Source organism: Carassius gibelio, chromosome B17 (genome assembly GCF_023724105.1).
Source record: "Carassius gibelio isolate Cgi1373 ecotype wild population from Czech Republic chromosome B17, carGib1.2-hapl.c, whole genome shotgun sequence".
NCBI classification, from domain to species: Eukaryota; Metazoa; Chordata; class Actinopteri; order Cypriniformes; family Cyprinidae; genus Carassius; species Carassius gibelio.
In genome coordinates, this window is record NC_068412.1 from 27,852,876 (window position 1) to 27,924,964 (window position 72,089).

The 72,089-nt window shown below is 34.9% G+C and overlaps 7 protein-coding genes across 8 annotated transcripts in view; 6 read left to right on the top strand and 1 right to left on the bottom strand.

The window, feature by feature from the left end:
• Positions 1–811: 811 nt before the first annotated feature.
• On the top strand, positions 812–7,060 carry LOC127976350 (protein TUNAR-like). Its single transcript, XM_052580713.1, has 2 exons — positions 812–1,239; positions 5,702–7,060. The coding sequence occupies exons 1-2, from the start codon at positions 1,168–1,170 to the stop codon at positions 5,885–5,887; spliced, it is 258 nt and encodes an 85-aa protein (XP_052436673.1). The 5' UTR covers positions 812–1,167; the 3' UTR covers positions 5,888–7,060.
• Positions 7,061–24,035: 16,975 nt separating this feature from the next.
• Positions 24,036–27,668, top strand: LOC127976352 (B2 bradykinin receptor-like). The gene is made up of 2 exons (XM_052580714.1): positions 24,036–24,192; positions 26,370–27,668. The coding sequence occupies exon 2, from the start codon at positions 26,384–26,386 to the stop codon at positions 27,455–27,457; it is 1,074 nt and encodes a 357-aa protein (XP_052436674.1). The 5' UTR covers positions 24,036–24,192; positions 26,370–26,383; the 3' UTR covers positions 27,458–27,668.
• An 8,148-nt stretch (positions 27,669–35,816) lies between these two features.
• bdkrb1 (bradykinin receptor B1) lies at positions 35,817–39,143 on the top strand. The gene is made up of 2 exons (XM_052580715.1): positions 35,817–36,216; positions 37,916–39,143. Exon 2 carries the CDS (start codon positions 37,917–37,919, stop codon positions 38,994–38,996), a length of 1,080 nt encoding a protein of 359 aa, XP_052436675.1. The 5' UTR covers positions 35,817–36,216; position 37,916; the 3' UTR covers positions 38,997–39,143.
• A 4,174-nt stretch (positions 39,144–43,317) lies between these two features.
• Positions 43,318–45,097, top strand: LOC127976355 (ovarian cancer G-protein coupled receptor 1-like). The gene has a single exon (XM_052580718.1). It carries the CDS (start codon positions 43,599–43,601, stop codon positions 44,556–44,558), a length of 960 nt encoding a protein of 319 aa, XP_052436678.1. The 5' UTR covers positions 43,318–43,598; the 3' UTR covers positions 44,559–45,097.
• A 215-nt stretch (positions 45,098–45,312) lies between these two features.
• On the top strand, positions 45,313–50,392 carry LOC127976354 (psychosine receptor). The gene is made up of 2 exons (XM_052580716.1): positions 45,313–45,564; positions 46,689–50,392. Exon 2 carries the CDS (start codon positions 46,699–46,701, stop codon positions 47,740–47,742), a length of 1,044 nt encoding a protein of 347 aa, XP_052436676.1. The 5' UTR covers positions 45,313–45,564; positions 46,689–46,698; the 3' UTR covers positions 47,743–50,392.
• Positions 50,393–57,692: 7,300 nt separating this feature from the next.
• kcnk10b (potassium channel, subfamily K, member 10b) lies at positions 57,693–69,551 on the bottom strand. Of its 2 annotated transcripts, none has more exons than XM_052580720.1 (7): positions 69,465–69,551; positions 67,708–68,102; positions 63,278–63,395; positions 61,384–61,544; positions 61,103–61,295; positions 59,607–59,749; positions 57,693–58,452 (listed from the first exon to the last, which is right to left on the bottom strand). In XM_052580720.1, the coding sequence occupies exons 1-7, from the start codon at positions 69,469–69,471 to the stop codon at positions 57,814–57,816; spliced, it is 1,656 nt and encodes a 551-aa protein (XP_052436680.1). In that variant the 5' UTR covers positions 69,472–69,551; the 3' UTR covers positions 57,693–57,813. The 2 variants fall into 2 exon arrangements, with proteins under 2 accessions (XP_052436680.1, XP_052436679.1); XM_052580719.1 differs by lacking the exon at positions 69,465–69,551 and adding an exon at positions 68,970–69,454.
• Positions 69,552–71,172: 1,621 nt separating this feature from the next.
• The window catches only part of spata7 (spermatogenesis associated 7), a 6,324-nt gene continuing 5,407 nt past the window's right edge, over positions 71,173–72,089 (top strand). Inside the window, exons 1-3 of the mRNA XM_052580721.1 lie at positions 71,173–71,429; positions 71,639–71,731; positions 71,861–71,908. Coding sequence (XP_052436681.1) covers positions 71,414–71,429; positions 71,639–71,731; positions 71,861–71,908 — 157 coding nt within the window. The 5' untranslated portion in view covers positions 71,173–71,413. The remainder of the gene's footprint in view (positions 71,430–71,638; positions 71,732–71,860; positions 71,909–72,089) is intronic.

Sequence of the window (72,089 nt, forward strand, 5' to 3'; positions counted from 1 at the left end):
AACAAGTGAACCACTGAGTCATCGAATCATTCACTAAACTGATTCGTTCAAAAGGAATCATTCACTAAACTGATTCGTTCAAAAGGAATCATTCACTAAACTGATTCGTTCAAAAGGAATCATTCAGTAAACTGCTCTGAGAAATTCTACTTTGACTTTGTTTAATACAGAACTGTTTTCATTGGCAAAGAAAAATAGACAAACTTGCAGTGTCTCAAATGTAAGTTACTCAATATTTACTTCTTGCTTCTTGAAATGTTGTATGAAAGCAATATCATTCATGTTGCTTACTACCTAAAAGTGGTATCATTTTGAGTTGCTTGCAATGAGACTGTATATTAATAATCAAATTATATATGTAAATTGGTATTCACGTTTGCTGTTTTTGCCTCTTTTGTGTACAGAGCGATATGTCTTAAAAGAAAGTTCCATTGTATTTGTTAATGGTAGTGGCGTATCCCTGCTTTGAGAAAAGTGTTTCCACTGAGAGCCGAGGATGCTGGGTAATCGACAGCGGTGCTGAGGGTAGGTTTCAGGCTCCTCGCACACCTCTGGGAACACTGACAGCAGAAAGTGAGAGCATTAGAAGCAGAGAAGCCCTCCCCCTCATAAAGGCCGCTGTCATAAACGTTTCTTGTCATCGGGTGTTGTGTAGCGGTCCTGAGACGGTTGCCAGGCAACCTGCACTGCATTGGAGGAAATCAGGGGAAGCCTTCTGCCTCTGGAGCATCAGTGCTGGGCGGCGCGACTCCCACCAAACACAAGCGCTCTCGTCTGTCCGAGAACACACGCTCAAGGCTTCGCTGCTCATAACATCACTTCACGTCCCAGTTTTGATCATCCTTCTCACCTCGGAGAAGCAGAGCGAGGTCAGGAACTCTTTGAAATTTAGGACTGAGAATCTAATAAAAGAAAAGAGCTCATGGAGTTTGTTTACGGGGCTTTAGCTAATTAAAAAGAGGTAACCGAACCACCCTCTCTCTTCTGTTCGTCCACACAAGAACAAAGAGAGAGAGTGTGTTGCATGAGGAGCTCATGACAGCTCAACTCGGGACCAAGTGAGATGAAACTGGGCAGGAAAACACTGGAGCGCCGCGAGAAAACACAGCCTCTCTCCGTCAATCTGGAACTCCCTCCCAGCTAAAGGATGATGGGATACAGCCAGGGATGCTCGTGTGTTTCAGAAACACGGTCCCGCTCAGCATGTCCAATGCTATGTTCCTCCTGATGCTGTGTAAGGTAAGACCATTCCCATCTGCTGGGATCCTGAGGCGTTTGATGGCGGAGTACAACAAGAGAAACGAGTTTCGTGTTCATTGAGAGAATTTTCTGCAAAACTTTGCAAGTGAAATTTCATGCATGCAGTAAAAGTGAAGAAAATATTACTATTAATATAGCAAAAGTAGTAAAGTTACTGAATCCTCTGATTAATTTGGTGCATTTCCTGACATTTACAACTGATATTTCAATAAAAATATCTAGGAAAAAATCTGTTTCTGAAATGCATTGTTGCACGTCTTTCCAATTTCTACCTAATGTTTAAAGTTATTCAACATACTCCAATTACATTTTTGTCTCGGTTTAATATAAATTAACTGAAAAAATAAATGAACTGAAATGACTTGTACAGCCAATTTGATTAGACTTAAGAAAATAAAGTTAAAGTAGCTGTTTTTACAGTGTGATAGTGCTGATTATAATACACTGGAGATTTTTTGTCTGTATATAAAATGTACATTCTTACACCGAAAAAAGAAAAGAAACTAAAATGATCTAAAAATGGCAACATCTGAATTATATGGTTTGATTCAAGTCAGAAATAGTATTTAACATCACTGAACCAATCTATAAGACTTCATTTATACCATTATAACAACAACAAAAAATGTATAAGTTGAATCGGACTCAAAAACGCAGTGTAAAGTATAAGTATTTGTGACTAAATATGCGTTATGAGAAAGTGCATTATGTGCTTTAGAGCATTGCTTTCATTTGACATGTATGTGCTCAGGAGTGTGTGTGTGTGTGTGTGTGTGTGTGTGTGTGTGTGTGTGTGTGTAAATCAATGCTCGCAGCAACACTGTCAGAGCAGATTAATGTCTTCAAACATTTCATATGCCTGAAATAATTCGAGTGGGAAAAGGTTTGACCGTTCACTTCTCCAGAGAGATTGGGGTTTTCAGCTCATCTGAACATCATCTGTGTTTACAAGCAGTTGAGTTAATATGCAACATGGCCAAAAGTATTTGTCGGGTTCAAACTCTTGTGCAGTAAGTTCATGCATGAAAAAGAGAAAGACACTGCATGTTGCTCGTGGATGCATTCAGTATCACCTAATCTGATAACATCTAATCACATTCAGTTTCAGTCGATCTCAAAGGTGTTCGGTGGAGTTCAGGTTAATTGGGAATAAAGAGCCCAGACGTGCCTCTTCACTAGAATTATGTCATTCAATGCAAATGCAGTCTGGCAGCAAAATCTCTCAATTTGATTTCTGTCAGGCTGCTCTTGCATCTTGGTTGCATCAAGTCTGGTAATGTGGCTTCTCTGCAGAAAATATAATATTTACCAATGCCAAGAAATGGGATTTAGAAAAAGAAATGAGCACAAAATCTAATCTTCAAAGTGACATCTTCACATTTGTAAAATCAAATGTGCATATGTATGCAGTTAACAAAAATGAATTGGACTAAAACAGCCATAACAAGCATGAAGCATGCTTTAATAATTCTCTACTTGTAAATGGTTTTATGTATCTATCTTCTCTGATTTTTTTTCCAGTCTATGAAAGACTAATATACTGTTGCAACTTCAATAATTTTTACTTACAGCTTAGAGAAATAGTTTTTTACACTGTGCATGAGGAAAGAAAAGTGATTTTTAAGATAGCTGAAATCTCTCAGATGGTGCAATGAAACACTTTGTGGATGTTTTTTGTTGCATGCATATTTAAAGAGGCCTTTTATGATTGGTTCTTTGCTATGAAACCAGGTTTGAGCACTGTGATGTTTTAATGGCAGCGTCATTCGAGTTTTGCAACAAATGAAGTGTAGCGTCAAACACTCTTTTGATTTCTAAAAGCATCATTTTCCACCTTTTTTTAGTCTTTTTGCAACATCTGTCACCAGCACTTGAATGTGCAACCCTAAAACAAAGAGCATGTGCATTCACACTCAAACTCTGCAGATGGCTGGGCTTTATTCTTAAGTCTATATCAACTGATATGTCCGGAGCACCTCATGACCAATGCTCCTGGACTAATGTCACACAGCTTGGCCGGCTCGATGTGGTTTTCGTCCCAGCTGGACAGTTGGTAAAGTGGTTTTGGACGCTGTCCACTTTGTTTCTGAGCGTCGTGCAGCTGCTCTCTCTGTGGATCTGTTTGCAGCCTCCTCTCCTGGCACGTCTGACACTCTCTAGCATGTCTTCTGTCAGCGCGGAGCAGTTGTCTTCATGCATGAGAGCTCATCTAGTGTACGATAGGAGGGAAAGCCCTGTTTATGACATTCTCAGAGGATCTGTGGCCCGCTATACATCACACACACACACACACACACTAACCTCAGCATGCACTAAAGTATTAATGTAGTGTCATTTTGCTTACAAAACGATCAGATTTTTTGTTTTCTGTTTAATGAAACTTGATTATTGAGGCTTAGACAATGTGCATGTTCATTGTTGAGCATCATTTTTGATCATATCTGACATAGTGAGTATATTTTATTCAGAGACTCAAAAAAACTCAAATACTGATATTTAGACTATATGATGAAATTCTGCTGCTTGTAATATAAATCAGTGAGATCGATATATAAAATTATACAAGTATCAGTGGTAACTCTGTATCTCTAATAATACGTCTTAGTAAGATGATATTGAAATGATTCACACATGTGATAACTCAGTGATCGAGAGCTGAAGAAATCAAGGCTCCTCAGAAGATGTGAGATGTTCTGGAGGCTTGTGAAGATCATTCCTCCGCTGAGGAACAGTGAAAGTAAAGCTCCTCAAAAGATCCCGAGGATCAGGTTTGAGACTCTAAAACATGATTGAAGGAGAATCAGGTAAAGATGAGCTGCTTCAGTCCAGTAAGAGTTCATCTGGAGATATTACTGACCTTATCCTGACCTTTACTTGATCACAATCAGGAAAGATTTGACACATAAAGCTCAAGCTGAAGCTGGACATCTGGAGACTCTGTAGCACACTGTCCACTAAGAGAGATTATTCTGAATAAACTGCAATTCCTGCAGGATATTTTGACTAGGGCATCTATTGTGTCTTTCTCCTTCCAGTATTCATGACAAAAGCCTGGCACTCTGTTGTCCAGCCCTTATGGACCGACTGAATGCCAAAGCACATGAACGACTGCATTCATCATGAATCTGGAGCAGGAGAGAGTCTCCGGGGATCCTGAAATCACATCGTCCAGCAGTATAGCGTGTCAATCTGCCATCAGACGCCTCTTCTATTGTGTGTGCAGGACAGAAACACTTATTCTCCCCAGGACTGATTTTACACATTTACATCATTCTACTCTTGTCCCAGTCCAGACTTTAAATCTTTAAATATGAAAAACGCTCTTAAAAATATTGATTGCATTTTAAAAACAGTGAACAGTACACTAAAATAAAATTTTAGTTGATTGTTTATTTTTTTAACTGCAGACTGCACACAGCTTTGTATATATTGTACTAATAATATCTGTTACATTTATCAATTAATTATTAGAAAGCATAAATGATAAATAGGGTCAGCAACACTAAATACATGTGCATACATCATTTTTCGAAGTTCAAGGATTTTTTTTTTTTTTTTCAGTGGTTGATTATGTTTTATTCAGGGGATGATAGAAATAAATATATTTTTGATGGAAAATCTCTCCCATGTCCCTTAATAAATAATTTCTCTAAAAGCTTGAGGAAAACCAGTGCAGCTGAGCAGAGAAATACTGCAGTGACCATTACGCTAATATAAGATTATATTATTTTAATTCTTATATTATATTAATTTGATTATTGATAGTATTTTATTTTTGAAAAAATATTAAAAAAAATATTTAAAAGTATTTTAAGGATAAATATTTACTAATTCATTAAAAGTATACTATTTTTTTTTAAATAAAGATATATAAATATAATACATTTAAAATAATCATATAATTTTAAATAAAATAAAAATTGTACCACAGTAGCACCATGGTTTGTTGGACGTGCACCATTATTTACAGTCTGTTAAAGCATCATATAAACACCATTATATATAATAATAATTTAGCACCATATCATATGTAAAATATAATGGAATTAGCAACTGATACCATCACTGTACTATAGTGCAAACACAGAATGAACTTGATTTACTTTAAAACAATGTTTACTCAGAAACTGCTAGTAAATTTCTCAATTTATTATATTAAAAAAAATGCAACATAATACATTGAAATAAATGTTATATTTTGAAGTAGAAAGCCTGAAATAGCATTTTCTTGTATTAAAAAAGTAATGTAATTAATTTTGAATATTATTATTTATTTATTTAGAGTATAGGTTGCTTTTTTACCAATATGCATGTTATTTCTACATTCCTATTTTATTAGTTTAATCTTCATTTAATTACATTTAGTTTGTTAAATGCATTTATTGTAGTCATGAGGAAGATGTTCACTGTATAAAGATCCACTGAATGTGTGTTTTTCCAGATTGGTGTGAGAGGAAAACTGCAGACTTCTCCGAGGAAAATGCTAAACACTGCTCTGAGTGATGAGGAGAAGGGCATCCAAGACAAGGAAAGCAAGGAAGAGTCCATCCTGGCCATGCTGGGGATCATCGGGACGATCCTGAACCTCGTCGTCATCATATTCGTCTACATCTACACCACCCTGTGACATCCACCAGAATTATGATGGAAAAACCAGGCCGTTCCACCAAGGGATCGTGGGAATACACACACTGCTGCGCCGGAGTCACACATCCGGAGGGAAAAACACGGAGAACAGACTCCCTTCAAACAAAGACCATACCAGGAAGCATATAAGCTGTAAATAAACACGTTAATCCATATTCCCCTCCGCAAAACAAGCATGGATCAGTCCACAGGACCTTCTCATTCACATCCAACAGCGTCTTTTAATAATAAACACATGATGATGATGATGATGATGATGTTTCTTACAAACTTTTGCAGGCGACACTTTCAGGTTTATACTGTATTTATTTCTACAATGAACCGCTTATTAGTAGACACGAGCTTTGAAATAGAAATTTTGTCATGAGCATTTTAATGTCCACAAAACGTGTCGCTAGGCTAGTTTTGCAGTGCATTTAACTGAATTATTGAACTATTTATTTATTTCGTGCAATGCTTATAGGCAGATATTGTTCAGTACTGTTGTGTGCGGGTTTTAGGACATGTTTTCCGTGAAGGTGTTTCTCATGTAAGTGGATTTAAATATATTACCGTTTCCCATAGTTTTGAGAGAACGTCTTCAGAACAGTGTTGCCTTAAGAATGATCCACACATTCATATCTGCATCATTTCAGTCGTTTATCGATGCACAGAAACATAAAAGGCCACATAAGCACAAATCTTTACAAATCATTTCATGCAAATCGTTTTTTATTTCTATATTTTGCCGTATTACCAACATCAGACTGTACTAACGTTAATGAAAGCACAAGAATATTTGCAGAATGAATGAATGTACATTATGTCAGTGTGACAGATTTCAGTGCATAAAGTGCCTGTATTTCTGCAAAGCATTCTCTGTCCGGTTAAATAATCTTAGTGCGTATTATGAATATGAAGAGTTTTACAGTAAATTGCCGTTTTCCTGTCTTTGAGCTTTTGTTTGAAAAATCAACATGGAGTTTATAATGACAGCATTTTAATATCTTTCTTTGTCATCAGATGTTAAAAGAGTCTCTGAATTGTGTTTGCATTGGATTTGAGTAGACTTTAATTTCATATCTACAGGGACAGAACGGTTCGGCATTACAGTAATACTCCTTTGTACATGGGCGAGCTTGTCTAAAACTCTTTTATGTATTCGAACATGTAATGTTGCTACTGCTGATTTAATAAAGATTGATACAATTATTGAAAAATGTTCTCGTTCATTTCTTCATCCAGATGAAGTCAAGCACTCTTGTTTTCTGTAAAATCCATTGTGAGGATCAGCTGTAGCTATCTGCATTTTGTGTGATTATGGGATGGACATTATGCACGTAGTTGTAGAGCAATTTCCAAAAAAGTTGAGCTCGAGGACTTGATTTCTGAACATCATGATGGAGTGAGTTTCAATGTTTTAATGCAAGCATGAAGTCGTTAAAGTCGTGTGACTGTCAAATCTAAAATCTACTGTAAAGAACAGACCACAACAAACCACTTCATGTCATAATAATTAGGGATTTTTAAAGGTGTGTTGGAATAAAGCTTTTCAGAGACAGAGGCGAATAATCTGAAATCAGTCGAGCGAGTAAACAATGTTCTGAAGATTCACAGCTGCAGAAATACAAATGAGCTTTTGAGCTTTGTTTTACCTGGATAAAGAGCGTCCAGATGCCAAACCCTTCAAAGTCGTCCTTCTGCAGAGGCTTTCTCAATAAACAACTGATGAGACCATTGTTATCGTGAACAAACGACTGAATCAAAACAGTTTCTGCAAGACTTTTACACATACAACACAGAACTTTCAGCTTAGAAATACAATATAGATATATGAATATTAGGCTATAACTGCTAATGCATCATAGTCTTCGAACAGTGCCTGTAGTAATGATCTGTTTTTAGGCTTACGGTGCTTTTTAAAAACACAGCCCTGATTGAATCAGTTCAGTAAGTGATTTGACAAGGCTGAATCAAAATGGTAAGTGACTCATTGGGGAATCAGACTGACTTTTTTTTTTTTTTTACTGACCCAGTGCTTTAAGTGGGCCGGTATGCACCATTACTCAGTACCGCCACTTCCAAATATAGCTCTTGAGCTTACCGCCACTTCTCCGTGCGCCCAGAAAGTGCTTTTAGCATACAGGTATGCTCATTTGGACATCTGTTTTAATAGAGGATTTAATCCTTTGCCTTCGCTGCCGCTTTTCAGAGCGCCCTTCACAATGCACGCTTCCTAATTCTTCCTAGTTCGGAGTAGGGGGCGTGAATCATTTGAGTCTGTTTGGGGATCGCGAATCATTTGAGTCAGTTCGGGAGTTCGGAGCTGCTTCGCGGATCATTTGAGTCAGTTCGGGAATTCGGAGCGGGTTCGCGAATCATTGATTCAGTTTGGGGATCGCAAATCATTTGAATCAATTCGGGGATCGCAAATCATTTGAATCAATTCGAGAGTTCGTATAGGATTCGCGAATCATTTGAATCAGTTCGGGAGTTCAAAGCGGGTTCGCGAATCATTTGAGTCAGTTTGGGGAATGCAAATCATTTGAATCAGTTCAGGAGTTGGGAGTGGGTTCGCGAATCATTTGAGTCAGTTTGGGGAACGCGAATCAATTGAATCAGATCGGGTGTTCGTAGCGGGTTCGCGAATCATTTGAGTCAGTTTGGGGATCGCAAATTATTTGAATCAGTTTCGGGAGTTCGGAGCGTGATTCATTTGAGTCAGTTTGGAGGTTTGAATGCAGTAATGCAGTAGCTCTTTCTAAGGGTATTTTTTCTAAATCCTTTTGCACATTTTATTTATGTTCAGTAGTTCTTTCTAGCTCAAGCAAATCCACAAACTAATAAAGTTTGCCTGTTGACTGCTGTATATAAAAGCCCTCAGGGGGATGTAAAACAGTAAAATACATTTTTTGTGTTCTATAGAGTACCGGCACCTCTTTTGGGCCACTTAAAGCACTGGACTGACCCATTAAAAAGTCAGGAATCAGACATTACGTATTGTGCTTTATTCACTGGAAATGCTGGTTATGAACTATGAACAAGTCATTCACTGAAACCACTGAATCACAAACAGGTTTGTGGCCGTTTTGTGAATTGTTTTTACTGGCCTGTTTAAAAGAATTGGTTCATAAGAGTCATTTTCCAGGAATCAGTCATTATGGAGAGTGTTTTGTTCATTTTCGCACACATGAAACTCAATGCCTTTGAACAATTCACTGTCTGTAAGCACTAATTTACAAGAGTCTGGGGCTGTTTCATGAATCAATTTGACTAATTCATTAAAAAGAACCAGTTCATAAGAGTCATTTTTTGGGAATCTGACAAAGTTAAGTTATGTGCAGAAAATGCTGTCACTTTAAGACGAAAAGATTATGATGATGCCTATATACTTTGAAAAAAAAAAAAACTGAAAAAGATAATTGTGAGTTTTTATAGAAAAATAAAAACGTAAAAAAAAACTTTTTTTAACAGTTCTCATGTTTTTTTTTTTTTTTTTTTTTATAATAATAATTGCAACTTTTTATCTCACAATTTTGACTTTCCACCTGCATTTGCCAAAAAAAAGAGAGAAAAATTCTATTTTTTATTTCATTTTTTATCTCATGATGGAAATAAGCTTCCAAATAAAATAAATACATCTTTTTTACAGTTGTGTGACTGGCTTCAGGTCATCCAGGTCTTTGAACAAAGCCTTTGTTCATTGTTACTTTGTTCCGTGCTGAACAGGATCAGCATCACCACAAACATCAACACAAATAATGCACTTAAGAAAGTGAAGCATCACTTCTGCGTCTGTGCTCGTGTCTTATCTTGTGTAAGGAGGAGATACTCTGGGCTTAATGCTGTTCATCTCTGGGAGTTGTATTGGAAATATTATAAACTCATCTCTTCACGTCTGGCTCAGGGCTGGTGAGAGGATGGAGCTTCTGGTTTCCATCTGAAGGACATTACTGTCTGTCCATTGAATCTCTCTGGCCGAGTTAAGGCAGTGAAATGGTTTGGTGGTGAGCCGCCTGTCTTACATAAATTTCATGGTTTCTGCGCACATTTCATCTCTCAAAACTTATTCAAGCGTTGAAAAAAAAAAAAGAAATCCTGATCTAAACCAGAGAGATGCTGATACCCATGACTGATCTCAAATCCAACATAAACCTTAGGAAGAAAAGACAAAGAGGATCTAGGAGATATGAATAATAAAGTAGGTTGTAGTTTTAGCTTTTTGGAAGAAAACTGAAAGTTAGATTAAAAAGTGCATTGAACAAAAGCTGTAGCCGATTCCTTTGTTGTAATTATGGGATGCAGAATTGATCAAACTGACAGTAAAGAAAAGTATAGTGTTACAACAGTAATAAATTCTGTAATTTTGAGCTTTCTATTAATCAAATATCATATGTAACAAAGTTTCTGCAAAAATATTGGGCAGCACAACTTTTTTCAACACTGATAATAATCAGAAATGTTTCTCGAGCAGTATATTATTCTGATTTCTGAAGATCATGTGACACTGAAGACTGGAGGAATGATGCTGAAAATACAGCGGAGCATCACAGAAATAAAATACACTTTAACACAGATTCACATAGAGAACAGCTATTTTAAATTGCAATAATATTTCATAACTTTTTTATTGTATTTTTGACTAAATTAATGCAGCCTTGATGTTTGAAAACATTTTAAAATCTTACAAACCCTAAATAGTAGTGCATATATATATATAATGGGGAATAAAAAGTAATAATACTGCAGTCAGAAGTACATTCTGCAAAATCATCTTAATGCTGGATTAGTTTCATCTTTTGTCTTCTCCAGATGTTCACTGATGGACTGGAGTGCTGTGGATTATTGTGATGTTTTTATCAGACTCTCATTCTGACGGCACCCATTCACTGCAGAGCATCCATCCGTTGCAATGCTGCATTTCTACAAACCTGATGAAGAAACAAACTCATCCTGATCTCAGATGGCCTGAGAGGAAGAACATTTTCAGTATTTTTGTTTGGGGTGAACTATTCCTTTAAGTCCAATTTTCTGAAAAACATGCACCAAAAAAAAAGAAGTGAGTTTATACTTAAAAACAAGAACAAATATCTGCCAACGGGGTATGAAAAATCAACTCGTTTTCTCTTTTTGAAGTAAGTTTGTTTTTCTGATTCCGTTGGCAGGCGTTTTTTATTGTTTTATTCATAAACTTGCTTGATTTTAATACATTGTTCAGAAAACAAGACAAAAGTATTTTTTTTTTTTAAGTATACAAATCAATGACAGATGCAGCAGTAAACACTGGTAGTTTTCTAGTCGAGTCATTTCAGATTGTTGTCAGTAAAGTGATGCACAAAGTCTGACACGTGTGCTGATTAACTTTAAATAAGATGCACAGATGCTGAACACAAAAAGCAGACCAAAGACGCTTGCAGAGCAGATGTTAGGTCGCGTCTGATCCATTCAACTCGAGCTAAGCGCCCTTGACTTAACGAGAGTCTGGCTTTGAGTGCTTTTGTGCTTGACGTTTGGACAGTGATTAATTACGTTAATATTTACTCTCACAGGAAGTTGAGCTTGATTTCCCACCGGCTCTTTCACTTTCGTCCTATTCAAATGTATCTGTGTTTTCAAATTTAGAATCTTTAAATGATAAAATTAATGACAGTCACATTTCGAAAAATAGACTTGGATGATAATACAGTTCACATTTTGCGATATCATAAACAATGAAGTTGTGATATATTTTATATTTTGTGTGATAAAATAATGATAATAATGCATTTTAAAAATTAATACAAAATTATGACAAAGATAAAAAACGCTCTTATTTTGTTACAGGAGCTTTTGTCTCATACTACATGAATTATTGCATTATTTGCAATACATTAAATAGCATATACTCATTATTCAGTATTGTGGTGTATGTATCCTACAACCCTAACAACATTTTTGATTTCATGTTGCATTTAAATGGTAAAACCCAATTCGTGTTATGCAAGATAAACCACAACAGATTATGCCAAAAAAAAAAAATCACCTGGAGATTCATTTTGAAGGTCATTATATAATTCACACGCTGATCAGCACCAGTTCAACAACTACACTGTTAAAGTACATTCCAGGACCATACTGATTTCTCTTCTCAGTATATTTCAAAAACACAGCGTGCATTTGGAATAAAACCACACGATTCCTAAAGCTTTGGTGGATACGTGTGCAGAAACCAAATGCATCCTGGAAAATCAGCTTTATTTTGTGATATGAAGCTGTAAATAAAAGTGACACTGGCTCTGGCTGTAAGCCACGTTGTAACGGGGTCAGCGGGGACCAAAGGAGACGAGATGCACAGAACGACAGACGCATTTTCGACGCTCTTCAACACATTCTGGTTGAACAATGAGCCAGATTTAAGAGAGAGAACATCTTACTTTGAAGTGTCACAGTGATTCACAGGCTCAGCTTTCACACACACACACACACACACACACACACACAGTTCATTCTGACTGTAAATACGTCTCCTCACTTTAAAGTGTGTGTGTGTGTGTGTGTGTGTGTGTGTAATTCACTCCACCTGTTTGTTTGTCCTCATCAATATTTCAGTTGTTCAGACAATAGTGAGACTGATGCAAACATGTTCAGAAACACAAACCATAACTCAAACTAAATAAACTCATCTTCAAATATGTTGTGCATTTGAGCAAGACATGCTAGTTGTTTTCTTCTACTTATATCTAAAACTTATAGTTATATATAGTTAGGGGATTTTTTTTTTTTTTTTTTTTTTTTGCATTTTGTAGAAAAATAAATAAATACAAAAATATAAATGTAAATAATAATAATAAATTAAAATAATAAATAGTGTGTTTCTGACCATCTGGAATCACAGAAATCCTCTTCTGATTCATTGCAACAGATAAATAAAGTACTCTTGACATCTAGTGGACAAACCTGTTTTTTTACAATTCCTTGTTTGATAATTCCTGTGAATTATTATGCAAATTAGATTTTACAGAGTTATTAATTTAGTCACTGATCTCTGAGTATTTTATTAGACTGAGAAATTAATTAATTGTAATTTATAGGGATGCACCGAAATGAAAATTCTTGGCCGAAACCGAAAACCGAAAAAGAGAAAACCAAGGCCGAAAACCGAAACCGAAACACCGAAAGAAATTATGCCAATTATTAGTACCATTGCATTTATTGCTATGACCGTGTACTAACTTTACTAAAATTAAGACATTGCAATTGCATAAATTAATATTAAAGTTTCAAAGATAATTACAATTACATAACTTATTTAAAAAAAAACATAAAAATACATAATTACAAATGATGCAAATATTTATTAAGCACATTGCAACAATGCACAGTATAAAATAAAATTCAAACTAAAAATGTATCCCACTCATGTGTATATTTAATAATAATGTACTGGCCTACTGGCCTGCAGAAAGGTTTTAAAATGAACTGTTCTCTCATAAAAACAAAGTGCATTTAGGTGAAGTGCATTTGAAATTTTTCTATGTAGGACTAGAAAGTGCATTACTTCTCCAGTTGGCAAGACTGTTATCACTTCTGGGGATGGGGACTTCAGACAGATAACCATCTAGCTGTTGAGCAGTTGAGCTTGTCATCTGCCTGACATTTGAGAAATATTTGAGAGAGTGTATTTAAATAGGGCCAGGGCATAAATAAACATTTTTATCAAATTAAAGCAGAAATCTAGCAGAAAATCTAGCATAAATATGGCTACAATCTGATATTATGTATGTATATATGTTTGTGTGTGTGTGTATAAGAACAAAATAGCCAACGTATTATTATTATTTGAGGCACTTTCTTGCAGAATTCCACTGAACATATCAGACAGCGAGGGTGCATGCCACTCATCTGGTGCAGAGACCAGTCTTTTTTCTGCGCTCTGATCTGTGTCCGGCGCTTGGCGCTTCTCCGTCTCCACGCGGGTTCTCCGCATCCAGCGCGGCCTGGATCATTTCTCGTGCGCGCTGCCTTATTTCCGCATCTAAGTAATGGTCTTTATAACGCGGATCAAGCACATTCGCGATGAAGTGCAGAGGATCCGAAAAGATCTCAGTGAGACGTGTGCTCACAGACTTTAGAAGACTGTACTTTTCTTTGTTTTTACTTCGTGGTCCGTCTTAATCTCTTTGTTAGGAGACGCTTTAGTGCTGCGAATAAAGGAATAAGAAGAGAGAGAATGTTCTCACTGGTGTGAAGTGAATGTCGCGGGGAGCTTGTGGTCTTCGCTATGCAGGTGCACGTGCAGGTCGCGGTTTCTGTTTGCGTCATCACAACATTTCGGCCGTGTTGTTTTGGTGATAAAAGTCTATCGGCCGAAAACCGAAAAGGCCATTTTCGGCCGAAAATTTTCGGTGGCCGAAATTTCGGTGCATCCCTAGTAATTTATTAATTGATGATTTTTATTACATTTTGTACATTGAAATTAAAAATGGTGTGGGATTAAAACTATTTTTAATTTTAATTAAAAAGAAACAGAATTTAACTAAATGTGGAAAAAAAACTTTTTAAGTAAAAACACTGAAATTGTATTTCTCTCTAATAATACATGCATCCTATTTTGTTCACTCAACTAAAGTTCATTTATTTGTTGTAATTGTATTTACTATTAAGAATATAAAGTATTATTTTACATATTTAAGTATTTTTATTATTGATACAAATGTTGACTCAAACAAATAATTACAAATACTCTCTTAGTTCAACCACATAAATAATTATTTTATTTAAAGGTTTCAAAAACTCAAAATATGAATTGAACAAATATGAAACTTATGAAAAAACACCTTCTATATAAAATGTACTTTGAAGGAAAATTTGGTCAAGAAACCATTTTCACTCAGAAATTGCTAGTAAACCTGACAAATAATAACAAAGAGACACCAAATAACCCATTAAACATAAAATTATAAAGTAGAAAGACTGAAATAGTATTTTCTTGAAACGCATACTCTAATAATCTTTTTCTGAAATATCATATTTTACGGTGTTGTTGAGACCGTTAAAACTTCTGTGAAAAAATGGCAACTTAAAAAATGACTTTTAAACTACTTTTACATTTGCACTGCATTTATACGTAATGTAAGTGTCCAATTTTCTTTCCTAAAATGTAAAAAAACTAAAAAAAATTAACTTTGATTTACAAAATTGCACATAAGAACTTGCAAATAAAACAAAGATAATTGGAGTATGTTTTAGAGGAAAATACTATTTCAGTATTTCTCCTTCAAATTTTCAATTCATTGTGTTACTTTCCATTTCTTTGTAATTATTTAGCCATTTCAGTGTGAAAATAGTTTCAAATTCCTTTTTTTTTCAGTGCAGTGGAAAAATAATTGTAATAAATAAACATTATATAATAATAAATTAAATCACTAGACAGGCTATTTAAATAATTTAAATAAAACTAATTAACCTACATTTAAAAAAAATAATCAAATATAACTATCATCATTATATTAAAATACTAAATTATTAAAAATAATTAAACATTTCTGTAACTGTGTCAGATCTTCTGTATGAACTGTGCTTTACAACACTGAAGTGATCCAGCAGGGGGCGCTGATGCTTAAACAATAAACTTTAACAACCTGAAGTCTGTAGCATAATACATTTACATTTAGTCATTTACTGATTGGTAATGACAATAATAATAATGACTATGATTGACAATGAAAATGGTAAATGATGATGATAACTACTGCAAACAAATGCTAAAATTAAGATTCTTCTAATAACAGTGATGGAGATTTGCTGAACGAACAGAAAACACCTCAAAGAATAGTTCATCCAATAATAAAACAACCATTAGATACATACAATATATCTATAATATCATTATTTGTAATTAAACATAACATTATAATATTTTTTTTTTTTTTTGATTGGGTTGATCTATGTTTATACATATTTTTATGTTGTACCTATATATTATCATGTCCAAAAAAATACAATGAAATGTTAAACAAATCCCAGACACCAAATCAACACAAAGATCTAAGCCTCAAGCATCGACGACAGATCGCTGTTTTTCAATGGAAAGCTTATAAAGACTGTATTTATTTAACTTACTACATTTGTGTAAGCAGTACACATACAAACATGAGTAATGGAAACGCTGTACATACCAGATCCGTCGTAATAACGAGTCATAAACACATCCACGGCTGTAAATCCCGGTTTAGTTAGAAAGGTAAGGGTCCACTGAATGACATCTCATGGAGCACGTTTAGTCCAACGAAGCAATAATGTTGTAATATGGATCATAATTCCTTTGTTTACATTTCATTTCTTCAGCGACAGAGCTGTTTGTGTCCATTATGGAATAACTCACGGTCGGAAACTGCGTCTTTGTAGTTAAAACACAGCATGGTTTTGCAGCGTACAGTGTCACAAACAGAATGAAGCGATCCACCGGATAAAAGAATGAATGAAAAATAGGCGCAAGATAGTTTATTTGAATTTGGCGCTTTCTCTTGTGGGCTCGTGACGCGCTCTGACGCACCTGTCAGCTGATGGAGGCGGAGCTTACAGCGATCGCATTTCCTTTGTTTTTTTTTTTTTTTATTTCTTTTTAATTTTCGACAGTTTTTATATATGTGAGAGTGTGTTTTATGTCGAATGTGAATGTATCTGCATGATTACCATCTGTTTGAGTGCAAATCAGCCCAAATCAGCTCGCTATTACTGAATGATCACGGCTATCAGTGAATGTGTCTATAGAGGTCGGGATCGTTGCGTCACGTCGCAATGCATTGTGGGAATCGCGGTACAGAAGTAGATGTACTGTATAGTAGGCATTAGGTAACGTTGGTCATTTGGTCATTAATTTTGATTATTTTTTGGAAAATGATTCAGTATTGCTGTATTGTGAACTGCTGTAATCGGTTTCATGATCGACAGGGCAAACGCCTCGTCAATCATATTAGTTTTCAACATTTTCCTACTTGGAAAAAAAACACAAGGTGTCTGAAATCACCAAGAGGCGTCAGATGGCTTGGGTCGCCACTGTACGGAGGGAAACCATCACCTTCGATAATATTATAATACATAGTTATGGTGAGACATGTTGTGTATGGTCTCTCTCTCTCTCTCACATACACACACACAAACTCAGACACAAACGCATTACGTTTTCTCTAGTTTTTGGCCAGTAAGGGAGTCAGTTTAGTGTCTGTATTTTTTGTTTAATCATTTTCTTTTGACCCAATCCTGAACTTAATTTGCTTTTTGATATTTTTGTGCTGACTGTATTTAACAAATTTGAACAACTTGTTAAAAAAAAAAAAAAAAAAACTGGAACGAACTTCAAAATAGGAAGTTAAGCGTCTTGTTTTGGTGAATGGTGGGTTGTGTCTGAGGTGAATGTTCGTCAATATTATAACGGATTACAGAACTACCGGAGGAAAACAGTGGATTTTTGCAAGTATGATAGGTGAGTAATTAACTGTTACTCCTGAAGTGTAACAAACCCGCATAGACAAGCTTTATAGCTCACAGAATCTGATAAGTGTGTGTGTGTGTGTGTGTGTGTGTGTGTGTGTGTGTGTGTGTGTGTGTGTGTGTGTGTGTCACCACTGATGCTTGGTTAATGTTAACATTTCCTTAGTGAAAAAGATTGTTTTCTCCACGTTTAATTTGCAGATCCATTTATGATCTGCAGGTGAGCCTCCAGTGACTTTTTAAAAAGTGAAAGTGACATTTTTAAATTGATCGGAGGTGTAAGCGCTCACTCCACAGACCCGGTAGGATAAATTATCAGGGAAACTGAGGCTTGGTAAACTTTCATGTGTTCATAGGGATCGATTCCGCCTACAACCTCTTTTTTTTTTAAGTAGCGTTGTTTGGCTTCATTATTAAGTTTGTCCGTATAGGTATAGGCAACTTTTTATGTCACGTTCTATAACTTTTTCTGGAGACTGGCTATTATCTTATTACAAACCTGCTTTGCGATGCCTCTAAAATGGCCGCCGTTACCCACAATGCACCATTCCATGACGTCTACGCCCGAGCTCTATATGTATAGAGAGAGCGGATTATTTACTTTATAGCACATTTGTGTTATTACCATCTGTATAAGTGGCCATCAGCACATCAGCACTTATTTAAAGCTGCAGTCGGTAACTTTTGACGCTCTAGCGGTTAATAAACAGAACTGCTTGCATCCTGCGTAAGAACATCGTAGCCGGAACTACTTCTCTCTGTTTATGTCTATGAAGAATCACAAAGGTACTGGGTTACTCCGCCGCGGGACCCCCGAAGCAATCTAAAATAGTCCGAATATAAACACTTATTATAGGTGTACCCTAGTGATTCAGGACAAGCTAAAAACACGGTTTGGACAATGAATTCATGGTGTACTCGCTTATTATATACATTTTGTAAATTTTGAGCACAAAAAAAGTTTCTTCATGGAAGCTGATATTCCAAATATGGTGAGGGTGTAACATTTCCGTCACACGTTTGAGGTATGCGGCCAATCAGAGCACACCTCGCTTTTCAGAACAATGAGCTTTATAATAAACGATCTGTTTCAGAAAGGCGGGGCATAGACAAGCAACAATAATGTACAGTATGTGGAGAATAATGTGTTTTTTTTTTTACCTTAAATCACATGAGCACATTGTATTGCAACATATACACAAAATATTGTTCTTTGTAGCATCATCATATGATCCCTTAGCGTGCATATAAACTCTTTCATTCAAAACTACGCCATCAATGCTTAAATAAAGTTTAAATACACTATTAGTTTAAAATCATAGTATAATGTAACGTGTATGCCTATGCATTACAGTTTAATTTACATTGAATACTAGCTTCAGTGACAGCCCTACTTTGCACATGCACATTAAAACCCAACACTGCATGTTGTTAAACATCCAGTACATATGGGATCTGATCCAGCTACGTGACTACGTCATGCAGGCCGCAGCGAGGACAGACTCCTTTACTGGCAGAAAGCAGTCATGTTTATGAGTGTTTCCTTCACAAAGGTAATTTGAGTGTGTTGTGGAAACCTTCTCTGTGTTCTCTGGTTTGGTTCAGTGTGGTGCGTCTGAAGAGCTGGCAGAGCTTTACTGGGTTCGGCAGACGGCATTATAAATCATTACACTGCAGAAACTAGCTTAAGATGACTCCACGCCGTCCAGATACGAGCACACCCACACTAATGAATCCCAAACATGTTCCAGGACTCCACTGTGGTTTTGGGTGCTGGGTGAAGAGGGGAACGACTCTGAAAACTAGGAAAACTGGAGCTAGTAAAGTTATGGTTTCTTTTCTCTGGATGATATTCAAAATCTGGATGCACTTCAGCATCCACAAGGGATCATGGAAAGCAGATTGTAATTTTGATGAACTGGTATTTTGCTCTAGCACTTTAGTGTTGTTTTAGTATCACTGATACACTATTATAGTTTTGGCAAGATTCTGAATTGGACTTTAGTCAAAAAAAAAAATATATATATATATATTTCTACTATATATATATATATATATATATATATATATATATATATATATATATATATATATATATATATATATATTATTTCATTATTATTATTTAGATTTTTTTCGCAATGATTATTTTGATATTCTCTTTTGTCATTTTAATTGTTCTTAAAGTCTTTTTCTTTAGTTTCTTTTTTCATGGTTTTTTATGAATCTATATAGTTTTATTAGGGTTTAATTTGTTAGTTTATTGACTTGTAATTATTTTAGTACTTTAACAAAACTGAAACATGCTGACTGTTCAACTTAAAAAAAAAAACTGGGTAAACTAGGTAAATTATATATTTATTTAATTTTTTTTAAAAGACAATAAAAATGTTTTCATTAGTTTTAGTTAATGATGATGACCCTGGTATAGTTGCTGTCGTGTTTGTGTAAGTGTGGACGTCTAATGTGTCGATGTGCCCTAAAACTTTCCACAGCTCAAGACCATTTCAAAACCACATGTTAAAAATATATTCATAAAGAAACCCAGACAAAGTCAAAACAACACATTAAAACACTCCATTCTGTCCGGAAATAGACAAACAGCTCTGCATCATAAATCTGCACAATGATGAAGATTATTGTGTGCTGTTGTTTGCTCAGAATAAATAATGTTTTATCTGTCTTAATTTATTTTTATTGACAGAATGGAACACATAATCATGATTTCTTTAAATTTTAAATCATATCAGGCATGTTTGGAAAAATGTGTGTGTGTGTGTGTGTGTGTGTCCAGAAATTGTAGTATAAATATAAGAAATATTAATTTAAAGTGATAGTTCACCTAAAAATAAAAGCTCTGTCATCATTTGCTCACCGTCATGTCCGTTCCAAACTTGTATGACTTACTTTCAAAGGCAAAAAAGCACCAACAAACAGCAAATTACAGATTTTATGTGTTTGGGTGAAATATTCCTTTGAAAAGTTTTGGTTGTGTCTGAACTCTCCCTTGTTTCCTCACCGAAGTGACTTTCTGAACTGAACATACAGAAGATATTCATGCTAGAACAAATGGAGAAACTACTGTTTTTCATACAAATACATATGAATATTTTTTACCGTGGAACTGAGGTGCTAAATCACCTAAAAGTATGCTACCACGGAAGACCAGAGGTTCATTTAAAAAAAAAAAAACTCAAAACAATCAGAATAACTACATTTCACCATATAAATATAGCCCTTTTTAAAGATAACATTTCAAAACCTGAACAATAAAGTGTGCAATGTTTTTGATGTAATCAATCAGCAGGAGAAGTATGGCAATGCATATACAATTTTGACTCTTTAAATGTTTTAACACATGTGTAAAGTTTTTCGAGTCTGAGTAGTGAAAGTGACCCATCAGTCTGATGCAATGGGATGTTTGTGTATCTACAAAACATCTCAAAATTTCCATCGGACATAATTTAATAGTCATTTGAAATCAAACATTTACACAACATGTTGACTGTGGTCATTCTCTGTGTTTCTTAGCAATCCAAGCACTTCAGCAGCTTGAAAATATGACTCGAAACTGTAAATTGTTTCCATCTGCTCAAGTTGCCGAACATGTCCAGTATTTCCTGGACTCTCTTCACTTATTGCTTTTGATGAAAGTACGTCACGGATATCTCAGAAGGTCATGGATATTGGTTCAATATATTGCAATGATATCAAACAAAACATAGAATGAAATCTGGTTGCATTTGTTTTCTTTACACAAAGAAAAAAAAGGTCTTTGCAATCTTTCAATCAAAATGCAACAACTCGCTTTTCTTTTTTTTCACAGACATCATGATGACTGTATGATGGAAAAACCATGTTTCAACTCAAGATGAAATAATGGCTGGACCTTTTTGCTTTTGAATACGTGTTTCTGATCTCATTCATGCTCCATCTTTAAAAATTATCTTCCATCTGACTCCATTCTAGTAAGTAACAGACTTTTTCATGAATCAGCCAATTTCCAATAAATAATCAAGGCTGGACCTGCATTTTTTTCTCACTGAACATCCTGTTTCGACTCCTAAATACATCAGACTATGTGAGGAAAAATAGTTTTTTGAACTGCATTTCAATTTGACTAAGTGTCTTTCTCAAGGGAGCAATGATGAATCTACAGCTCAGAACTGAATCCAATGAAACACATCATTTCAACCACAATTTTCTTATTTTCAGGAAAAATCTGACACAAGCACCCTTCAGAAATCTACAGTATATACAGTAATATGCATCCAAAACATGCTATTTTTGCATGATATAAACTACTGGTCAGAAATGTGGAACAATTTGGATTTTATTATTTTTTTATGACGTTTCTTCTGCTCACCAAAAAAAAACTGTAAAATTTAGAAATATTATTACTATTCATAAAATAACTTTTCTATATGAATATAAGTTAAAATATAATTTATTTCTGTGATGTTCCGCTGTATTTCCAGCATCATTCCTCCAGTCTTCAGTGTCACATGATCTTCAGAAATCAGAATAATATGATGATTCGCTGCTCAAGAAACATTTCTGATTATTATCAATGCTGAAATTGATAATCCATTTTTGTGGAAATTAATATACATTTATTTATCAAGGATAAATTGAAGTAACTGAAAGAGAAGTGACAGTAAAGTCACTTTTAATGTTACAAAAGATTTAGATTTCTGTTACATTTTGTACTATATTGATACTACTGTTTTCAATGTTTATCCCTGCATAATGTTTTCTTTTAAAGTGTATCCGTGTATCCAGTATTCCTTTCTGAACACAGCAAATCAAACGTAATTACTACATAAAGCGCAGTTGTGCATAATGACGATCCATTAGCATTAGTGTGATTTACATTAGTAGACAACGTCTGACAGCTGCATATCCTCAACAGAACAATAAAACCACTAACATACAGTAAGTGTTCAGTAAGTGCTAATTGATGCTCTTCTTTGGCCCTATGAGACACTTTGAGAAGTGATTTTAATCTTGAGGTCTGTAAACTAACAGCTCGGCCTCAATAATGGCTTTCCGGTGTGATTTTTAAATGGAAACAGCACTGGAATTGATTCTAATAAACGTTGAATCTTATTCAGACCTCCTCACAAACTCTTATTATCAGAGATGTGCCTTCATCTCGAAGACCTCGGTGACCAAACATATCATCATTTAGTGTTTACTAGGGAAACATTGTTTTCGAATATTTGGGATCGTAAAAAAGGAATATTCAAATATTTGTTTACTTTACATTTAATGACAAAGATGTTATTTTTTTATACTTCGTGTTCAAATTTCTGAACAGGCTTATTATTAATCATTATACACAACAGTGTTCTAGAACAACATTATATTATATCTCATAGTTTTCTTATAGTCGAAAACGAAAATAGTCAAAAATCTATCCATCTATAAAAAACAAAAACATTCAAGCACAAATGGAACAAAATAAAGCAGTCAATTTACAGTTGAGACATTTGTTTGAAGAATTATTAAGCATTGTTCCAGATGTTTTACAAAGGAATAGATTTAAAGACTTAAAAAAAATGTTCTGAGAACATTTTGCTAACGTTACTATTAGGTTATGAAAACATTCTTTCAGAATTTTTGCATTAAAAAAATTCCTTGTCAACTGTTAAGTGAACATTCCATTTTAGCATTTTGCAAACGTTATGTCAACATTACTTTTGAATGTTCTTTGAACATTAGAAAAACATTAAGTGAATGTCCAACTAAAATGTTTACAGAATAAACAAATATGTTCCGTTAAAGACTTGTTTTGAGAGACATTACTAAAGACCAAATAACTGAATGAATTTTCTGTTAATGTTACTTGATGAAAATTATTCAAAGTTTCTGTTATTATCGAGAAAATGAAGAAACAACATTTTTACATGTTCTTCAGGTGAAAGTGGGTGATTGCAAGGGTGTTGCTATTTTGTTTGATATATATATATATATATATATATATATATATATTTTTTTTTTTTTTTTTTTCAGAAATTGCTAGTAAATTTCACATTCAATTACAAATAAAGAGCAAATAAACAAATAAACACATATAAAACCTGGTATCATTTTATCAAACATAAAATTATGAAGTAGAAAGACTGTTGTATTATAAAACTTACTCTTTTTTTTTTTGGGAAAGAATTGTGTAAATGGTTTTACTTTCTGCCAAGAAAACATTATCAGAAAAAAAAAGCCTGATCATGTTTTTTTAAATAAAGTTTCATATTTATTATTTGGCATCGGGGAGGATTACATAGTCCCTGACCCGTAAAGAGATGCTTGCATCAGTTTTGAACAGCAAATGTAAAATGTAAAAGCCCAAACACTGCAGAACACAGTTTCTAGCAAAGATGCATCGCTCCAAAGTTCCTAGTTTTCTATTTTCACCCCCACAGTGATGTCAGCAGCAGCTTGGATGTCGGTGGATTTATAAACACACTTTTACGAGGTCACGACTTTATTTCTCAGATCCAGAGCATTCAAACTGACAAATAAACTGCAAACCAAGATTAAAAACCTTATAAAGAAAGACTTGAGGGGTCACAGACACCCCTGGACTCTTATCTGTCTGTACTGTATATTGACCAATAAAGGGAAATCCGCTGTATTATTCATTTCAATGCCGATGGCGGTTTCTGAGTTTTCCAGTAAAAACAGAAGGGAAAAGCCGGAGGGTGGAGACCAGGTCTGACATCAGAGTAATGTGGATCTCCCACTCATTTAAGAGTCAGGCCGAGCCAAGAGCTCACTCGAGCACGGCACACAGGAAAACACACACATCTGGATCTGCTTTTTTGGAGGAGTGAGGTACGTTCAACTCCGTTTCAACGACAAAACCAAGTGTAGAGCTGATGTCTGCCAAACAATGTCGTTTTAAACTGAATTTACAGTGAAGATTAGATTCCATTGCACCGGATGGCATGCTTCTGCTTTGATTTGAATTAGATTAAATGATAGAGAGCCAAAAAAACTATTACAGCATATTTGCTCAGAGGAATGTCCTGAAACAACATGTTCTGTTTCTAATGAAGCAGAAGAACAGAGGGAAAAAAGCTCAAGAGAAAGGCAAAAGCATTTTTAATTCTGTTTAAAACTGCATTATATATTTGGCAGATGTTTGATAACTTATTAACCAAAATGTGCATTATTTTCAGATAAATGTGTCAGATGTTAATATTGCATCATATTTTCTTTTGCTTTTTTCAAATGCATTTTCTGATATATTTGTATGATGCAAATCAACAATGACGTAATAAATAATGATGGTTTGCAATGTAAAGTATGTATTTGCTATGTTAGTAAGTGTGCATTGAATTGATCAAAAGTGACAGTAAAGACATAATATTACAAAAGATTTCTATTTCACACAAACACTGTTTTTTTGGACTTTCTATTCATCATAGAATATCAGAAATGTTTCTTGAGCAGCAAATCAACATATTCGAATGATTTCTGAAGGATTAAGTGACACTGAAGATCAATGAGCTTTGATCACAGCAATAAATGACAAATTTACAATACATCCACATAGAAAACAGCTATTTTAAACTGTAATATTATTAATAATAACAAACAAATGCAGCCTTGGCGAGCGGGCAGAAGAGATTTTTTAAAAACATTCAAAATCTTACCGACCCCAAACGTCTGCGTGGTACATTAGTTCGAGCATTAATTAGCAGTTTTTATAAAATAAATTAAAAATAATAATAAAAAAAGCAAAAATAAATAAATAAAAAATTTTTAAAAGATGACCAGTCTTTAAGAAAAAAAGACAAAAAGACAAAATGTTATGCTTTAAAAAAAAACAAACAAAAAAAAAAAAAAATATATATATATATATGCAACTGGCCCCTGGTTAACAGCGATTAGGAAGTCTGACTTAAAATGTCCGGTCTTCTGACTAACTGATCAGTGAAGTTATAAAAAGATTTAATTTTGCAACTTTGTTCATTTCCTTCCTGCTGGTTTTTCCAACTCATCAGCAGCCTGACGGACAGTTTCCCTAATCACACTGGAAATATTATGCAACTACACAATGCTTTCATACCCTAGATGCCACTTCCAGGATTCCAGGTGTTAGTCACCCACAAGCTGTTCCACATCACTACTTCCTTTTTTTATGGAAAACATGTAATGCTGCTCTTTTCAATGCAATGAAAGCAAGGCATATGTGTTTATTAACTCGACATGAGGATGAGTAAAGACTGACAGCTAGTGCAAGTGAACTATTCCTTTACCAAACTACACTATTGGGCGAGAATTTGGAATAGTTACAACTTTTATGTTTTTGAAAGAGTTTTCTTATTGCTCACTGAGGTTGCATTTATTTAATTAAAATATGGTAAAAATTGTTAAATATTATTGCAATTTAAAACAACTGTATTCCATGTGAGTAGAATTTTAAATTTAATTAATTCCAGTGATGTAGTGATGAATTTTCAGCATCAGTCCTCAGTGTCCTTCAGAAATCATTCTGAAAATGTTTATTGCTTTGCTGCTCAAGAAACATTTCTGATTATTATCACAAATGTTGAAAACGGTTTTGTTGCCCAATATTTTTGTGAAAACCATCAAACATTACCGTTCAAAATTTGAGCGTAAAAAAATATTTATAAAAAAGCGATTGCATTTATCATTAAAAAACATTATTTTGAATTTTCCATGAATCAAAGAATCCTTAAAACAACATGTATGAAATATGCAACTGTTTTCAACACTGATGATAATAATCACAAATGTTTCTCAAGCAGCAAATCATCATATTTTCATGATTTCTGAAGATCTTGTGACACTGGAGACTGGAGGAATAATGCAATAAATTACATTTAGATATTCACATAGAAAATGCTTTTTTTTGTAGTAACAGTTCACTATATTACTGTTGGTTTAATGTGCTTTTGATCAAATAAATGCAGACTTGCTGAGCAGAAGAGACTGTATTTAATGTGATCAAATGTAAAATGACACTGAATCTCTCTCCACAGATATCTATAGAAACATGGAGAGCAATGAAGTACCAACATCATCCCTCCTTCCCACAATCCCGACGAACGTCTCCAGCAACAACCTCACCAACGACTCCCATTGTGCGCATTGGGAAAAGTGGGACTGGCTGTACATCATGCAGCCAACTTACATGTTCATCATCTGCGTGCTGGGAATCCTGGGAAATGTCTTCGTCCTGCTGGTCTTCAGCCTTCATAAGAAAGCGTGTACGGTGGCGGAAATCTACTTGGGGAATCTAGCGGCCGCTGATCTCCTGTTGGTCTTGTGTTTGCCGTTCTGGGCCATCAACAGCATCGATGGGTTTAACTGGCGATTCGGCTTGGTCATGTGCAAACTAGTCAACACCGGCATCAGAATGAACATGTTTTGTAGTATTTACTTACTAGTGTTGGTAAGCGGCGACCGCTACATCGCACTCGTCCATGCATTATCGCGTGGTAGAATGAGGCGACAGCGGTGCGCCAAACTCAACTGCGTCGCTGTTTGGGTTTTTGGATTAATCCTAAGCATTCCCATGCTTCATTTCCGAGACACTCAATTCATCCCGGAGATTAACATCACGGCTTGCATTCTGAAATATCCGAACCCCAACATCGGCCTCGCTTGCGACATTCTTCTCATCTTGCTAAGCTTCATCGTCCCATTTCTGGTGATCTCCTACTGCACGCTGAAGATCATCCGAGCTCTGCGCGAGCAGGTCCTCGACCGCTTCAATGCGGAAAACACTGAAAGGAAAGCCACCATCCTGGTGCTGGTGGTGCTGATGGTGTTTCTCTTGTGTTGGGTGCCGTTCCACATCGTGACTCTCATAGATATCCTGATGCGCTTCGGCGTCTTCGGCGGATGCGACTTTGAAACCGCCGTCGACGTCTCCAATCAGATATTCACCTACTTGGCTTTGAGCAACAGCGTGTTGAACCCCATACTCTACGTGATCGTGGGCAAGAACTTCAGGAAGAAGGTCAAAGAGCTGATGAAGCAGCTTACGGAGAAAAAAAATTATTCGACAGGCAGTTCTACAAGATCACAGCTCTCGGCGACCTTAAAGACCGTCACCACATTTTAAGAACATTACCGTATTTTCCGGTGTATAAGTCACACTTTTTTTCATAGTTTGGCTGGTCCTGCGACTTATAGTCAGGTGCGACTTATTTATCAACATTTATTTGACATGAACCGAATGAATTGAACCAAGAGAAAACATTACCGTCTCCAGCCGCCAGAGGGCGCTCTATGCTGCTCAGTTCTCCTGTAGTCTACACTGAAGACATAGAGCGCCCTCTGGCGGCTGGAGACGGTAATGTTTTCTCTAAATAAATGCAAATTATAGTCCAGTGCGACTTATATATGTTTTTTTCCTCATCATGATGTATTTTTGGACTGATGCGACTTATACTCAGGTGCGATTTATAGTCCGAAAAATACGGTATGTAAAAATTGTCCATAGGCACAAATTAAAATGACATTTAAATGTTTGTTCAATATTTTTGACGTACACTAAAATGAAGTTGTAAATAGATTATTGATGTATGTTTTACAAGATGAGACTATTTCGGTGTTTTAATTTGAGATTTCATTCAGCGTGTTATTTGCGGTTTCTTTGTAATTATTTGTTAAATTTACTAGCTAGCAGATATTGAGTGGACACTTACAGACCTTTACATTTTGAACCGTTGAAGTTGTAGCATCACGGCCCTCCCAAAAATAACTGGAGAACCCCCAAACAGTCGTCTACGATTACATTTAACTGTTGTTGTTTTTTTTGTTGTTGTTGTTTTTTTTAAGATACTGACTATATATTCAAAAAGACGGCTGGAAGAGGAGATGCACAAAGTGTTAAAACTTTTTTATTCTCAGAAAATTATCAGGATGTCAGAAATACTTTAATCCATCTTTAAACAATTTTTTTTTCTGCGACAGAAAATATATCTGTCCACTACAGTGGACGTCAAGCCTATATGTATATATTCTGAATTATTTTATTAAAATTATTGTATCATTTATACTTATTGATATTTACCAATTATTTCAATGCCGCACGATGATGACAAAAATCATAATTGTCGATTATTCCCTTGAGATTGTAATTGCGATTATTAATTACGATTATCACAATTTACATTGAATGATGTTTATGCCATTGTTTGATGCAACTGCATTCCATATATATATAAAATGATATATAAGATATGTAACGCCCTCAAAATATAATATATTGACAAAAAAGTCAGGCATGATTTTTCACTTGTTTAAAAGTCAAAACAAACATGCAAAAAAAAATCGATATATATCTTTGTGATTTGATCATTTGTGCATTAAAGGGTTAAAATGAAAATGTTACGTTTTGATATGATTTTGAAATGATGTAAATAAAACTGTGTATATTTTCATTTCAGAAATGGCTATGTGGTATGTGTGTGTGTGTGTGTGTGTGTTTTAAATAAAGTTTTTGTATGTTAATGCTAAAAATCATTAAGCTCTGAAACTAACAGTAAAATACGGTCAAATTAATATAAATGTATATTTATACATATATACTGTAATTATCCTTACATAATATTGCAGAGAATACAGTGGCACTATACTGTGATAGTTTGTTCAAAAACCACAGCACTTTTTGTCTGTGTAATGCAAGTTAAATACCAGACAGAGACGGACAGACAATGATTCCTGCAGACTGTGTTTGTTTCCAAGGTAAGAAAATGACTAGCTGTTTTTTAAAGAACAGACTTTCCAGTAATGACTCTACACCCGTTCCACTTTGTGAGTCTATGAATAACAAGCTCCTAAAAACGTGTTTTTCCAGCACTGTCTCAATGGCCAGACATGTTTTTAAGAGGACTGCGGTTGGTAACACGGAGTGGTGGGACGTTCATGATTGCGGATGGGTGGCTGTACTATAATCTGTCAGCATTGCCTCAAATAAAGCATATATTAGTGGTATAACGTCATCATAGTCTGTAAACCAAAACCTCTTTCTTTAAAAATAAAATCTGTTGGCTGCAGAGCCAGCACTATAAACATTTTAATGCAACACTGGCCCTTGTGGATTGGATTTTTAGGCTTTATTTTTTTACCCTCTTTAGGGCTTATTTCTTTTCTTAACACATGCAACAAATCTGCATGGATTAATAGAAATACATTTTCAATCTGAATATTATGATCTTTTATCCAGATGCATGCATGACCCTCACAATGTAAGAGTTCAAATCTGTACCAATTTATGAAGCTACTGGTTATTATTATATTCAATATATTCAAAGAACTGAAGAACCATAACCAAAAGTAAATACTGCATTGATCACCCTAAACACACACAAAAAAAACTCAACACTTAAAACAATAAAAAAATAAATAAAAAAAATGTTTTTAACAAAAACAAACAGAGTTCAAAAGCTTTATTTTTGAAATTTTTTCTTTTAGTTTAACTTTTTAACAAAAACTGTGGTAAAATGCGATAAAAACTATAGACATAAAATAAAATAAAATAAAATAAAATAAAATAAAATAAAATAAAATAAAATTAAATTAAATTAAATTAAATTAAATTAAATTAAATTAAACACAGAAATGAAAACAAAGTATAACATATTTTTGTTAAATAAAAACAAAGCTATAAAATATTAATAAAATTTATGATAGTATTGTATTGAAATAATACTGGTTTAATCTGCTTATAGCTGTGCAAAAGCCATCTCAAACTCTCTGTTTTCAACAGAACATCCAAGTGAAGTAAATATTACTTTTGACATTTCATGCATTGCATATTAAATTAAAAAACATTACTGCTTAAAATATCAAGTGAAGACTAGTTGTGAACACAGAACTAATCAGAGAGACTTTACGTTGTCTGCAGAAGCACTCAACAGACACAGAACTGATTGCCAGGAAGTCATTAGAGATACATTTTTGCACATTGCATATTAAATATTTCCATATTCCTACACCCACAGCAAAAATACATCTGAAGCTAAGACTGACCTCTGTTGGTAGATGTGTTTTATTACAAGTGTCCAGGGGCCGATCTAGAAAAATACTGATGGGGTGGCGAGAAGGGAGCAGGAATTGTTGAGGGGTGGCAACATATGACAGACGTATATATACTGAATTTATTCACAGTCATCACAGTTTGATGATAAATAGTATGTGTGCACACTACAAAAGGACACAGGCTATCATTTACAAACTTAATCTCATGCAATCAATGTCTTGCATTTGAAACAGTTCATATCAGGAATAAGTGATCATACCCCATCAGCACCACCACACTAATGCATACAGTATGCATCCACATGTCATTATAAAAGGTTCAGTGTTATCAATATGTCAATTTATTATAAGAAACACAAGACTTTAACAGCCAAAGACATATCCAGCTGGGGAGACTCAACTGATTTTCTACAGTTTAGTGTTAATCATCATCTAACTCAACCAGTCAAGAGCTACATTTAGCCTTAGATGTGATATGAATATGGTCCTGAAGCATAGCTTTTATTAGCTGACAATAATAATAAATAAATAAACATTATAGGCACAAATACAAATGTACTTTTAGAAATTGTTTTTGAAAAATATAGTGTTATTGTTTTGGCAAGCTTGAATTAAAACTTCTATGAAAACTTGTGTGATATTCCTTTAAAATAATGTTTTAGTATATCTTTTAAGTATATTTTACTGTGCAATTTCTTACATAATTTCTTTGAGTTAGACCAAACTTTTATTTTGGTTGGTTGTAGACAGAGTTTCTGTGTTTTTTAATTAACTATTATTATTAGGTATTAGGCTTACTTGAAGGACAGCATACTCTCTTGTGCAATAGTACTTTATTTCTGTTATACAGAAAGTTTATTTTGACAGGTTGTCGTAAAGACATTGGCGTTTCTGTCAGTCTGTGTAGACGATACGAATGAATGACGATAGTTTTATCAAATGAAATGGTGAAATCCTCTCATAGCGCGCTGACGTGCACATGTGTAGCATTCATCATGTGTTAATATAGTGAAGAGCTGAAAACACCACGCGTGCTTCAGTGTGTGTGTGTGTGTGTGTGTGTGTGTTAGCACAGTGGCTAAGTTAACAAATTACCAGATGCCACCTGATTCAAATATTCCACCAACGTTAAACAGTAATGACTTCATGAATTTCTTCACTGATAAAATAGATAACATTAGAAATACAATAGCGAATGTAGATTCTACAGCGTCTAACACTTCAGTTTCATCCATCGCACCCAAAGATAAACTGCAGTGCTTTACAACCATAGGACAGGAAGAGCTAAATAAACTTATCACTGTATCTAAACCAACAACATGTTTATTAGATCATGTACCCACTAAATTACTGAAAGAGCTGTTACCTGTAGCTGAAGAACCGCTTCTCAATATCATTAACTCGTCTTTATCTTTAGGTCACATCCCAAAACCATTCAAGCTGGCAGTTATCAAGCCTCTTATTAAGAAACCAAAACTAGATCCTAGTGTACTGGCAAATTATAGGCCTATTTCAAATCTTCCATTTATGTCTAAAATTTTAGAGAAAGTTGTGTCTGCTCAATTGAGCACCTTCCTGCATAAAAATGATCTGTATGAAGAATTTCAGTCAGGTTTTAGGCCCCACCATAGCACAGAAACTGCACTTGTTAAAATTACAAATGACCTGCTCCTTGCGTCAGACCAAGGCTGCATCTCATTTCTAGTCTTACTTGATCTTAGTGCTGCGTTCGACACCATAGATCATGACATACATGACATAGATCGATTACAAAACTATACAGGTATTCAAGGGCAGGCTCTAAGATGGTTTAGATCCTACCTGTCCGATCGCTACCATTTTGTTTACTTAAATGGGGTGTTTATCATCTCATTTATCATCAGTTAAATATGGAGTGCCACAAGGATCCGTCCTAGGTCCCCTTCTATTTTCAATATATATGTTGCCCCTTGGTAATATTATTAGAAAATACGGAATTAGCTTCCACTGTTATGCTGATGATACTCAGCTATATATCTCAACGAGACCAGATGAAACTTCCCAATTATCTAAGCTAACAGAGTGTGTTAAAAATGTAAAAGATTGGATGACACACAATTTTCTCCAATTAAATTCGGATAAGACAGAGATACTAATTATTGGACCAAAAAACACTACACAGAATCTTGTAGATTACAATCTGCATCTACACGGATGTACTGTTACTTCCTCTACAGTCAGAAATCTGGGTGTTATATTAGACAGCAATTTGTCTTTTGAAAATCATATTTCCAATGTTACAAAAACTGCATTCTTCCATCTTAGAAACATTGCCAAGCTACGAAACATGTTATCTGTTTCTGATGCAGAAAAGCTAGTTCATGCATTCATGACCTCTAGACTGGACTATTGTAATGCACTTCTAGGTGGTTGTCCTGCTTCGTCAATAAACAAGCTACAGGTCGTCCAAAATGCAGCAGCTAGAGTCCTTACCAGGTCAAGAAAATATGATCATATTACCCCAATTTTACAGTCTCTGCACTGGCTACCTATTAAGTTCCGTATCAGTTACAAATTATCATTACTTACCTATAAGGCCCTAAATGGTTTAGCTCCAGCGTACCTAACTAGCCTTCTACCACGCTACAACCCATCACGCACCCTAAGGTCACAAAACGCTGGACTTTTGGTCGTTCCTAGGATAGCAAAGTCCACTAAAGGAGGTAGAGCTTTCTCACATTTGGCTCCCAAACTCTGGAATAGCCTTCCTGATAATGTTCGGGGTTCAGACACACTCTCTCTGTTTAAATCTAGATTAAAAACACATCTCTTTCGCCAAGCATTCGAATAATGTATCTTTTTAATTGTGAGTGTAGTTGCATCTGTTCAAAGGTGCATTTTTATTCATTAACTTGGGTTAAACTAATTTTACTTTGTTGGATCAGCAGCTATGCTAATGATGTCTGTATTTTGTTTCTATGTTTCGCCACGGGATTTACATCCCGTGCTAACTAGGATTTACACAAGCTCCAGTCTAGATCCAGAACACCTGAGAAGAGATGATGCTGACCCTCAGAGGACCTCAGATGATGCTAACCCTGAATCAACAAACAGAACTAACAATTATTGCTAAATGTGTCACTGAATCATATAATAACTTAATTAATAATATTGATAGTTCATCGTCTAGCTGACTACGTCTTGTATTATTATTATTATTTTTATTTTTTCTAAAATCCTGTCAAATGTACACAAACTACTAGCTACTACTAAATTTGTAGAAACATAATTTTCTGTAAAGTTGCTTTGTAACGATTTATTTTGTAAAAAGCGCTATACAAATAAACTTGAATTGAAATTGAATTGTGTGTGTGTGTGTGTGTGTAGTAGAGCACGTGTATAACAACACCTTCAGGGTCGCTGCTGGCCAAACGGGTTCCCTAAGCAGGAGTGTATTGTTGTGCCCCCCTTCCTCAAATATGATGATGGAAAAAAAAAAACTACTATAGGGGTGAAAAAAGAACTTTAATCAAATAAAAAACTAAATGAATAAATTGTATTATTTACAAATCTCAATTGTAGCTCTCGACATTTACCTGTGGCTATAACTTTATTATGACTCTAATTTATTTATTAGTCTCAAGCATTCAGAAATCATGCAAAAGGAAACTATAAAGTATAACTATAAAGGCTGTGTCATCTATAGCAAAAAGGTGTCCAAAAATGAAAGATTTAGTGAATATTTGAATTAAATGTTTGGTCAGTCTCCTAAACAAGGATTTGATTGTCCTGTAAGAGTAACAGTAAAAATTACAAGGCATTTGTAATAACATGTATATAAATTGTTTATTTTGTATTTGCCTACATTATGTATTGTAAGAGTGTTATTATTAACCAATCATTATTGCCTCATTATTTTTTATATATAATGCATTTTAAGTCATTTTAAATGCTATTGATGGCTTAGGTTTGTTTTAATAGCAACAACAACAACAACAAAAATATTACAGTATATTAATACTTTGTAAATTATTATTTGAAGTAACAAAACCATGGTTAATTTGCAGTTACAATGGCTACAAGAACAATGATTTGTGGTGTTATTGTTAAAACCATGGGTAACTGTGGTAAGGGAACCTGAAAAAAAAAAAAAAACTTTCCCAGGAATGTGCCTGAAAGTGATAAACGGGCCTCGTTTTTACCTAAATGATTTATACTTTATTTTAATATATATAAAAAATGTATAAGATGTGCATTGTAGCTGACACCTAGATGAAAACATTACAATTGTTTTATGACTGCAAGTCTTTCTCCACAAATCCTATTGAGCTTTAAATTTGCGTTTGAGCCCATGTGAAAGAGTAGCATAATTTACATATGATTTACAGATTATTTTAATAAATATCAAACATTTAATTCAATTGTGCATTATAGCTGACACCTACATGAACAATTACAGTTGTTTTTATGACTACAAGTCATTCTCTTCAAATGCTACTGACGTTAGAAAAGTGTATACCTATATCGCATGTAACTTTAGAGACAGTTCCCTAAATTTGATACTCGTCCAACGTCCAACGTCAAGCCAACTTTATGGCCGTTTTTTTTTTTTTTTTTTTTTTTTTTACTTTTAGTTCCCTTTTCTCTTCGCTGGATTGGATTCATCCATCAATTATGAACATTCAGCCGCAACCATGAGGTGCAAGCAGTCGCGAATCATTTGAGTCAGTTCGGGAGTTCGGAGTGGGATCGCGAATCATTTGAGTCAGTTTGGGGATCGCAAATCATTTGAATCATTTCGGGAGTTCATAGTGGGTTCGCGAATCATTTGAGTCAGTTCGGGAGTTCGGAGCAGGATCACGAATCACGCAAGATTGGCGCTCATAAATTTTCAAATTGGCAATAACCTTTAATCCGTTGCTGCCAACTGGGGTGGCAGCAGGGTAGATCCGGTAGATCCGCTCCTGCAAGTGTCCTTTACTATATGATATAATAGCTAAAACCTTTTTTTTTTATCTATCTCACGGTTAAATGTATCTGTCTATCTATCAAAATCTTGATCATTATCCAACTGTTTAGCAATCTTTTTATAATCATCCAGAATATCTTTTTTTTTACCTTGAAAACTGTATTACCTTCAAAACCTTTAATCTTCAAACTACTTTATACTGAAAACCTTCAAACTTACTTCAAGCCTTTAACACTTAAACTAGAAACTAGAAATGCATTACTTTTAAAAGTAACTTTCCCCAACATCGATTAATTATTATAATTTGGGAACTGCTGTTTTAAAACCTTATTAGTTTAGAACCAGGTTTTTATATGCAAGGCAAGGCAAGTTTATTTATACAGCACATTTAATACACAATGGTAATTAAAGTACTTTTAACACTATGAATGTATAACACCAAGATTTGTCTTAACAAAGTTTTTTTTATGTAGTTATATAATATGAGCTCATAAAAACTGCATGTATAATAAATACAGATAATAAAAATGTCACAGTGCTTGACTGCCCAATTTATGTCATTTTCGGTATCATATGTTTTACTGATATTATGTGAAATATATAATACTTTCTAATAATGAACCAAGCCAAGTAATTCCAGTTTTGTCCGACATACATTATGTTTGCATTACACTGAAAGCTACATCTGTCTTTCTTCAGCGTTTTACAGTGTTTGTGTCTTCAAGTGGGGAAGAAAAACTCTGAGTATGAACAGATTCAGCTTCGTCAGCCGCTCAATGGCTCTGTGAAGATTGAACTGTTCTCTGTCTCTTACTGAACGCTCCTGAGGGAACAGTGAGAAAGCCAGGAATATCAGAGAAAATACAGAGAAAAACTGAAAAAGCAAGGTAAGTGAAGACAAAATATCATTTATGATTCAAAGTGACTTCAGAAAGTGTTTGGACGTTTCAGTCACAATTACATCATTGCATTAGCTCAGGTATAGACCATGCATTTTGTTTCATTTTCAATACAAGATCTATTGTTTTACCATTTCAGACTGAACACACTTTCTTTTTTTTATGAAATGCTTTGCTTGAAAAAAATTTGCAATATTTTTAACAATAAATTCAAGTTATACAGTAGTTCACCAAATTGGGTATCATTAGCTGATATATATATATATATAATACATATTTTATTTGTTTACCTGTAAGTCATGGGACGATTAACCAACATCAGGCAATCATGGACATGCAAATGTTGTTTAATATTTGAAACATATTTTTTTACCTCAAGAATTTTAGATCAAAGTGGATTGGATGACAAAAATATATATAAATAAATAAATCCCTGACACATTAAAAAGTGTAACTTAAGAGTCCTTTTTTAAGTATGTTTACATTAGAACCTAAATGTAAACAAATATACATCAGAAACCGAAGTTCTATAACAGCTTTCCCAAGTTTAAATTATTATAATTTAAATAGATTTCCATTTTGATATTTTACATCTAATGCAATCACATTCACATTTTGTACATTTGAGCTTAAATACTTTTTTGGAGTCACTCTGGAATTATTGACACCATATTTCTGATGTCAGTTCATAAAGTTTGTTTAATTTTATTTACTTTTTTTTTTTACTTTTTGTTGTTGTTGTTTGTTTTTATAATCTAATTTATTTATTTTTTTCATTTTGTTTTGTTTCTTGTATTTTTTTATAATATATTTTATATTTATATTTTCTAATTCCTATATTTTGTATTCATTTTTATTTGTTTCGATTATTTCAGTAAAAGTTAAACCACATTCAACAGGGAATTTATCTGAAACAAAATAAGGTTTGCAATAAACATTTTAAAAGTTTTAATTTCTTGTTTTATTGTTGTGATTATTTTTTATGATTATTTTACTTTCTTTTTATGTAACGCACTTTGAATTATGAAATGTGCTATATGAATAAACTTGCCTTGCCTATAATAACCCTGGTTTTAACTAATAAAGTTTTAAAACAGTAGTTCCCAAATTCAGTGTTGGGGAAAGTTCCTTTTAAAAGTAATGCATTCATTCATGTTTGTACAGTAGAAAGCAGAAGAAGAAAGATCAACACTCTTCAGCAATAAAAAAAAAGAAGAACGAATATTAGTTTATCTTATGTAATTTTTGCTTATTAGTATTCTTGAATTAGGCCATTGAAGCTCAGCAGCAAATTGGTTAATAAAATGGGATTAAATAGATAAAGGATATTTGCATTATTTAACATCTTTAATTACTGCAGTTTTGAGTCATATTCTGAGTTGCTTTTAATTGTTTTAATGCATGTTTACATTTATTTTGAAACTAAAGTAACATCTCACTCCCCATTTCTCTCAAACATGGGGATAGCAGAGCCTTTAAACAATTTTTTTTACTGGTGTTGCTTATTTGAAAAAGCAAGACCAATGCGTGACTTTCTAGTTACTTGAAAAAAGTAATCTGGTTACGTAACTCGCATGACTTGTAATGCGTTACCCCCAACACTGATTACAATATCAAGTATTAAGTAAACCACTCGAGAGACTGCATTAAGTTCCAGCTGATCTCCAGCAGCTGTTTTGTCTTCTAGGATGCAGTCAGAAGAGCTTGTGTCATTGGCGACGCTTCAGCCTCCAAATGCATCCGTCACTCCATCATACCTGGATTTTTTCAACTCGACAGAGTGGGACCTGGTCTACTCCATCATCCCGCCCTACATCTTCACCGTGTGCTTGACGGGGATTCTGGGAAATTCTGTCGTGTTGCTAGTGTTCCTGCTCCAGGGAAGCCGCTGGTCCGTGCCTGAGATCTATCTCGGAAATCTAGCGCTGGCCGACCTTATCCTACTCATCTGTTTGCCGTTTTGGGCCATGAACATTCTGAACTATTTCATGTGGTCCTACGGAGAGATCATGTGCAAGGTGGTCAACCTCTCTATCAACGTCAACATGTACACGAGCATCTACATGTTGGTGATGGTGAACGTGGACCGCTACCTCGCGCTGGTTTTGACCATGAAGGCCATGTGGCTTCGTCGGAAGCGCTACGCTAAGTTCATTTGTGTCGTTCTTTGGCTGTTCGGTGTGGGAATGGGAGCTCTGACGGCCGTCATGAGAAAGCTGAAAGATATTCCAGGTCACCAAGCCGCCGAATGCCATCTGGATTATCCCAACACGACGTGGAGACTCGCTCATCTTCTGCAGCTGATCCTGGTGGGCTTCGCTCTGCCGTTCCTGGTCATCACGTTCTGCTGCATCAATATCATCCGGGCTTTGAAGCGACGGAGACACGTCGTTTATTGGGAGGACAGAAACGACAAGAAGGCTACAGCTCTGGTGTGCGCCGTCACCTTGCTCTTCCTCTTCTGCTGGGGTCCGTTTCACTTCATGACTTTGCTAGACTTGCTCTGTGATCTAAAGGTTTTGGATGAGAAAGAGTGGTCGCACTTTCTAAACATTGGAAACCAGTTTTCGGTGTACCTTGCGTTCTCAAACAGCTGCCTGAATCCGCTGCTGTACGTTTGCTCAGGAAACTATTTCAAGAGGAAAGTCAGCAGCATCTATAGCAGAAGAAAACACTCGTCAGATGCGACTGCGCTTCAGCGGACGGGGCTGACCTCTACAACAACCGCCAATCAAATCAAGCCTGTTGTGTTATATGAGAAAGACTAGAGTAAGAGTTTGACCAATTTTCGAGTAGTATTTCTAGTATTGATGGTTTTAATCAAACACATTTTCATAAAATTTCTGAGATAAAATTCATTTCAGAAATTAAAATACACTTTCACCCGATTTGTTTGATTAAATACATGAATTAGCCTAAAATAAAGTGATTTTTACATTTGAGTTTGTCTGTTTGTTTTTTTTACTTGAATGTTTCGGTTTAGATGCAAGATGAAAAAAAAATAATGCATTATAGAATTTGATTCTTTCTATTAGTTCTACTGTTTATTTGCATCGTTGTTCTATTTTTTAATAACAAATATAAAATAAAAGATATTTATATTGTGATTATTAATATAGTAGTTATTATTAAGAAAAAAAAACATGGGTGATTTTGCTTTGGGAATATGCAAAAACTTTAACTTTGTTTTCTCAAAACAAATCATGCATCATTTTTTTTTAGTAGATTGTCTGCTACCCATTTTGCAGCAGATCACATATTACAGAAAAAAAATGATGTACAATGAATAAATCAATCAATAAAATTATAGCATAGCTTGATTTTACAAAAGTGCATGATTTTTCTAGACAACGTCCCACTCAGGTTTCTTTCACGCAGCATGCACCTCTTTGAACTTGACAAAACCACAGAACTTATGGTGAAAGGAAAGAAAAGTGAGACATGTTGCAGATGCTAACATGGTGCTTTGCTATTTCGAGCTCAGATGTCGATAGTTCACTGTTAACTAAAACTAGCTCAGATTCACAAATTTTGACGTATTTAAATGTTTATGGTTACGCTTCAAAGTATTTACAGCAATGAGAATTTTTTTTTTTTTTTTTTTTCTTCACTAAACTCTTAGCTTTTTCTCTTTATGGGTTGAGCTTTCGATATAAACAGGAAGTGCCAGATTAGAGGAAGCTGATTCAGATAAAGAACACTTAGCACAGACACACTTCTTCAAATCAAATACTATGATGCAACTTTGAGCAAAGAGGTCTCAGAAGGTGAGCATCCATCCAAGTACACACTTAATATCGAAACAGCAACGTCTCCACCACATTCAGAAAAACAGCTGAGCAGGATGTTTACCATCATCAGAGCTAGCACACATTTCTGCTTGTGTTAGTAAACATTGCTTAAACTATCATAAAGCTGTTGCTGAGGTCATTCGATTTTTTAGACCAAATATGGGGTTAGAAACCCTTTAAACATAATATTTACATTCAACCGGCCGTGCTGGCGAATGAATGTCATTAATTCATCATTACAAAAACAGAAACCCCAGATGCTTCTTTTACATTACATTAGAAATAACACAGGTGCTGCATCTGTATTGGGTTATTAGAATGAAACTTATTGTGTTAACCTACTGTATTTCAAAAAGCAGGCACTGAAATTGTAATATAATTTTTTTTCACATCATAATGTTGTGTTTCTATGTTTATTATTATATCTTGCTGCTAACTTGTAAACATGCAAATACTCAGCTACGGATATGCAAATTCTCCTCTACTAAACCACACATAACTGTGCCATCATCTCCCATCAATCCCATGAATCCACCATGACTATATTAGGAACTGGTTACATATCATGCCAGGTTTAGTCTGATCCTGATCTCTGATACAAGTGATATCAGCAAAGACCAATACAGAAAACATGTGACGACTCACAGGGCTCAACTTTTACCAGACACTATGCATTATGTTTTACTTCATACTCAGAAACACAGTATGTACTGTACATTCTCCACCACCAGAACACAATTCTAGTGTATAAGTACAAGAACTGGGATGTGGCCAGGATGTAATACTTCACTTCAGAAATGACATATACAGTCAGGCGATTTTCAAAGCAATTCTTCACATAAACCACTCTCATTTCATGTAGCACATCACATGTAAACTGCTTCGGTTATCTGCTGTTAATCCAGATGTGTAAACTTTCCATACATACGGTATGATAACACTTCTGCATCTGCAGTTCATCAGTCTAAAAGGAATTTGTGCAGAAATGTTTTATGCCATGACCTGGTGAGACACAAGAACAAGTTAGAGAAATGGATAAACAACCGTCCAGATAAAATATTGCTGGAAAGTGTCAAATACTAAAACTGTGATTGAAATCGGATCAGCAGTTTTTAAATTGGTTAATCGAATAAATCTAAATTAAAAAAATTTAATACCAAGTGTTGTGGGATGTGAAGTGGAATATATGTAATATATGGAATACAGACGGTCTTAAATGGTATAAAGAAAAAAAGAATTATGGAATAAACAAATTAAATGCTGTATTCAAGACAAATACAACTTTTGTTGGGTTTTTTTATCTTTTCAACTAAAATGAGAAAATGTATCTTTTCCATTTATGACAAAACTTAAAAGGTTAGTTTGAAAATGAAAATAAGTCATACTAGGTGTGAAAGTGAAAAGAAAGTGAAAAAGTGATTCCAAATAAATTGATTTGATTAGGCATTAAAAATAAAACTTGACAGACAGACGCACAGACAGACAGACAGATGCACAGACAGACAGATGCACAGACAGACAGATGCACAGACAGACAGACAGGTGCACAGACAGACGCACAGACAGACAGACAGACAGATGCACAGACAGACAGATGCACAGACAGACAGACAGACAGACAGAAAGACGCACAGACAGACAGACAGGTGCACAGACAGATGCAGAGACAGACAGACGCACAGACAGACAGACAGGCAGACAGACAGACAGACGCACAGACAGACAGATGCACAGACAGACAGACAGACAGACGCACAGACAGGCAGACAGACAGACGCACAGACAGACAGACACACAGACAGACGCAGAGACAGACAGACGCACAGACAGACAGACAGACAGACAGACGCACAGACAGACAGAGACAGACAGACAGACGGACAGACAGACAGACAGACGCACAGACAGACAGATGCACAGACAGACAGACAGACAGACAGATGCACAGACAGACAGACGCACAGACAGACGCAGAGACAGACAGACGCACAGACAGACAGACAGACAGACAGACGCACAGACAGACAGAGACAGACAGACAGACGGACAGACAGACAGACAGACGCACAGACAGACAGATGCACAGACAGACAGACAGACAGACAGATGCACAGACAGACAGACGCACAGACAGACGCAGAGACAGACAGACGCACAGACAGACAGACGCACAGACAGACAGATGCACAGACAGACAGACAGACAGACAGACAGATGCACAGACAGACAGACAGACAGACGCACAGACAGACAGATGCACAGACAGACGCAGAGAAAGACAGACGCACAGACAGACGCAAAGACAGACAGACGCACAGATAGACAGACAGACAGACAGACAGACGCACAGACAGACAGATGCACAGACAGACAGATGCACAGACAGACAGACGCACAGACAGACGCACAGACAGACAGATGCACAGACAGACAGACAGACGCACAGACAGACAGACGCATAGACGCACAGACAGACAGACGCACAGACAGACAGACAGATGCACAGACAGACAGACGCATAGACGCACAGACAGACAGACAGACAGACGCACAGACAGACAGACAGAAGCACAGACAGACAGATGCACAGACAGACAGACGCATAGACGCACAGACAGACAGACGCACAGACAGACAGACAGATGCACAGACAGACAGACGCATAGACGCACAGACAGACAGACAGACAGACGCACAGACAGACAGACAGAAGCACAGACAGACAGACAGACAGACAGACAGACAGACAGACAGACAGACAGACAGACAGACAGACAGACAGATAGATAGATAGATAGATAGATAGATAGATAGATAGATAGATAGATAGATAGATAGATAGATAGATAGATTGGCACAGACAGACAGACAGACGCACAGACAGACGCACAGACAGACAGATGCACAGACAGACAGACAGATGCACAGACAGACAGACAGATGCACAGACAGACAGACAGATAGACAGATAGATAGATAGATAGATAGATAGATAGATAGATAGATAGATAGATAGATAGATAGATAGATAGATAGATAGATAGATAGATAGATAGATAGATAGATAGATAGATAGATAGATTGGCACAGACAGACAGACAGACAGACAGACAGACGCACAGACAGACAGACAGATGCACAGACAGACAGACAGATAGACAGATAGATAGATAGATAGATAGATAGATAGATAGATAGATAGATAGATAGATAGATAGATAGATAGATAGATAGATAGATAGATAGATAGATAGATAGATAGATAGATAGATAGATAGATAGATTGGCACAGACAGACAGACAGACAGACAGACGCACAGACAGACAGATGCACAGACAGATAGATAGATATATTGATTACCCTAACCTAACCCTAACCCTATGAATAAATATACAAATTTTATCCTGGAAATTAACAGTCATGCAGTCCTACTGTAGTTCTTTATAAAACATGATTTGCATTGCTTGTTTTTCCGTGAAGGCAACGCCTAGTACCTACTATAGTACTAATTCACTGGAAATAGCTAACCTGAGAGCAGCATTCACCTCCTTTAAAAAAATTATACTTCAGCATCTACCATGGACCAGAACACTTCTGTAAACGGGACTCTTGAATCTGGAATCTGTGTACATGGAAACACAGTGGAGCGGTATATGTACCCGACGGCTTACTCGCTGTTCTTCATCATTGGATTTCCAGCAAACTGTCTGTCCCTGTACGTGGCCTGGGTTCTGATGAAGAAAGGCAATAATTTGGCGGTTTATCTGATTAATTTGTCAGTTGGAGATCTGCTGTATATCCTCACTCTTCCCGTTTGGATCGTGATGGCACTCGGTTATGCGGTGGACGACAGTCTGTGCAGCGTTATAGCAGTGGTCATGTTCAACAGCTTCTATGTGGGTTCAGGCTTTCTGTGCTGCATCTCTGTGGACCGATATTTAGCCATCGTGTTTCCACTGCATTTCGCACGTGTGCGAGAAGTCAGAACTACAGTATTGGTGAGCGCCATCGTATGGCTGCTGGAGATTGTGCTTCATGTGGATCTTCTAACCTACACGAAGGCGATCAATAACTTTTCTGCCAGTCGTCTGTGCCAGGAGCCAATGATAATGAGCGCCGCCGCTGCAAACATGGCCATCACACGCGCGGCCCTGGGATTTCTGGTTCCTGTACTCATTATGAGCTTCTGCTTCGAGGAGATCATCAGGGCGCTGAAGAAAAGCACCTCTACTGTGGTCAGCGAACGGAGGAAGATCTGCCGCCTTCTCTTCTCTCTCCTTTTCACCTACCTTTTGGCTTTTACACCCTTCCAGGTGGTGATGTTCATCAGGGGACTGCTGGAGCCCGGAAACTGCAGCGTCGCACACAATCTCAGAGACTATTACATGGTGTTTGTGGCTACGACTACAATAAACAGCGTTTTAGACCCCATCCTATATTGTCTCATAAGTGACAGTGCCAAAACTGAAATGAAAAGACTTTTTAAGGTCTGTGAGGAGCAATTCGGTAAGATTTATTCATCTGTGGTGAAAGCCTGACATTCTGAATTATACTGATGTCTCGACTCATTTGTCATCAACAGACTGGACATGTTTGTCATTATCCTTAGCGTGTAAAATCTGACTTGAAATTATAGTCTGAGTTTTTGTTTTGTTTTGTTTTTAAATGGAACTTTTTTTGAGTATCATATTTGATACATCAGGCTTTTATGGCTCATATAGCATAATTACACTAAAAATGACATTTACTTGTTTTAAAAGTAATTTAGACGAGAGTAGTTGGATTTTCAGCTAAATTTGTATCATTTACAGTCCTTATCAAATATGATACAGCAGCTTTTTTCAAGGGTTAGAACCATAAAGGCTTCTTTTTGAAAAGTGTATATATAAATATAAATTGTAAGTATGTGTGAAATTGTTTTGATGCCTTTACTGTTATTTTAAGATGTGGAAAATAGTCATATACAAATGAGCAGGTGAGTCCAAACCTGTGCGTCTGTTCGGCATGTGTATTCGTTTCCAGAAAAGAAAAGAGAGTTGTGAAACGTATTCTATGTGCTGCAACAAACATGCAAAGCTGCTATCGAAATATTGTCTGTGGTTTCTGAGAGATGTTTGACTGCGCCTGTTCATCTGGCAGAAATGCAAAACAAACCACTGCTATTAAAACACTTGATGCGAAGAGGAAACCGCTCACCTAAAAGGAGAGTTCAGTCATTCTTCACTCACTTACTCACGTTGCTTTCTTTCGTCTAACACAAAACACACAAACAATGGGAACTTCTGACATAGTCATGACAGATAACTCAACTTCATTATCTAAAATTTAAAGACGCTAATCCATGACAACATGAGTGACTTTTTTAAAGTGGTTTCTGCACACTGTGGTTAAACAGAAGCAAACTAGGAAGTGATGTTTGCTCCTACTTCCTCCCATTGATAGGAGATCGTTGTAACGTGCAGTTCGTTCATGTATATATTTGTAAATCTTATCATAATTCACATTGTTGTCCCAAAAACTGGTTCCTGAATTGCTGCACTTATGGTGAGTTTAGTTTTGATTCTCTTCAGACAAATATTCAGCGCATGGGTTTTTCATGGTACATACACAGTTTGTTTGGTTGATTTATTGCAACATTCTAGTGAAGATACAGTGTTATTCTAGTAATATTTCGGCTGTTTTGTGATATATATTTTTGGTCAGTAAATAAATCCTCATGTCACTTGCCCTCATGTCAATAAACTCATGAAACATTATTTATTTTGTATAAGCAGATCTTAGGCAGAATATTGACCCAACTCTTCAGTCTTCCTTTAAACGTCAACAAAATATCACAAAATAGTCTCTATATTTTAAGTCTATATTACAAGTGTACATTACAAGTCTTTTAAATCAATCTGATAGTGGCTTAAAATGACTTACATTTTATGCTTTTATCCAAAATCAACTTACATTTTATTAAAGGTGTTTCAGTTCATGTATTCTTTGGGAATCATATCTCAATCTCTACTGTTTGATCTACATCAAAGGTTTGGGATCACTATGATATTTCTTTGAAAGAAACTGCTTTCTTGCATTCAGCAAAGAGGCTTTAAACTGTTCAAAACGACATTTCTAATGCTACAAAACATGTTCTTTTGAACTTTCCATTTATTAAATATCAAACGCGTTAGTTTCCACAAACATATTCAACAGCACAGCTGTTTTCAACATTGATGATAATCAGAAATGTTTCTTGAGCAGCGAAAACAGGATAATTTCTGAAGAATCATGTGACACTTTGCAGTACAGAAATAAATGACCTTTTCTAATGAATTAATGTTAGCTATTATAGCAAATAGCTTTTTAAAATTATTTTTATAAAAGTATTTAACAATATTACTGTTTTTACTTTATTTATGATCAAATAAATGCAGCCTTTGTAATCAGAAGAATCTAAATTCTAAAACGTTTCTGCTATCATATGACCCTAAGTGACTTTATTAATTAAATTTGATTTATTTTAGCCATTTTTGACCTTGACAGCATCTGTCCACATTCGCTTATATAAAACAGTAGTGAGAAAAGAGGTTTAGAGCAATGATGAATAAACTAGTTTTGCATGAATACTTTGATTCTACTGTGAAGTAAAACTTTTACATAGTAACTCATGTTTATTTCTAAACTAGCTGCCTTGAGATGAACATAACGGTGGACGCGATGAACAACTCAAACGAAACAGATGACTGCTATCCGTCTGCAAATCCTGAAAAGATGGTATTCGTAGGCCTGCAACTGGCTGTGATTCTGATCGGCATCCCATCCAATGTCTTCTTCTTGTTTGTGTCGTATCGGCTCATCCGTCAGAAGAACGAGCTGGGTGTCTATCTGTTTAACCTGGCTCTCTCGGACCTGTTGTTTATCACGTGTTTACCAGTGTGGGTTCAATTCTGTCTGTACGATGAGTGGTATCACGGCAAGACGATGTGTTTTGTATGTGTTTTCCTGCTCTTTACAAACTTCTACACCAGCGCTATGCTTCTGAGCTGCATCGCGGTGGATCGCTATTTAGCCATCGTCTACCCGCTCAAATTTTGCACTTTTAGAAAGCGCAAGACTGCGGTCAGCATGAGCATTGCTGCATGGATTTTTACTCTTGTGTTTAATGCAATAACCGTGTATCCAGACATGATCTACGACGAGGAGAACTTAATCTGCTTGGATTTATTTCCTTTGCATGAAAAGCAAATAATTGTCAATACTGCTCGTTTTATTGTAGGCTTCCTCGTTCCCGCATTGGTTGTGGGTTTCTGTTATTGCCGGATATGTTTGGATGTGAAGAGAAACCAAACGCTTGGGTCAATGGAGCGCCAGCATGTCTTCCGGCTTCTTGGATGCATTTTGTTGACCCTTTATTTGTGTTTTGGACCTGTGCACATCATGATGGTTATGAGGGTTTTGCTGGAGGATTGTCCATATCCCAACTGGCTCTTCATTGGATATAAGGTCTGCGTCTTTCTCTCGATGCTCAACTGCCTGGCTGATCCACTTCTGTACTGCTTTATGAGCAGAACGGGTCAAGCCAGTGCTTTAAATGTGTTACACATCCTCAGGAGAACATGGAAGAAAGAGTGTCAAAAAGAGATGGAAAATCTAAGACAAAGCAACCAAATTCTTGGAACTGCAACCGTTCCAATCACAGAAGCAACCTTTAGGACTGAATTCAGCACTGATAACTTGTGATCAGATCATGCTGATGTTTATAAACTTCAACTAAGAAATGAAGCCATAAAACTTTACAAGCTGTCCATTCAAACTCAAACTGTCTGACTAAGCTCATTTCTGTCGTGGCAACTCTCAGAAGGATTGGCATGGTAATGTACAATGTTAGTGTATTTGGTTTTGGAAGAATAGATCTGCTACACTGCTGCAATACATCCACACCATGCTGCTGTGAGCATGTAAGAAATATTGCATAACAAATGAATAACATATATGAAATGACCCCCATATGGAAAACATGATCACCTTGTAGCAGAACTATACAGGTGGAGCTGGGGAAGGTGGAGGGTTTCTGAAGCAAGCTTTAATGCTACAGCAAGCACTAGTCATCTATTTGAATTTTCAGCAGTGAGCTCATTGGCTAACAATACAGAAGAGAACCAATCAGCTGTGCCGTGTGATAATGATGTCAGTTGAGTTAGACCTATCGGACTGCGCCATCTAGAGTTTCGTGCCAGAACTCTGTATTTGTCTAAAACGTCCAGGTTGTAAAATGTTTAAAGAAACGAATCCTTTATTAAAACTCACTGAAAGAAATGATACAATATTTTTTTTTAAATAAAGGACATTTAAACACAAAGACTGATCATGCATTGAGAGCATGAACACTTCCGAAAAGCCTTGGATTTTGAGAAATGAGAACAGTGTTTCATCAGAATTTCCTGTTGGTTTCATCTAATTTAGTCACCAGTTCACACTTTCATTTTCACACCCTCTTCTACCCTAATATTTTGCTCAAAATATTGTAAATATCTGAAGTGTAACATTAAATATATTTTGAGTGTTATACCTTACACAAGGCTGTGTCCAACTTTGATAGCAAGCTTGCCTTGCTTTTTCAATAATACTGTTTAAGACCAAAAACTACTGTTCAAAGGTTTGGGGTATATGCAATAATTAACATTGTTACACGATACGAGTGTGCATGTGTGTGAATAGATACATTTACAGTAGATATCACAGTTACATAACTCCATGTTGCATGACATATGTTTCATGGTTAGTGAAAAACGAAAAATTTTAAAACACTTGAATAAGACAATAAAACACATACAGAACATTGGTTCCCGGGATTTTTGAGAACTGAAGCTTGTAGCCTAGAATTTTTCTTTCTAAATTATGTGGAAATCATCTTGTTTATTCACTTACAGAAAACAATATATTGATTAAAAAAAAGTCATATGCGAGTTGGCGTCAACAAACATGAATATCTTTGTGATTTACACCTGAGAAGACAAAGGCCCACATAATGAGCTGCATAATGAGCTGCATAATGAGCCGCATAATGAGCCACATAATGAGCCGCATAATGAGCCGCCTAATGAGCTGCATAATGAGCCGTGTAATGAGCTGCATAATTAGCTGCATAATAAGCCTTTCACTCAGCTGTGTCACTGAGAGGGAATAGTTACAAGAAAGAATGTGAGGAAAAAATAAATGTATAATAATAAATGTAATTTTATGTTTGTAGCTTATTTAGAATATATTTAATAATCCCCCAACATAATTTAATATCCACTTGGGAGTGCAGTTAAACAGTTTATTAGGAACAATCAAAGCTGACTTTCAAACTAATTGTTTTGCATTATTACTCCAGTCACACAATCCTTCAGAAATCCTTTTAACAATCTTTTTTCTACACCGAAAAAAACATTTATTATTATTATTATTATTATTATTATTATTAATGTTGAAAAGAGCTGAGAATATTTTTTTCCAGTTTTTTAGGGGGGATAAATTGAAAGAACAGCATTGTTTGTTACATTTGTTACAGTTACATTTATTTGTTACATTTATATTATTTACATGAAGCTTTTGAATTGTATAGCATTGTATATTGTTATTGAAACTTCATAATGTTTCACTTGATTATACATTTAGTCAGGAATTATAGTTTGGAAAAAGTCTAACTAGTAAATTGTTTACACGTTATGTGAAAACTAGTACAAGTATATAAATAAATAAAAAGAGACTTACTCATGTTTATGATCTCTGCTGAATAAAGTGCTTCATTCTTTTTTTTTGAGGAAATACAAATCTCTTTTGGGGTGAATTATGTCTTATTCCTTTCATCGCAAAGCAAACAGTAAAATAAAATAACTTGAAGAACAGTCTGGCTGTGTTGTCTTCTGTTGTGAGAGCCTATTCAAGCCGCGCACTTCAGTGAAACATTAGAATCTGAATAGAGCGTTCAGCGCGGGGGCGTGGTCACATTAGAATCTGAATGGAGCATTCAACGTGGGGGCGTGGTCACATTAGAATCTGAATAGAGCGTTCAACGCGGGGGCGTGGTCACATTAGAATCTGAATGGAGCATTCAACGTGGGGGCGTGGTCACATTAGAATCTGAATAGAGCATTCAGTGCGGGGGCGTGGTCACATTAGAATCTGAATAGAGCATTCAGTGCAGGGGCGTGGTCACATTAGAATCTGAATAGAGCATTCAGCGCGGGGGCGTGGTCACATTAGAATCTGAATAAAGCGTTCAGCGCGGGGGCGTGGTCACATTAGAATCTGAGTAGAGCGTTCAGCGCGGGGGCGTGGTTACATTAGAATCTGAGTAGAGCATTCATCGCGGGGGCGTGGTCACATTAGAATCTGAGTAGAGCGTTCAGCGCGGGGGCGTGGTCACATTAGAACTGAATAGAGCGTTCAGTGCGGGGGCGTGGTCACATTAGAATCTGAATGGAGCGTTCAGCGCGGGGGCGTGGTCACATTAGAATCTGAGTAGAGCGTTCATCGCGGGGGCGTGGTCACATTAGAATCTGAATAGCCTTCAGCGCGGGGGTGTGGTCACATTAGAATCTGAGTAGAGCGTTCATCGCGGGGGCGTGGTCACATTAGAATCTGAATAGCCTTCAGCGCGGGGGTGTGGTCACATTAGAATCTGAATAGAGCGTTCAGCGCGGGGGCGTGGTCACATTAGAAGATAATGAAGGGAGACGTGAAAAACAGACATTGCATTGTTTTCATATGGATTACTTTATCACAGAATATCTGTTTTCGCCAGCACTTGTTTAGTTTAAAAGAAGACATATCAGGCTTTCTATACATCTCTCTCTCTCTCTCTCATCTTCGTTGAGTATTCATGGAGTTACAGTTCATTTTAATGACGTGTTTGTAAATGAAGATCAGCACAGACAAAGGCTGCAGACAGCACACCTTGTTTGTTATCTTTATTTTATAAGAGCACAAAGTTCTGTTGTTATTATATCTGTATACAAAAAAGTAGACCCTTTACAGATTTGATTGATGTATTGCTCTTATCTGTACGATCAAAACTGAAAGTGTGATTTAAGTTCTTTTCGTTTTCTTCCCATCTTCTGCTTTCATGCCACTGTTCTTTGGTCATATCATCTCAATAGTCTTGTTAAACCTAATGCTTTCTTCATCAGCATCTACTGGCATTGAAACCTCCACCCACACTCTTCACCTCATTCCCGACAACATTGATCAGCCCCATGATGGGAAACATGATCTAACTGGATGGTCTTTGCTCACTTAACCTAAACACATCTGCGAGTTCATGTGCGGTGCTTTTATTGATTGACTTAAATCCAATTCCTAGTTCTTCTTGGCTCATTCTGTAGGATACCTTCATACCCTTGAAGTGCACTTGAAGTGAGACATAACTTGATTACAGGAGCTTCAGAGCATCAATATCATGCATCATTCATCATTCTGTCAGGTTAGCATACACAATATTGCAAAACATAGTGCAATCTAATTGAAATTAGAATTATTTTTTATCAAACTGCTCTAGAATTATCCAAATAGCCTAGTTACATAGAAACGGCTAATAACACACTTAATTAAGCATTACATTATGAAGCAGAGAGACCAAAATTTTCGTACGTTTTTTTCAAGGTATTTTTTTTGTTTGTTAAAAAGTACTCCAATCATCTTCTTTTTTTTTTCTTCTTTTTTTGCAGTGCACAAATGATATTATCAAAAAGCAATGCTATCTGACTCAAATATCTCATAAGCAATCCACACAGATGTCTTATAACCACTGATACAAACCATACCGTACCACAAGTACCATCAGATAAACACAGCCATAAATGGTAGTAAAAGCACCAGATCCTCTCTTTCTGTTTCTGTTCTTAGCCAAAATGAGCTTTCATATAATTATTAATACAATGTATGTATAGTTTATCAGGAAACTGTTTGTGAGGGAGCGAGAGACATAGACAGAGACAGAGAGAGAGAGAGAGTTACTGTTAGTGTAATGTTTCACATTTAAAAGCGTTTTAGTTTTGTTGGTGTGTTTTTTCATTGCAACATTACACTTAGTTGAAGTGTAACTCTACATATAAACTAACTTATTATGGAAGAGTCTACATTTCCAACACACACACTTGAGGTATTCGGCCAATCACAACGCACTGGATAACGTCATATGACCCCTTTAATGCCATAAAAAAAGCTTCCTTAAAATAAACAAATTAAAAATTAACTAAAAAAAAAAAAAGTTTATTTTTATTTTTATTTCCTTTCAGTTTTAGTTTCAGTTTTATGTATGAGAAACATAAACTACTAAAAATGGCAAAACAGAACAAAATTACTAAAACTTACAAATTTTAATATTAATTTCATTTTAATTTAAAATTCAACAAAGACACAAAAACTATAATAGTATGTAATTGATGCTTCAAAATACTTTTTTTACTGAAATAAAATCAAATGAATTGCTTCCAGGGCCACAAATAAATAAGTTGGAAGTTTCCTTTACTTCTCTGAATAATCAGCTTAAAAATGTGTGGTTTTGCTACACATTATTACGTTCCTCTAACTCAATAGTTTGTTGGTTGAACATAACTTCATTAGTGGTTGTCTTAAATCAAAAAGATTGATGCAAACTGTATTTTTTTTCTTTAAGCCATAACATTTTTTAGACTGCATTAAAACACTGAACATTTGAATGAACACGAATAGCAAAAACTACCCATTGAATAACTTCCCTTTTGTTCTTCAGTTTCGCTCTTAAAATATTGTGTTCTTTTCTTAATATAGACATGAATCTTCCATGACAGGTGTAAGATTGCTCATCTTTCTTAGTTTTTTAGTCTGATTTTCATTCAGTGTCTGACAACAAAACATTACATTGTTTCCATAAACAACACAATCAAATACAATATATTTTCACATTTTTTAATAACGGTAAATACACTAAATAACACACATGTGCATATGGGAAAATAATATGATGTAGTGACTGAAACCAAACACACAAATATTTCCATATTTATCATTTTCATTTCATTTCAAGTTATTGTTTTTTAATTTTAGATTAATATGTATTTCCACTTTAGTACATCAAGTTAAACTAAACATGAGAAATGTTGCTTTGGCGTAGATAAAACAAACATTATTTTGTTACATTGTATTTCAAGTAACATCTTTTTTACAATATGGTTTAAGTTTTAGTAAACTGTAATAATCAACTTTGTTCTACACAAAATATGTGTCCATTAAAGTCTAGTGTGAGAAATTGTTCGAAAACAAAGATGCAAAAATAAAAGAGAGGAGGAAGATAATCCAAATTTGACTGTTTGACTAAGTTTTGCAAGTGTGGTGGTGTTACTGTACATGTTTATCAAATGGGGAAATTATGACATGGAGAAAAGCTTAAGAAAATTGGGGTGGAATATGCAAATTATTGAGCAAATGTATCTAAAGACACTGAAATGATATGTAATCTTTCAAACAAAACTCACCATTAGTCAAATTTCCATTAAATATATCAACAGCGAACAACTAATTACTCTACTGCAAAATTTGCGCGTTTCACAAACACAAATGGTCGCGCTGAGAAAAGTGGCCAAAACTATTACCATTGTAAAACAGCAAACAACTAAATTTCATGCCACCGTGAACATAAGTTAACATAAAGCGTGCAACTACATGTGGATTAAACATCTTAAATGTAGATTTGGCGAAGACTTCACAAATTGATTCACTTTCGAAGCACTTATAGAAAGAAAATGTTGTGGTGACGCCTGCAGGTCAAAACTTTTTAAATGCAACAAAACAGCTTTTACAAGCCAACGGCAAACGTTTTATTGTAAATATATAAACGTATAAAGCCCTGTGTGTTCTTTTGTTCACTGCTGGTTATATATGCTCTTTATAATTGTGTATTTGACAAATATAATTCTTGAATCTTATTCATTTTTGGCTGTTTTGTTGATTCTACGAATGTCTTGTCTATAAATCTTAATAAGAGAGTTATTAACTACTACTCTTCCTCTGAATTATACAAATCTCTTGTTAGAAATGTGTGCAAATGTATTAAACTTCATTGAAAATCATTGATTGGTTCCTTTATTGAACTCTTTTCACAAGACTGTGATGAGTTGTTTGAACGGGACATCAGCATCGTAAATGCTCGAAAGTAGTTTTATATATATAATATATTGACTATATATAAAATATATTGACTTTTTTAATGTATGTACTTTTACTTCCTGTTTGATTCTCATCAGACTGTTGTTCTGCCATGATAGAAAACTACAAAAGACAGTTTACACACAAATGTCTGTTGTAGGCAATGCTGAAAATGCAATGCATTTTTTTTTTAAAGAGTTAATTAATTAATTTTTATTTTATTTTTTTATGCGAAGAGTTGTAAAATGAAGGCCACTCCACTCCTAGATAAGTGGGGATTACTTCTAACCTGGGACACATTTACCTTCTGCTTTCAGTTGATGACTGTTACCCAATATTGCTGACATGATTCATGTTTGCAATAAAGCATAAGAAAACCGCCCATGCATGACCTCAAGTAAGCAAGACTTGACTGAAATGCAGAGAAGCAAACATCATATATCACCATCTCTGTTGGTGCAAAAATGCATCTCACCTGATGATCACAGATGAATAAAAAAAAAAAAAGACTCATTTCCTGCCTCTCTCACCTTTTTTCTCACTTGAGGCTTTTTTTATGCATCATGTTTGCCACACTGCATTAATTTGATCGCTAAGTGCTGTGAAAATGTTCCAGCAGTGCAGGTTGTAAGTGGAACAAACTCAATATTCTTTGAAATTTTCCGTCTTGTGACTAGCTTCACTGACGATAATCTCACTGCTAATGTTATTGTGGTTGCCTGAGTGTTGCTGATTAGCTGCAAAGTTGTGCTGAGAGCTCATTACTATGCAGTTGCACTGTGGACCAAATTAAGAACCCAGCCTCAAGTTATTTATTTTGGTCCCTAGAAATGGCTTGTGTCCCTTCTCTAATCAAGGTAAGTGTGGCATTTTTATAACCGTTTTATCATCCAGCAGATGAAAACCAACACGAGCATGATTTGAAGTGCTATTCCTATTTGCAGCACTAATTAACAGCCAAGTTTAATACTAATTTTTAAAAGAAGAGCACTAATAATACATCCGTGTCATGTTTAGATCTACTTTTAAGATGTAGGATTTTTAACTGCATATAAAATGCACAATAACCTGCTTTGTATCTATTTATCATCAAATCCAATTAGTTTCACAACTCAATATTGCTAGTCATTTTAAGCATGTTTCATCATTTTAAACTTTTTCACAATAAACAGATTCATGCCGACTCTAAGCAATTGTAATAAATGCATTCTTTAAATATATTCATTTACATCAAATCAAATAGATGCAAACAGTTAATAAACTATGAAATCTTTTGACTATATGCATTTTATAAGTTTATTAGTTCATGTTAAAACAGTGTAATCTAAATATAAGAAGGTTTTATATGCAATTCAAATACATTTAAAATGTATTATGCATCCTATTTTTTTTTTTTTATTATTCTTTAGTACTATTTATGTAATTGAACCTGACTTCACCAGCTCTCTCATATTTGCATGAACCCTGTGTGATAATTTTAATGAACCCTTGGTTAGGAAACCCAACTACAAGGTGTGAAAACTTTCTAAAAAAAAAAAAAAGAGTTTGTGCTCTCGGAGTGTGACAGAGCACGTGACGTCAGGTGTAGATCCAATGTGCAGCTGGAAACAAATCAGAGCTCTTATGAGAGGTTAAAGCATGGTAACATACTCTACTCAAGCACATAAATACAATGTATGTTATGTAATGTAGGAACTGTGATTCACTGATGTGTTTCCATTGCATTTTTGGACACCTTTCCAGGTTTTCTGCCTGACTTTCCAACTTGAAAGAAAAATTCAGTAAGTGCAAGAAAGCCAAAGCCACATTTCATGATTTATTTTCCCAAAGGCACTCATTACATTCGATGTAATGCTTGCACAAATGTTAATGTGATCACCATGACAACACAGAGCATGACTACCATATTTTGGAGTTACAGAGGAGGACTTTGTTCTGTGGTTCGAATATGAACTGAAATCAAGTGAAACTTAACAAATCAGACTGTTTTATGGCAATAATGAAATAACTGTGGATATACAGCAACCCCAAAAAGTATTTTAAAATATCTGTCTCTAAAAAAAAATGTAAACAGCATTTGCATCTAATTTTAAAGCCAATGTAACTACTAATTAAACCATTTTAAATCAAATAATAGCAGAATTTAAAAAATTAATATAATTTTTTTTTAATTCAACGTCAAACATGATTTGCATCTAATTTGACAATTTAAAGACAAATTAAAATGCAACAAATTGTATCAATTAAAGTCAATGTAAAACAATCATTTGTATTTAAACTGCTACACATTTGACCATTTTATAAGCTATTTTTCATGTGATGTGTTTCACATTGTTTTTTATTTTTTTTTAATGTTTTAATTCTTTAATTAATTAATTAAATACATTTTTGTATAAATCAGTTCTGACTGTTTTCATCTTCAACACTAAATGCATTGTTTAATCACCTAAAATGGTACACAGTTTTTGGGATATGTTTTGTAAAGGTTGAATCTTCCTTTATAGGAAATACATCTTGCTGTAAAATTATATATTTCTGAATGCAATGATATTCACACATTCTTATGTGTAATGTAAGAGTCCTGATAGTTTTTGGGGTTTACTGTATACCACATAAAGATGCCATTTCTTCATCATTTGAATACTTCTAGTGACATTTCTTGAATATCATCACTATTGCTTTAATTCCTGTTATTTTCAGGGGGTTGAAATGTTTACTGTGTTCACTGTGAATGCAGCATTTCACCAACAGCTATAAACTCATTGTTGTTTAAACTCAAGCATCAAAAGTTTATTGTGAATGTGTCAATTTTTCAACGAAACTGAAGAAATGTTTCATAGAAGTTTGTGATTTGCCATCATAGATGACGGACTGAGCAGCAGTTGATAATCATGCAGGTTTGCTTTCCAAAAGACACCACGATTTACAGCAAAAAAAGGTTTTCTGCGATCCTTAGCACACCTTTGAACGAAGCAAAAGTCCTTCAGAAAGTCTCTGTTCACTCTTCTATCAGTCGTGAGGTTGTAAAGAACATAAATAATACATTTTAAATGTATAGTTCATCTAAAAAGGACAAAACTGTACGTGATCTCATGTCACTGCAAACCCGTTGCTTTTTGTGTGAAACTGACTTAAGCAGATATATTGCAGAAGGTCTTTCACATATTAATAATAATAATAATTTTGATTAATAGTAAGCTCCTAAAAAAGTGTTATTCACTGAAAAACAGCATAAAGCGCCATCGGTTATTGTTCAATGATTGAGCGGTTTTTAAATTTGATAAGTTTTAAGTAAATAACTTCAGTTTCAGTTTCTCACACAATGCATCGTGAGTCATACAGTCTATTATTATGGTACTTTTATTTTTTATATTTTTGAGAGATTTTTCCACTGAGGAAAGAAATTCATTCAGGTTTGGAGCAACATGAGGGTTTGTGAGCATTGGCAGAATTCCCAGGTTTTTGGTGAACTGTCTCTTGAAGCTGATGTCAGTCTGTATTCCTTGAGTTCTCAATTCTCAATGTCTTTTTTTTTTGGCAACGTATCATTTGTCACAGTGAAAATCAGCTGCAGTTGATCGTAACGAGTCAAGCAGCAGCTTACGAAACACAAAGGCACATGTTCACCCTGTCATCGCCTGCTTACGGTTGATGTTCTTTCTGCTCCAGTCTTTTATTTCGCTCTGTTTCTGTGGCCTCAGCCGGAGCGAAACTGTTCTTCTGTTTGGGTTCCTCGGGGAAGTTAGGCAGACAGGTGAAGCCAGTGTTGGCCTCCATTGCTGTTTTCTCTTCCTCCATCTCCTCCTCGTCCTCGCTTCTCTCTTCTCCCAGAGTGACGTTGCTGCTGTTGCTGCTGAGGACATCGCTCAGCTTGCTGGCGTCTTCTGGGATGTTCCTGTGGAGATCTTTGCTCCGGTTGCGTTTGGCCAGTTTGGTGAGCGAGCCGAAGCGGTTGAAGATGTTCTCCTCGGAGGACGCCTGCTGTTCACTGTGCTCGGCCTTCAGGCGCAGGTTGTTCAGTTTAGTGTCGATGCTCTCCTGTGAGGAGGTCTTAAAGCGCCTGGCGTCCAGCCTAGCAAAGACTGCACGCTTTTCAGGTGACAGCATGTCCAGCGAATGCGCCCTCTGCTCCAGACCCAGACGTCTGCGCTCCATGCTGCGGATGGTGGCTGCACGCTGAAGTTTGTCGTGGATCTCTCCACTGAAGCGTCTCCGTGTCTCACGTAACTCTGCCCGAACATTTGCCTTCCATTCTGCCGCATGGGCCTTAAACCCTCCAACCTGTGTTAGATAGTACAATTATTAATACATTTATTGCTTTATGTTGACTTTGGTAAAATCATTTGCAAATTATATTTTACTTTATCTATTTAACATCTGAATTAGCATCTAATTTCAGAGTTTGCAACTAATTTCACTATTTATTTAAAGTCACTGAAAAACTGCATTTGTTACAAATGTTACCATTTAAAATCTAAGTAAACAGAACTGCTACAAATGTTTCAATTTAAAGCCACCACAAAACTGCATTTGCAAATAATTTTACCACTTAAAGCCAGTGCAAAAAAATATTTGCAACTAATTGAATCATTTAAAATCAAAGTAAAACAGCAATTGCAGCTAATTTAAAACTATAATATTAATAAAAACAAGGTAAAAATAAAACATTTTGCAACAGATTTTACCATTTAAAGCCAAGGTAAAAAATCATTTTCAACTAAATTAATCATTTAAAATCAATGTAAAAAAAAACAATGGCAGCTAATTTTGCCATTTAAAATCAAGGTAAAATAACGATTTAGCAATTCATTTAAAATCAACTTAACTACGTTTGCAACAGATTTTACCATTTAAAATCAACATAAAACTGAGTTTGTATTGGATTTAACCATTCAAAGTCAATGTAAAACAGCATTTGCAACAGATTTTACCATTTAAAATCAACATAATACTGAGTTTGCATTGGATTTAACCATTTAATATCCACTTTAACTAATTTAATTTAAAAAAAATCTATGTAAAACAGCAACAGTAGCTAATTTTGCCATTTAAAATCAATGTACAAAATATATTGCAACTGATTTTACCATTTAAAATCAACTTAACTGAGTTTGCAATGGATTCTACCATTTAAAGTCAACATGAAACTGCATTTGCAACAGATTTTACTATTTAAAGTCAAGAATAAAATGGCATATGCAACGAATTGTACCATTTACAGTCAACATAATGGCATTTGTAAACAACGTTACCATATACAGTCGACATACGGTCTATATATGTATTAACTCTTTTTCATAATATGATGTATTTCACAGTGAAATAGTTTTTCTTTTTAACAGCAACTGGGCTTGATATAATCACGATAAAGATTGTTTATTGGTGATCATGTAATGTGATTATGTATATTGGAGATCATGTTTGACATATCATACCTCTTCTTTTGTTTTCTTGGACAGAACCCTGAACCAGTCTCCAATCATACTCAGGACCGCAGCGAAATACGCCAGTCCCACCAAAATCCAGAACCAGACCAGAGGCTTGTACCATTTCATGTATTCTATTTTTTGATCTCCACCTTTAAAAATAAAAATAATAATAATTAATACACTGTATAAACAGAATAAGGCGGCCAAAAAATGTGGTCCAAAACAAATATTCCAGTGGAATGGAATGATCTTAACTATAATTTTAAACTAATTTAAAATGTACCATTTAATATCAACGCAAAACAGCATTTCCAGCCAAACTGACTACTTCAAGCCAACATAAAACAGCACTTGCAACACAATATGCCATTTGAAATCAATGTAAAACAGCATTTACAGCAAATTTTACTATTTTTAGCCAACGTAAAACAGCATTAGTAACTAATTTTACCATTTAAAGTAAATATAAAACAAAATATTTAACACTTTAAATTCATCAAAGCATCATTTAACACTTTAAATTCAACGAGAAATAGCATTTACCACTTTAAAGTTAACATAAAACAGAATTTTCCATTTAAAGTCAACAGTAAACAGCATTTGAAGAGAATTTCACCATTTAAAGTCAATGTAAAACAGCATTTGCAGCCAATTTAACCATTTAAAGTCAATGTAAAACAGCATTTGCAGCAGAATTTACCATTTTAAGTCAAGGTAAAACAGCATTTGCAGCCAATTTAACCATTTAAAGACAAGGTAAAACAGCATTTGCAGCCAATTTAACCATTTAAATCCAAGGTAAAACAGCATTTGCAGCAAATTTTACCATTTAAAGTCAATGTAAAACAGCATTTGCAGCAGAATTTACCATTTTAAGTCAAGGTAAAACAGCATTTGCAGCCAATTTAACCATTTAAAGACAAGGTAAAACAGCATTTGCAGCCAATTTAACCATTTAAAGTCAAGGTAAAACAGCATTTGCAGCAAATTTTACCATTTAAAGTCAATGTAAAACAGCATTTGCAGCAGAATTTACCATTTTAAGTCAAGGTAAAACAGCATTTGCAGCCAATTTAACCATTTAAAGACAAGGTAAAACAGCATTTGCAGCCAATTTAACCATTTAAATCCAAGGTAAAACAGCATTTGCAGCCAATTTAACCATTTAAAGTCAAGGTAAAATAGCATGTGCAGCAGACTTTACCTTTTAAAGTCAAGGTAAAACAGCACTAGCATTCAATTTAACCATTTAAAGTCAGGGTTAAACAGCATTTGCAGCCAATTTAACCATTTAAAGTCAAGGTAAAACAGCATTTGCAGCAAATTTGACCATTTACAGTAAAGTTAAAACAGCATTTGCAGCAGACTTTACCATTTAAAGTCAACAGAAATAGCATTTACATCAAAGTGCACCATTTTAAGTCTAAAAAACTGCATTTGCTATAAAAATGAAGCACTGTACTAGGCAAAGTTATGTAAAATGCCTTCGCCAGACCACCCACCTGCTACATAATCTCCAATGCCGACGGTTGTGAGAGTAATGACAACGAAGTAAATGGCTTCTAAAGTACTCCATCCCTCGATGTGTTTGAAAATCACTGCTGGGATGGTGACAAAAATGATACAGCCAGCAATGATGAAGAGTATGGTGGAGGTGACACGGATTTTGGTCTGGCTTATTTGCTTGTGTTTTTGCTGTAGAGGGTAGCAGATATATGTATTTACATAACCAACTATTAATTAATTATCCTCAGTAGAATATGCTTTAAGTAAGTCGACTCACCCTGAAAACTTTCTCCACCTTCAGGATGCTCTTCATAAACACAGTTCCTAGCTGATCCCCGATCCCGGCCAAGAGGAAGCCAAACAGTGGGATGCCAAATATGGCGTAAAGGATGCAGAAAATCTTGCCACCCTCAGTCCTGGGGGTGATGTTTCCATAGCCTGTAGATGTGGGTGGAGAAGACAAGAGCTTATTTAATCGTTAAAAAAACAAACCGCTCTAGTTGACCCCCTCTATTAAACCCACATTCATAGATCCAGAGGGAGACAATTGGTGGCTTCCACCGAGAGAACATGGCAGTAATTACAGACTGCTGAACAAAAGGGAAGTTAAGACAAGGACAGACTAAACAATTTCAGTCAGAGAGGAGATCTGAGCTCAAAGCTCTGCAGTAATACTCTTGAAGGTTAGTGCAAATATTGTGCAAAAGTAAAACATGCAATGTGTAAACTACAATGAAAGAATGTGGAGTCGGATTTACGGCTAGTTCTTTTACAAAAATTGGACAAGTAAAAGTCCAAACATAATTATTAGTACCTTTAAATAGAAATGTTTAAGGAATGACTCTTTTTTTGTGTGTGTGTAAATTTTACTTAAACATTGTTCATCACTGTAAAAAAGTGTGTGTTTTTTTTTTACAGTTCGTTTAATTCACTGAAAAATAAAATAAATAATAAAGTTTCTCTTCATTTACAGGTGTTGAAAATTAGCATTCATGCTATAACACTAAAACCAATGCATACGGTTCGTCCAATGTAATTGTATGTCAATGTCAAATAAAGAAATAAAAAACAACAAAAAAAAAATATTTCTTTTGCAAGGTTTGCACATATATATTTTAAGCACAACTTAAGTACCGAGTTAAGTAAAATCTGTAAACGAATAGCTGCCTATCCTTTAAAGATAATAGGTTCACTCAATATAATTCTTACACAAATTTACAAAGATATCTCAATACTTGGAACACCATACACAATGATGGTAACAATCAGTGAATAGGGTTTGACTATAAATCAAATTCATTTTGAGTTTGATGTCACAAAACAGTAAGTTACTAAACCTGGCATCAAACGTAACCATAAAACAGTGTAAATACAACTCAAAAACAGTGAAAATTTTAACATTTTTAATTAAATGGGATCATAACTTTGATATTGACTTAAAGAATCCTTGTAAATATAACAAACGGTTCTTAGTAAAATGTGAGTTCTAATTTATATTATATTTTAAGCTTAAATAGAGTACTAACATAGAATTTACTTTAACTTTTTTCATTCTTGCCTTAACTAACTTATTTTATGTAGAAATTACATTTGTTTTTATGTAGTATTTTCTTCACCACAAAACATATTTTTTTCATTGTAGAAAACACTGTTTGTCAGGAGTTTGTTATTTTTCTGAGAACAGCAAAAAAAAAAAAGTAATAAATTACCATTAGAAGTCAATAGAAAACAGCATTTGGTGCCAATTTTACAATTTAAAGTCTGTAAAATGGCATTTGCAGCACATATTACCATTTAAAGTCCATGTAAAACAGCTTTAGCGACTAATTTTAACATTTAAAGTCCATGTAAAACAGCTTTAGTGACTAATTTTACAATTTCCAAGTCCATGTAAAAAGGCTTTTGCAACAAATTGTACTATTTGATGTCAATATAAAACAGCATTTATCATTTAAAGTTAACATAAACAATTTGAAGTCAATTTTATAACTTAAAGTCAATGTAAAACCTATTGTATCATCTAAAGTCAACATAAAACAGCATTTACCATTTAAGGTCAATAAGAAAGCATTTACAAAATGTTTTTCCTAATTCTCATAATGCTAACATGATGTATTTCTCATAGTGTGATGTATTGGAGAAGTGTTATTGAGATGGTTGGTCAATTTTACCTATTGTAGTGATGACGGTTCCAGCGAAGAAGAACGCGCTGCTGAGGTCCCAATGGCTGGAGTTATTAGACGTGTTTCCAATGGGACTCACTCCAGCACTGACCGCATCTACTGCATGCTGGGAAAAGATGCACATAAGAAAGAAACACTCAAAAAGCCATTTTGGAAGTGCTTCGGTGACTCTAAGTGACCAAAGTATAACAATATTAGCAAATCATTTTAAAAAAGCCATTTCCCCTGAGTCACCCCGCACAATAACAGAAACTCTCATTTCTCAAAGTAATTCACAAGAATGCTAATTAGACTTTGATGTAATTGCTAAGTGCCTGATATGATGTCAAACCACCCTCTTTGTGGCTCAGTGTCTAAGAATCCTGCACTGAAAATCAATCCGCTCCATCTGTCAGTAATTGAATTTAATTTGTGGCTCTTCTCAAACTATTTAAAGAATAAGTTGTATAAATGGATTAGGCTTAGTAAAATGTAGTCAATAAATCATTAAGTCCTGTCCAAATCTTGCTTTTCGTAATCATAAAGATATATTTGTACCTAGAGTAACAGGGATAATCTTAGAGCAGTAGAAATGTATGGTCTGCAATCAGTCTTATAAATATTAGAATAAATTAAGTGTATAGGGTCACACTTAGACTCTCAACTGATCACATCTACCTATAGGAATACAACACCTATCACTGCATTTCTATATAAGCTCTATTCAGTAGCATTTTCGCTAGCACAGGATCAAACTACCCTCCTCCATCCCCAGCTCCTCCTTTCTCCACATTCAGGAATTGGCTTTCTGATATTCATTGTTGAATCAGACTCCTTTACTTTGAGCAATGTTTTACACTTAAATATCATTAAGTACATTAAAGACATCTCCTTATTCTGTTCTGTAGGCTAAGTGTCTATCATTTTTAGGATAGTGGTCCTGACAGAAATAAGTTAGGTGATATCAAAGAGAAAACGCACAATAAAATAAACATGCTTTCAGCAAGAAACGTTTTTTCTCTTGGTAATGTTTCTTCTCGCCAAGAATCCTGCAGGTGGGACATTTTTTGACTCAGACATGCTCACAGCCAAGAACAACAACACCGACAACAGCCATCTGGTCTCGCATGACAGGACAGAGACATGTCCACATGACAGACTGAGTTTAAAGGCATTTTTGAGCTCAATTTTTAGTATAATGTTGCTTTATGTTCCCTACAAAGTGTTCTGTTTTTGAACCAGTTACAGCACAATTTCTCAATTGTTTGTCTTAGACTAGTACTTTGTTTAAATGGAGATTTCGATTGAGTGTTTTTCCTCTCAGATGTTTCTACTAGTCCCTCAGTTAGGGAAATTAGTATCACTATAAAGCCAACTGTATCATGTTCTACTACTGTTTGACACAGGAATGATCTTCACAAGCCTCCAGAACATCTCACATCTTCTGAGGAGCCTTTATTTCTTCTGCTCTAAATCAGCATTGGCTTGCATTGCATTATGTTTAGATCATTTCAATCTCATCTTACTAAGATGTATTATTGGAGATATAGAGTGACGACTCATGTATATATATATATATGTGTGTGTGTGTGTGTGTGTGTGTGCGTGTGTGTGTGTGTGTATATATCATTTTTTATTTTATATAGTATCTGCTGTGCTGTTATTGATTGACAAGCATCAGAATGTCATCGGGCAAAACAATTAATAATTGATTACCTCAGAGTCTATTCCTTATCGAGGGCTCCATTTCAACTCTCTCAGTTGGAAATAAAGAATTGATTTTTTTTTTTGATTTTTTTTTGGCATGAGTTTAATTACCATTTGTAATGGAGGGGCACATTTTGAGTCACAAAGGATGTTTACATGACATATATAGGTGAGAAGTGAAAAAGGATGTAGGCGTGTGTCGGCTCACTCACATATGCAGTTATTGTCAGGTTTGACTGAACTCTCAGTAAACTGGGTCACATGCTCACTTGATGATTTAAACATTTCATGCAGTGCGGCCATGTGTGTACTATTTTATTATTTATTAATAATATTTTGAATTCATTTTTATGAAATGATCCTGTGTAGTTTACTGTTAATTTTATTATTATTTTTCAGTTTTAGTAATTATATTACTTCAAAATTAACCTAAACAATTAATGGTTGACCGATATATCGGCAAGGCTGATATATCGGCTGATATTTGTTTTAAATATCGGCATCGGGCGATAAGTTTTTCTGCTTGGCAGATGTGTTTGAGGAGCACTCAAACTTCCCAGAATACTGAGTGCACTATTGGTTACAGTGGTTTCTTCCTTTTTAATTATATTTTTATTAAATAATTATTTATTTGTGAATATATATATATATATATATATATATATATATATATATATATATATATATATATATATATATATATATATATAAAATTTCATATTTAAGAAATTATAAATGCGTAAAATAAACAAATAAATGACAAAGTATTTTTCATATGTATATATATATATATATATATATATATATATATATATATATATATATATATATATATATATATATATATATCGGCTATCTGTTTTTTTTTCTGTTTTTTCACTGCAAATAGCTGAAATAAAATAGTTATAAGGTTTTTCATTTTTTGATTTTATTATATTTATTTTATTTAAAATAATGAAAAAGTTTTTAATGATTTAATTTTGTTGTTGTTGTTTTCTTGGCTGAAATAAGAGTCATTTTTATTCCCTGTATATTTTAAATGTATTTTATGTAAAGTAACGAAAATATTATACAAAGAGAGAGAGAGAATTCCCTTGGCAACTAGCTGATGTATATATATATATATATCTATATATATATATATATATATATATATATATTTGTAAATGATAATAACCTTGTGTGGCATACACTACTAGTAAACAGAATACAGTTAAATATGCAGTATGCTGGCTTTCTGTCTCAAACATCACTAAACTGTGATCTGTTTATTAGTGACCATCTGCTTCCTTGTTATTATAGATCCCTGGAAACTCATTTGCATGGAAACGCTTGAATCAGCGAGCCCCAGTTAACCTTGAGATGAAAGTCCTATTTGAGATGATGTTTTAATTATTGATTATGAAGAATTAACCATGAACAATAACCTTTACAGCTTGTATTGTTATTAAACATGAAATTAGTACAAAGAAAGCCTGTTATATGATGGAAATGTTTCCCACCATCTCATCCACCCTTCCAGTATTCCCAGGCTGACTGTAGGATGTGCTTCTGTGAGAAATCAATGCAAAGCTAAGCTAATTTGCTTTCCATATATGCGATATATGTGTGTTCTCTGTTATGTAACACATAAAGCGTGTGCTTTATCACAGCATCCAAAGTTCAGCCTGAAGTGAGTGTTTGCTGGCAGAAGTGAGAGCTGATATTCCTGATGATGGTCAGATGGATTCATGTGTGTCTTGGAGTGACATTTACTGATCAATTAGAGCTCAGCGTCAGCCGGAGGAAACAGCAGAGGAGATGTGTGGTTCAAATGACCATGAAGGTTGTTGCTGACCCCTAACATAGCTGGGAAAAACTCATTTGGGTCTTAAGACATCCTAAGATGAGAGTGTCACCCAAGAAAAGTGTGAACGGTGGTTTACATTTCTATTTTATGATACTGAATGCATAGGTAAAAGTAGTATTTTAAAGCCTCAGCTTTCACAACTAAATTAGTAAGGATAAAAAAAATAACAATAATAATTTCCCCAAAATCAATTGAAAAAAAATAAATAAATAAAAAAATAATAATAAATATATATATTGTTATATTGTACATTATTAGCCATTAACACTTTGTTTATTATGAAATTGATTTTATGATTATTTATTTATTTATTTAAAAAAAAATGCCCATTAGAGTAATGTAAAATAAATTAACTAAAATGAAACTGTAAAAGCTATTACTAAAATTATAAATTGTAAAATGTTTTAATAAATAATGTTACTATCTATTATACAGCCTTCTTTAATTTAGGCTGATTTAAATGTTGAAAATGGCCATTGCAGTACAATATATTTTTTATATTTTCTGTAATATATTATGTCTCTTATGAGTTGAATATCTCTTCACTTCTCTAAAAGATCTCCATGAATCTTTTTTTGTTTGTTTTTGAAAAATCAGTGAGCCTCAAGTATGATGGTATGAATCTGATATGATCAGGATCTTTTGAGGAGCGTTTGTTTCCAGAAGCTTTACTTTCACTGTTCCTCAGCGGAGGAATGATCTTCACAAGCCTCCAGAACATCTCACATCTTCTGAGGAGCCTGGATTTCAATCTCTCAATCACTGCATTATTATATGTGTGAATCATTTCAATCTCATCTTACTAAGACGTATTATTGGAAATATATTAATATTTATTACTTTAGTCTGTCGTGAGCTGATATCTCTCTGGGTCTGCTCTCACCTTGATGAGAGCCTCGAGCTCGGCTGGAGAGACGCAGGGGTTCCTCTGCAGGAACTGGGCCTTCTCCTGCGTGATGCTGTCCTTCTGGTTGCTCTCGAAGGGTTGCTCCAGCGCGCAGAAGGCCAGACCGCCGCACACCAGATACATCACCACCACCACAAACACGGTCACCACCGTCTTCCACTTCATGACCGAGTGGAGAGCAGACCCGTCCGCACCAGTGTCCATCCCCGTCATCACACTGGCCGAGCGGGACGAGATGGAGAGGCGAGGGAGAACACAGTGACCGTTGGCTTTCACCTCACAGCCCATCGGGTTCTGCATGGCCACTACGCTGGCCTGAACCAGACTGGACTGGACCTTCTTCGGCGGGACGATGTTTGTCTGAACAGCCACTAAAAACAGACAAAGATGAATCAATTAATTGAAAATAATACCAGTGTTATACAAAGCCATGCAGGGTCCCTACTGAGAGTCATTCATGTGTTCACATGAGCACCCCGTTTAAACATTCAGCTCTGCCTTTGTGGAGGACAGTGGGCGGAGCCTGTGAGTCACAATGATGTAATGCTCAAACCACCCCACAATTTATGCAGGCTCCGCCCCCCTCAGCATTCTTCAGCACTGTCCATTTGTAAAACCGAAACAGAAAATATTGCAAGTTTGGGATATATGCAAGACCATATGGATTAAATGTATCGATTCAATAAACTGAACTTCCATGTGCATGTGTTGTTTTGCCTAATAATCAATAAATTCATACATTTTTGACTTTGAATGACCAAAGGATGCCTATATATCATTACATCTGAGACATAAAAGCTGTCAGTCCAGCCCTCACCAATCAATATCCAATCAAGTAGATATATTAACAATGATGAACGTCCATACAAATGTAACAATGACAATTCAATGAACCTATATAAAATAGCCCTTTGTGATTGATAATGGCCATGATATTATTATGACATTTGTAAAGCCATTATGAAATGGAATATATTTCCAGATTATAATTTGAAAATGCTTCATTCATTCATTAATTCATTCAAATATATATATAGCATGTGTGTGTGTGTGTGTGTGTGCGTGTGTGTGAATGAAGAAAAAAATTAATCTGATGATTCAAAAAAAGAAGAAAAAACCATCAATACTCAGACCAAATTTAAATGAAATATTTTCTCATCATTATAAAGTGCAACACAACCTCGAATGACGTAAATAAATAATGCACTCGAGTGAAATAACCAAGTGACACGACTAACCTTGTTCAGGGTCCCAGTTCACCTGTTTCCTCGGATTCTCTAACGGGAATTTCATGATTATCACGCCTTTCCTTATCAAGGTTATCTAACAGCATGCACACAGTTCAGAGAGAGATCCTTTATAACACGTCACAATCACATTTTGGCTTCTGTCTCAGAACAAGTGCACGCTCCAGACCCGAGCGCATGATGAGGAGGAGAGATGCACGCCTTTAACTCTCAGTATCTCTACACTGTCCGTCAGTGTGTGACCACCCAACATCTCTCTCAGTCTCAGCAGCTTGGCATCACTTTGAGGAAAGCAAATAAAGCGCTAAACACTGGGAGCATCTGGGAGCGTCTCTGCGCGCGCCTTTGTTTCAGCGTCTCATCCTTTGTGCCGTGATTCCCACAGGCTTTAAGTCATTAAAACAGCTCTTTAGTCATTTGTGTTCGTTATAATAACTTAGAAATGATCGCGTCGTGTTGAGCCTGACAGATTAAAGTGATACTCACTGGTCATCGCGGTATTCCGGCGTGAATGCGGCGCAGAAGCGGCTCAGAGCCGGTGCACATGGAGAGAGCAGGTGCAGAGGGCTGGACTCCCTCTCCAGCAGCAAATCAACCACTACACACCAATATGAATTATTCATTTCGCTAATAATAATAATAGTATTTATTTACCCATTACTGCTATATAATACCATATGTTTATGAAGTCAATATGCCAATAATATTTAACATATGAATTAATAAAAATATAATTTATATATTTTGTAATTATTTAAATATGACAACAATGTTATTATCTAATATCTAACATTGAATTATATTTATTAATTATTTTATTATAATAATAGCTATAGTTATTTATTTAATAATAATACATTTTATTTATATTTTATAATATTTAACATTGCATATTGGTAAATATTATATTAATTTTTATTTAATAATCATATAAATTAGATTTAATCATTTTAAAAAAACTATTTAAATATGACAATATTATGATTCTTAACATTGCATGTTAACATTTACATATCATAATATATTTATTTAATTATAATATTAATTGTATTTATTTATTGTTTAAGTATGACAATATATTATATTATTATATTAATATAATATAATTTAACCCATGACTGTTACTGTACCTTATATATATATATATATATATATTCTGTGTAATAATAATACCACTCTTTCATACTAGAAACGTGATTTGAAAGATTTTTGTTTGTTTCATTTTTACCAGTATTTAATTGTAAAATGTGTTTGAGATGCTAATTGTGTTGTCTCATGCTCAGCTCTGAGCTACAACAAGGATATAGTTCTTCATCATTATTTGCCGATGTCTTCTGTATGCATTGAGCAGAAACCCCCCGGAGATTCCTCTTGAAATATGGATGAGACTGCTGCACCTCCTTAAGACTCCACATCTATTAGTAATGGCATGACATCATAACCACATGTGCATTTCTGTAGATAAAATATTCAGTCTCCAATTAACACATATCTTGGTAAATCTGTTTAATACAATACACCTTTACAGATTTATTTATAAGACATTTTTACACTTTGACTGTTTCATATTTGGTGTTGTGTCGTATTTTATGAAAGCAGATGCATATGTTTAAAATTGTCTACATATGTTTGTATCCAGTGATTTTGCAATTACCTTCATTCACATATAACAAACTATTGCTCAAAATTCATATTGAATCTTATTTCGCCTCATTCCAAGTATAGATTCTGTCAGAATCATCATTGGTCCAATTTATTTTATATATATATATATATATATATATAAATCAAAATTGTGTAATTATTATCTGATGAATATGCTAACATAAAAATGCAATTAGCCTATGATTAAATTAGCAAACATAGCTATAAATAAAGTATTTAATTACCTGAGGTCAAAAGCCTATCTTATAAATGCATAATTATCATAATATTTTAGGCCAGCAAATAATATTATATAATGAAATGAAATGAAATTAAATTAAATGTAATGTAATATAATATGTTTTTGTCCACCAATATCAAAATCAAGCCTATGCCCTAGTTTCGTTTCTTTTTAGAAGAGAGAACCAGATTTGGTCTATAAGACTACAAAAGGTTTTCACACATGAGCTTATTTCATATTATTGTATTTTATTTAAAAAATAGCAAGACTGCCGAGTCAAAGGTGGGGACATGTGCGTGATTACGTTACCGACTGCATGACGTCAGACGCACGCATAGTAACCAACATGGCGACGGCGAAGCTTTACGGTAGCGAGGACAGATAGCAGCTTGCAAAACATCTGTTAAAGATGATAACTGTGAATATACAATAACATATATGTATTTATCAAGTGTTATTCATTTGACTGCATTACCTCAGACGTTCGTGTGAACGTTAAGCACGATGATTTCCGGTGAAACAGGAGTATCTGGAGTATGAGTTTCTCATCATGGACACTAAACCAGGTAACGTTGAAATATATAATAAATATAATAACCTGACCAAACGGAGACGGTTATAAACTATTTATAATCATGCATGGCATGTGCATTTAAGAGAGACGCACTAAATCATGTTCATTTACAACAATAAACAAAAGTAGCATGGTATTACTGTGGTTATAAGGCATGGTAACGTTACTGCTAACTTAATGCCTCTAATATTCTTCTTTCAGGTTACAGTCTTGGCTCATCTGGCAAACTGATGAATCAGTACATGGTTAAAGACCACATGTTGTCACATTACAAAAAGCTGTATTCAGCCAGAGGTGATTCAGATACACTGTTAAAGGGATGCCAAACTTAATTTTAAAGCCACTGGATTTTTATTGCATTTAATTTATGCCTAATTTCTTTGTCTTTTTACATGCTTAACCCATTCATTTGTTTTCTTTTAGCTGTTGTGGATTGTTCAGTGCCTAAAAGCATGCATAGCAATGTCAAATGTAAGTAAACATGCCATATTACAAGTCCACTTTAACCACTTTAACTTTAAAAATAATTTAGCAATTTAAATTATATTAAATTGCATGTATGAATTTATATAATAAATACAATTAAATATTGTATATAATATATAATATAGATATATTTAACCATATTTAACCATATGTATTTATATTGTAT

Bases quoted from the DNA above. Each gene is read 5' to 3' on its own strand.
- kcnk10b (XM_052580719.1), bottom strand. From the start codon at position 69,024: ATGAAATTCCCGTTAGAGAATCCGAGGAAACAGGTGAACTGGGACCCT. The intron at 63,396-67,707 runs GTGAGAGCAGAC...ATCTTTTCCCAG, and splicing joins AGCTCGAGGCTCTCATCAAG to CATGCAGTAGATGCGGTCAG. The intron at 61,545-63,277 runs GTAAAATTGACC...CCACATCTACAG, and splicing joins AACCGTCATCACTACAATAG to GCTATGGAAACATCACCCCC.
- LOC127976355 (XM_052580718.1), top strand. From the start codon at position 43,599: ATGGACCAGAACACTTCTGTAAACGGGACTCTTGAATCTGGAATCTGT.
- LOC127976352 (XM_052580714.1), top strand. From the start codon at position 26,384: ATGGAGAGCAATGAAGTACCAACATCATCCCTCCTTCCCACAATCCCG.
- LOC127976354 (XM_052580716.1), top strand. From the start codon at position 46,699: ATGAACATAACGGTGGACGCGATGAACAACTCAAACGAAACAGATGAC.
- LOC127976350 (XM_052580713.1), top strand. From the start codon at position 1,168: ATGCTCGTGTGTTTCAGAAACACGGTCCCGCTCAGCATGTCCAATGCT. The intron at 1,240-5,701 runs GTAAGACCATTC...GTGTTTTTCCAG, and splicing joins TCCTCCTGATGCTGTGTAAG to ATTGGTGTGAGAGGAAAACT.
- bdkrb1 (XM_052580715.1), top strand. From the start codon at position 37,917: ATGCAGTCAGAAGAGCTTGTGTCATTGGCGACGCTTCAGCCTCCAAAT.